The 70,144-nt window shown below is 47.6% G+C and overlaps 4 protein-coding genes across 10 annotated transcripts; 1 reads left to right on the top strand and 3 right to left on the bottom strand.

The window, feature by feature from the left end:
* Positions 1 to 237: 237 nt before the first annotated feature.
* Positions 238 to 18,996, bottom strand: NCLN (nicalin). Of its 7 annotated transcripts, XR_006165508.1 has the most exons (17): positions 18,740 to 18,964; positions 15,651 to 15,841; positions 15,292 to 15,436; positions 14,580 to 14,674; positions 14,275 to 14,355; positions 13,969 to 14,072; positions 13,446 to 13,534; positions 13,133 to 13,272; positions 12,541 to 12,719; positions 12,237 to 12,324; positions 12,095 to 12,133; positions 11,815 to 11,978; positions 11,152 to 11,205; positions 10,983 to 11,061; positions 9,505 to 9,604; positions 4,940 to 5,143; positions 238 to 899 (listed from the first exon to the last, which is right to left on the bottom strand). XR_006165508.1 is itself a non-coding variant. In XM_042794779.1 (16 exons), the coding sequence occupies exons 1-15, from the start codon at positions 18,918 to 18,920 to the stop codon at positions 9,545 to 9,547; spliced, it is 1,689 nt and encodes a 562-aa protein (XP_042650713.1). In that variant the 5' UTR covers positions 18,921 to 18,964; the 3' UTR covers positions 238 to 899; positions 9,505 to 9,544. The 7 variants fall into 7 exon arrangements, 6 of the variants coding, with proteins under 6 accessions (XP_042650713.1, XP_042650717.1, XP_042650715.1 ...); XM_042794779.1 differs by lacking the exon at positions 4,940 to 5,143; XM_042794783.1 differs by lacking the exons at positions 238 to 899; positions 4,940 to 5,143 and adding an exon at positions 4,723 to 4,913.
* Positions 18,997 to 19,683: 687 nt separating this feature from the next.
* On the bottom strand, positions 19,684 to 24,401 carry S1PR4 (sphingosine-1-phosphate receptor 4). The gene is made up of 2 exons (XM_042794089.1): positions 24,303 to 24,401; positions 19,684 to 23,381 (listed from the first exon to the last, which is right to left on the bottom strand). The coding sequence occupies exon 2, from the start codon at positions 23,185 to 23,187 to the stop codon at positions 21,961 to 21,963; it is 1,227 nt and encodes a 408-aa protein (XP_042650023.1). The 5' UTR covers positions 23,188 to 23,381; positions 24,303 to 24,401; the 3' UTR covers positions 19,684 to 21,960.
* Positions 24,402 to 28,771: 4,370 nt separating this feature from the next.
* On the top strand, positions 28,772 to 40,283 carry LOC104358521 (transmembrane protease serine 9). Its single transcript, XM_042794231.1, is given in 14 exon segments — positions 28,772 to 28,871; positions 29,310 to 29,433; positions 31,827 to 31,879; positions 31,977 to 32,121; positions 32,298 to 32,392; positions 32,395 to 32,438; positions 32,763 to 33,014; positions 33,363 to 33,493; positions 36,357 to 36,423; positions 36,720 to 36,915; positions 37,028 to 37,175; positions 38,300 to 38,441; positions 38,589 to 38,822; positions 39,511 to 40,283. Coding segments are annotated over 14 exon segments (1,869 nt in total). The 3' UTR covers positions 39,649 to 40,283.
* Positions 40,284 to 50,445: 10,162 nt separating this feature from the next.
* Positions 50,446 to 66,514, bottom strand: GNA11 (G protein subunit alpha 11). Its single transcript, XM_032993231.2, has 7 exons — positions 66,325 to 66,514; positions 61,735 to 61,919; positions 59,976 to 60,130; positions 58,808 to 58,936; positions 57,270 to 57,399; positions 56,364 to 56,517; positions 50,446 to 54,755 (listed from the first exon to the last, which is right to left on the bottom strand). Exons 1-7 carry the CDS (start codon positions 66,458 to 66,460, stop codon positions 54,565 to 54,567), a joined length of 1,080 nt encoding a protein of 359 aa, XP_032849122.2. The 5' UTR covers positions 66,461 to 66,514; the 3' UTR covers positions 50,446 to 54,564.
* Between the last annotated feature and the right edge of the window lie 3,630 nt (positions 66,515 to 70,144).

Below are 70,144 nucleotides of genomic sequence, written 5' to 3' on the forward strand. Positions count from 1 at the left end.
AATAGGCATCCTAATTACCAGTTCCTTTGAATGATTCACATTCTAGCTTGCCCTTCCCATGACCTGGAGTAGATCACTGTCTGACTGCTTCTGCATAGCAGGATTATTGGGAACATATCATGAGAATAAACACTACAGAGCACTTTCCTTCTGAAAGGGAAATCCAACAGCAACCTACAAAGAAGGATGCCTGAAACAAGGAGTTGAGGTGCCAGCCTGTGAAACACTATGCCTCTCTTTTTTATAATGCAAACACATTTATTTTGCATATTTACCCTCTACAGACAAACCAGTTGCTAAAGTATAATAATCCCTTTCTTCACACACACACACAAAAAAAACCCAAACCCAACCAAAAAACACCAAACAACCCTCACCGATACAGATAGTACTTGAAATAGCCAGAATGACGTGTAGAGGAAACAGAGGATGCCAACATGAGGTACACAAGCCATCTTTCTCAATGGTCAATCAAGTGGAAGACAATAACAGATGTAGAGCAGTTAAAGCACTCCACAAGGTAGAATGAAGCCATCCCAAAGTCAGTCTGGGGTCATGTCCCTCACCAGCACAGACCTCAAGTCTGCTTGAGTCCAAGGTGCTGAAGTCTCACTTCACAGCATTAGCTCTAGTTCCGGGTGCTCATTACAAGTTACTTCTTGAAAATAGAAGTCTCTGGTCATTTCAGCATGACCACCACCTCAGTGAAGAAACCCCATCAAGGTGAGGGGAAGGCTTCAGATGAGAATCCTTGGCTTTATAGTTGTCAGTGCATTTAAGGGAAAGGAAACAGATTGAAGATGTCCAAGATTCTTCATCTTATAATTTCTTGACTGCAGCATTGACCTCAGGAATGATCTCCTTCAGCTGGTTCCACTGTTCTGCAGACAGGGCAATCCCTAGAAACAGCAGCAGGAGAGGTTTCAGAGGTGACAAGGGGTAAGCATCAAGTAGCACAACAGATTGGCTCCTGCAGACTAGCTACAGAAGGGTAAGTTGGAATCTAAGGCAGAGACAGACCAGAAACAGAAGCAGCCTTCTAAGTTTGGCAGTTGTGCCAGCACTTCAGCATCCATATCAAGAACTACTCAATTCTATCACATAAGAACCATATGAGAATATAAGCTCAAATTGCCTTTCAAGATTCCCACAGCCCCTTGTAGCCTATTCCCTAGTACAAATTCCCACCAACATGAGCTGGGGAGAAATTCTAGGAGAACCTTACTCCACAAAGCAGTTAGGACACCATTCTTTCAGCTGCCCAAAGGAAATAATGCCAGTTCTGGCTCTATTTAAAAAAACTGCTGCTAACAAGAAATCACTAGGGTAGCTTAAACACTAGAAAATAACTGGCTTCTTTTTAATCTAGCAGAGATAAGATCTTGATGTCCTGTCCCTCTCCCTTACAAAACAAACACGGTAGTGGAATTGCTGTGTGGGTTCCAGCCAGATGTTGTCAAATTATTCCTTTTGGCTTTGTTAAAAATCATATTAAAGAACTGGGGCCCAAGCTTTATTAAATTCTCTAGATAAATATCAGGGGACAGACTCTTGAGAAAAACAGCAGAGGCAGTATTTAAATGAAAAAAACATTTCTTCAGATCTCTGTTTTAACTGACAGATCTTCTTTCTTACATCGTGGGTGTGCTTTTTGCAGCTTGGAAGGAGTCCATAATGCTCCGGTCCCTCTTTGCCCCAAATGGCACAGAAAAGCTTGAGAGCTTTGCTTCCCATTTTCATTACAGGGTACAGAGTTCTCTCTAAGTGAGTAATTTACACTTGTAACTTCTCTGAAGGAAATTAATTTCTGGAAGGAAAACCACACTTAGTGGTTATGAGGCAAACTGAGCTGAAACAAATTTGTCTGCCCTGACACAAAAAATCTATAGCAGGGACCAAGGGGTTCTTCAAGAAACCCTACCTCGATTGAATCTTTGCTGGGCACAACACACAGGACAAGTGAAAAGAGTCCAGGGCCTGTGAACTACAAGGCAAGCTGGCAAGTCACTGTCAAAGTCCCAAAACAAAAGGCCTAAGTTGAGCATTGACTCATCACTTGAGAAGCTCTGGAAAAAAAAACGTGTCTTCCCTTCTCCATCTACCTTTGCTTGTATCACCTACTCATGTAGTGCTGCTGTGATGGACCACCCAAGTTGTGCCAATATATCACAACATCAGACACCCTGCCAAAAGAATAAGGAACACCTAATACAACAACATTGGAGTGTATTTGTAGGGATCCAGAAGGGTCTTAACCTTCCTGTCTCTACCTAGATAGGTAAGAATGTATTTACTTCTGGGAGGCTCTCCCCTCCAAACATAGCTCCACCATTACAGATTAGGAGCAAACACTCAAAATGCCACCTTTTTGCCCTAGGCATCACCAATGCCAAAATTTGTCAGCTAGCAGTAGGATACAATGAAGCAACATCAGAGACAGTGTTTTCAGCCTCTCTTCCTCCACCTTGCAGCTCTGCCCCTGCCAACAGTCAGAGGAAAGACTGGTGATCAGAGGTAGAACTAGAGTCCTGTACAGCAGCTTCCTGCATTGCTTCTCAGAGCAGTCCTGCCAAGCTCCAGATCTCACTGGGGGCTCACACTCACTCGCTCTTTGTGCTTTTCTTCAGTTGTTGCCACCCAGGCTGAGGAGGTGCTAAACACACCCATGTGGTTTGTTCAGCTCCCCAGCCCCTTAGTGTGGCATGCACCAAGCCTCCCTACCACCGAGGGAGACAGGCTAAGCCAGAGCTGGAGAGGCCGGTGTGGCCCCCAGCCACTGCCTCACCAATGCAGTTGTACCTTTCCTCCCTGGTTTCATGCTGCCCTCCTTGTCAGCATGGAACTCCCAGATGTCCACAAGGACCTTCCCCTTGAAGCAGGACACGCTGACATAACACAGCTTCCCAATCTGTGGCAACACAGAGCCTGTGTTAAGCCCAGCCCTGCAACAAGCTGCTCCTCAGCCCGTAGGGCCTGTTGGGGCACTCAATGTGCCAGAGGACTAGTGAAGGAACAGCAGACGCCCCAGCCAGTCAGCTCAGCTACAGGAGTGCTCTGCTACAAGTAGAGGAGGTAGAGGGGAAACGTGTGTAAAGAGAAAGAGGAAGATGTGTTCCTAAGGCTGATCCTTGCCCTCCATACCTAGAACATGCCCTCTTCTTCACTGCCTTGTCCCAGAGGTTTTTCTATCACCTTTGAAGGTTTGGCCTCTGTTTTCAGCCTTTTCTCTGACTTATAAGACATTTCTTACTTTCTTTTGTAGAAAGAGAGATCACTAATTTAAACAGCCTGGTCTGAGGAGCCACAGCCCTTCTCCTGGGCCCTACCTGAGCCTCCCACAGCACACCAGTTCCACAGTCCACAAACAAGGCACACATGCTGGGTGCACTGCTACCGCCAGGTACCTCGGCTGTCGGTGACGGGGAGAAGGGGCTCCGCCGCGTTCCTTACTCTGCTTGACCCGCGCTACGGGTGGGGGAAAGGCGTGCCACCTGCCCTCGGGACCGAGACCCGACCGGGAAACTCTGCTGCCGGCTTTCCCTTCTCCCGGCAGTGGCAGTACCTTCCCCTCCTCCTCCTCCTCCTCCTCCGGGCCGCTCTCCGAGCTGCTCATGCCCACCAACTCCGTGTCCTTGGGCATCCTACGGAACGAGCCGCGCGTCACCGCGGGTCAGCCCAGGAGCGGACAGGCCGTGCAAGGAGAGGGAGAGGGAGAGGGAGCGGGGCCGGGGCCGGCTTCCCCCTCCCCTCTCCCCTCCCGGGGCCGGCTCTCCCCCCTCCCTCCTCCCTCCTCCCCTCCCGGGGCCGGCTCTCCCCCCTCCCTCCTCCCCTCCCGGGGCTGGCTCTCCCCTCTCCCCCTTCCCGCCTCCCCCCTCGGGGCCGGCTCTCCCTCTCCTCTCGGCGCTGCTCGTACCTGACGGCGCGCGGCGCGTGCAGCCGGCCGCCGGTCCGCGGGCCCCTCCAAGAGCCAAGCCCCGCCCCCCGCTGCCACTCCCACCAATCTTGCTCTTCCCGCCATGCCCGCGCCCCCGCCATCCGGCCAATCGCCGCGGCGCTGCGCGCGTGCTCCTCCCGGGCCGCTCGGCCCGCGCCGGGCTCCGAGCGCTCCGGGTTGCGGCCGGGATGGCGGCCCCGGCTCGGGCCGGGCCGGGCCGATGACAGCGCTGCTCCCTCTGTGCCCCGCGCCGAGCCGGGGCAGGGACCCTCCAGGCCACGAGAGGGAAGGCAACCGGCGGGCTGAGCCACAGCGAGAAGGCGCCGGGCCGGCCCGGGGCGGGGGTGGTTCCACAGGCGACGGGCACTGCAACACGCTCCAGCCGCCTCGGAACCACACCGGCAGCAGGCTGGGCTCCCCCCCCCTGCTCCGCATCGCCAGCGGGGAACGCGAGGGACGAAGCTGAGAAAGGCGCTCCCGCGATTTGGCAAACTCATCCAGCGGCAGAAGCCTGGCCTCCTGCAGCCAGCCTGTCATTGCGGCTGGGCAAGGCACGCAGCAAGACAGAGACTCGACTTTGTACATCCTTACAACACATGGGGGACGGTGGGGCAGCTGATGCTTGAAAGAAAGGTCTTACCGAGGAGAACTGCTTAGAAACCTCCTGGCCATTATGAGGAGGCAGAATGAAAGTACAACCTCTGTCTTTCCCCCTTCTGTTGTATTCAGGTCAGTCTTCCCCTCTACAACTATGACCACTGGTTTGTAAGACTTGGACTGACTCACGATCAGGGAACAGATCTCTTGCAATGTTTATAATTTGAATAAATAGTTTATACATGTTCAAAAAGTCATTTGGTAATGACAGAGGCACAACAATCTACCTCTAGCATAGACTGCTGGCTTCTTGGGTAGCCAGTTTTTCAGTGTTGAAGCTGTCTTGCACAGAAATGTTCATCGCTTCAAATCAGCACGAACCCTTTGAATAAATGGGAATTTGTTCACCTCAAGGTGCTGGAATCTTGCTCAAGATCTGTAAATGTTTTCTGTCATACTAGATTAGTTTTGACTGCATAAAAGGGATGATATAAGCTCTTAAACACATGTATTTTCTCCAATTTTGCAGGGGGTCTATTCCTCCAAATAATTAAAGGAGATTCCAGTTTTTTGAGCTTCCATCAAGTAGTTCTTCAACAAAGATGTTCAAACCTACTCACTCAGTTTATTTTTCCAAGGAAAAAGGGGACAAACAAGTAAGGAAATGAAAAATGTTAAAATACTTAAATATTATTACATTTATAGTCAGAAAAAAATATGTAAATCAACTGCATTAAATTTTCTATTAGCTTTTAAATATTCACCTCAATATACATTTGTTCTTTAGGACACAGATGAGATAAATAATTGAACTAACATTCTTTTTCATTCAACTCTTTTTCCTGAGCTGCAAATATTTAAGATTATAACCTTGAAGTTGCTATCCAATAACTACAAATGGACACTAAACAGACTGAAGTGAGCTGGAGCCCACACTCGAGTACCGAGAGGCCCCATTTACTGAGAAATATAGTAGCACCTCCACCATTTCAGATCAGTAAGGTAAGACTGAATGGCTCTTAAACGTAAAACCCAGCTTGGCCACAAGGTGCAGGAGAAGCTTGGTATTCTGGCTTGTGCTATGAACAATGTGAAGCCACATGATTTCAAACAAATAAACCAAGCCCCACAACAATTTTGGGTATCTGTGGTTTTAAATCTCTAAATAGATTGTGGTGACTCCTCCAGCCACAGACAGTGGGGTACCTAGTTCCATTTTGGCTTCAGCGTCTTTGCTCTGAGCATGGAGTACTAGGGTGGAATTCATACTGCACAGTAGTACTTATTTCATAACAATGAAGCAATCTCTCTTATTTGAGAGATCAACTACAATAATCCAAACTACTTGCATACAATCCCCATTAGTGCCTGCGTGGGTGGGAGTGAACAGAAGCAACGAACAGCTTCAGTGCTTAAACTCTGTTGGAAAAAACAGATTTTTGTGAGCTGCAGACTTTGACAGCACCAGGACAACAGGTAAAGTCAGACAAATAGCAAAGAAAATTGTTTAATGGCTAGAAGCATCAACTGCTAGCCACTTGTGTATATGTAGACATATGCTTTCCATGCTTCTTCCTTCAGGGCAGCAAAACTCCTCATAAAAAGGATAGGTAAAAATAGGGGCAGCAAGAATCAGCTACGCAGAGCTCTTCTGCAGTGGTGTGAACTTTTATTTTACCAGAACAGCTGTTGGATTTCTGCCTTTGTATGTCATGTTGGTGATAGAATTGATCCGATATGCCGTAGTATGGATCAGCAGCATTTTTCTTGTGTTTTTCAAAACCTATCAGAATAGCAGGGTCTATTTACAAGCTTCTCTGTCAACTTCCCAAAGGAAACAGCAATATGGGAACTAAGTTCACTCCCAGGATGGGCACTCTGTTCCAGCTATGAGAAAGTTGGAATTTTATCATCTCAGATTAGAGTATATAATGTTTCAGTGCACATGCACTTTGATCAAAAGCATAAACCCGTATCTATAGTAAAAACTACTTTCTATGGCAGCCAGCTAGAGATACACAAAATGCATCCAATCAGATTAGAGGACAAATGACCCTTGTGTGGGAGAGTGATGTACTATCCCAACTGCCCTTCAAGTTTATGAACTCTCCTCATTTACCTCTATCCAGCTGTCTTTTGGATAGCTGCTACTGGCTTCAGGAGTGTTAGCAGTTTATTGTTGAGACCACAAGGGGGTGAAATGTTTGCTTTAATGCTACAACCTTGACAGCAACATAGCTGCAACCACACCAGGTTGCCTTGGTGGAAGTTTTTTATTCTGAACTTTGAGCTTCTCATTCGGAAGACCAAAGGTTGACAGTCTTCACTGCAAGGAAGAATACTCCAGGCCTGTTCTGTTCTCACTTGCCCAATACTTGCAAATTTTACATGCAACAAGTCAAGCTGCAGCAGGATTGCTAATAATTATGGTTTTTCTATTTTTCTCAGTGAGGTAACAGTTTCATGAAGCCTAGTTAAGTAATCAGCTGGATTAGAAGGAACATCACCCTCTTGAAATATAACACACTAGAAACATGACGCAGCTGGAGGTCTCTGAAACTACTTCCAGATATTCAGAACCTATAGGAAGTTCTTCAGATAGCCACTGTACTATGCGTGTTCTGAAACTACACAGTCCAGAGCATGCACCTTCCCATAGCACAACATACACAGTCTCTAAGAGCAGAGCATATAAAGCCAGTGGAAAACAATCAAGGTTTGTCTTCCAGCCACTCTAGCGATTTCTGAAGTCATCATAAATTCATTTGGCAGAAGAGTGTCACAAACACTTCACACATGCAGAGAGACATATTTTAAATAAGCACTCAAAAGATCAGAAAATGGCAAGTTTCCCTGTAGGGCTGATATTTCAGGAGTGGTTGGTACCATGCCACCTGCTGATAGTACAGTGAGCCACTGACATCAGCACACTCTCCTGGAAAATAATAGACCCTTTAAAGAACAAGTTGCTACACATTTAAAGTAGCAGAAAGCACACATTATGGGGTAAAGGTACTCCACAAAGGAGACTACAGCGATACAAAGAAAGATGGATAGAAATCAGTGCTTTGGTTCCCATCCAAAGGACAAGGACAGTGACTGGCCACAATAACCCCTTTTCTAACAAGTGTGCACACAGCAGCTGTGGTACAGACAAGGATGCACAGCTTCAATTTTCCTTGCGTATAAAAAAAAGGGTACACGTTCATTCAAACCCACATGAGCTTTTCAGCCTCTGTAAAAGATACTATTTTAAATACAAGTAGTAATTAAAAAAAAAAAAAAAAAGGTAGTCACCGTGGCCTGTGAAGAGACCTCATGTGCATAGAACAAATTACAGAACGAAGTCAAATATTGTTGAGTGAGTGGCAGGACAGTAGTATTCAATCCAGAAATCTTCTAGAACTACAACTAGCCTAGGACTTGTAGTCAGTATCTTGATAGATTTTCCGGAAGAACTTGAGAGTAAACAAAGTGCAACGCTGCCCAGAAAGGGCATTCAACTCTCACCAGGAAGTGGTGACAAGTATCCTGCTTACCTGGGATGATGGAATTCAGGAAGGACTTCAATTTAAGATTATGACAATGCTTGAGCAACTGGTTACCTAGCCCTCCTGATCTTTGCACAGCAGTGCCAAATATTTGGGGCAACTACATAGCTCTCTCCATCCAGAAGCATCATCAAACTAAAAATAAGGCTTGCTCAAGGATAAAAAACTCAGAGCGTGTGTTCCAAGATACACCCTCTTAGCTACAGTTCTAGAAACAGCCATGTTTATAATTACAGTCATAAAACTTCATTTTTCATTTTGTTTTGCTTTTTAATGGCTAAGTGACCTGCCTCCCTTCATATATACTAGGGGCAGCACATGAAAGGACACAACAAGTAGTTTGTGAACTTGCTCATATGTGCAGGCCAGGAACGATGTTTCCAGAAATAACAGAGCTGAAAAATGTGAAGTGAGACCCTGAGATGCAAGTGAACATGGGAAAACACCCCAAAATCCAGAACCCATCTGGAAGTAAAAACTAAGGAATGAAGACTGAAGGGATTAGAGACCAGAACTCAGCAGAAGCAGAGTTGCTCTTGCTCTCAATATAATCAACTTGTTTAAATACATGGAGCAGCACAGAACATGATCCTGAAGCAGTTGGGACTGTAGAACACTCCATAAAAACCAAGCAAGAGTTTAGCACAGAGTGGTGGCAGCCACGAACTGTTCAAGAACAATAAACTTTAAGAGAAATCAAGTACACAGCAGAATTCATCCTCCAATAGAGACAGGAGAGAACCTGTCCTGCTAAGAACCCTAATGCAAGGAACCATTTTAACAATCTTTCCTCATTCTGTCAATAACAGTTAAGATCATTTAGAGTGCACCTCCTAAAAGAGAATGAATTATTGCACAGTCTAAACAAAATGCAAGATGATGCTTGCTGCAGATACTGCTGCTTGCTGCAGATACTGCTTGCTCAGCACACCTTCCTAAAGCCAGGCAGTGAATTTAAGGAAGAGGTGCCATAAGAAAACATGCTAATAGTATTCTCTTTAATTCACATGTGCACTTTTTTTCTTTTAAACAACTGCTCTCGGTCCTTGTTTGCTGAGCAGAGATAACATGTCACTCTACTCTGTAGCTTCAGTTTCCAAGTTGGCTGCATGGCACATGTGTCCATGAAGGTGCTGGACTTGGTTTTACACTCATAGAAGCTGCTCAGAATCAGCCGTTCAGTGTTTAAACAACCCACAGAAACTACTGAAGTCTCTGAGCCTCTCCCTCACCAAAAAGCTAAGGAAAACAGACATGGTGCAAGTCAGGGGAAGAAGGTGAAGAAAAGCACTTAAAAGGTGCACAAGAGTTAAAAATTCATTTTCTTTCTGCCTTTCTCCCCTCTATAGAGTAGCAAAGAGGAGATGGAGGAAGAGAAACAGTAGGATTCAATGGAAGGCAGAAGGTTCCCAATGGGCTCACCGATGGCTCAGTGCTGCTGTATGGGTGATGACTCACTGCTTCACTGCTGCTTGGTTTTAAGGGATAATCTCTGTATCATCTTGTAAAGGAGACCAAAGTGCTGGAAACAAAGAAAATAAATGACCATGAGTCCTTGTAAGTTCTAATAAAATTACTCTGTTCTACACAGAGAGAAAACTTACTAGAAGGCTTAAAACAATAATAATGTGCAAATGCAAGACCTTGTTTGGTCATCCATTAGCACTCTCATGCTGAAGAGAGAGTGGGACTTGGTGAATTATGAGGAACTACTACAATGAAGCCAGTTACTTGATGTACATAAAGTGACAGCTTACAGAAGTGTTTGTGCAGGCCTGTATCACTCCCACTGTGAAGATGCAAACGCTTCTTAAAGATTTTAAATTTTTTGATGCAATTCTGTTCCTTCTGAAGTGGAGGAGAAAGCTTCAGATCTCAACACATGCATGATACTGGTCACCACAGAAACACTGCTGCTAGCAGTTTCAAGAATGTAAAAATTAACCAGGCCAACACAGATTCCTAGTAGTTCACAACCCTTTAACTGGATCTTCTCTTTCACCATCTCACCAGTGAAATTCTCTTAATTCCTCTTCTGATTCTGCTTTGATTAATCGCATTTTAATTCAATAACAGCTACTTAAGGTATCTGACAGATATAACAAGATCCAGGCTTCAAATAATTTGTAATAACAAACATAATGAAGATAGATGACAGAAATCAAAAGTTTCCCTCCTGTTTATGTTGTTACATTGGTTTTTTAAATGCTTGTTGTTTACCCAAACAAATAATAAACACAAACATCATGAAGAGATCAAAATTTAGATTAACCTAAAATGCTTCCCTTTCAATTCATATTCTTCAGAGAACTCAGCCAGGATCAGAAACCTAGTTCACAATGGCTTTAACAACACCTAAACAAAAACACTAGATTTAAGCTGGCTAGCAAAGGCATGGACTATCACATTTCCAGGAATAATGACACAGGATGTATTTATGGTTTCATTGAAAAAACCCTAAACAAACAAATAAACATCCTGAAGATGCATTTCTAAGCTGCGCCCCAAGTTCAAATACTGGAAGGATCTCCTAGCACTCCTAACTTACTACAAGCTGCAAACCTTTAACATTACAGCAGATTTTAGTTACCCTGAGAAGTTTCAGTCTGAAGCTGTTACATAGCCAAAATAGCTTAATAAGTTAGTTGTGCATGTCCTTGACCGAGAGCTCTGTAAAATAGATTTTCACTTGAATGGCAAGAGATTGCCCTCAGCACAGCCAACTGAGATACTCAGAAACGTACACATCAAAACAGCCAACCATTTTGGATTACTACTTTTAGAGTGGGGTGGCATTATTGTTTCAACTTTGGTGCTGGGACTGTGTGAGCACCAGTTACTGTAGCTAACGTGATTTATGAGGAAAAGAATACATCTGTCTCCTGCTTCTCTTCTCTTACCTGCACTGCAACATAAGCAACACCAAGGTAGGCTGCAATACAGACAGCCAGAAGCAGGTCAAAGATCGCTGGCTTGACCCTGCAATAAATAAAGAACACGTGAAATTGCTACAGCAGGTACTGCCACAGAGTGAGACAACAGCCCAATGTATTGAAGGGAATTCCATACCTGTATGCATTCATCACTTGTTTCAGCTGGTCATAGAAAACAAACTCAGGGTCCCTGTGAAAAGAACAAATTCTTCACATTGTATTACACTTCTTCACACTGCAGTAAGGACTGCATCCAACGAGAGACAGGTAAGCATGACCTTGCATACCAGTTTTGAGCTGCTTTTAGTTGTCAGGTCTGTCTTTTCCTACAATTAGAAGCTTAAGGATACAATTCAGAACACACGCTGTTCAGCTGTGTCAGAAGAGGGACATGCAAGACACTTCATTGGGTTCATTAAACTGCTTCAACCCAAGCAAATTAGACAGGATGGAAACTGCCTTTTTGCAATTAAAGAAAGCTTTCTAGGGGATCTTAGTTGTTTCCTGCATTCAGATAAAAGCAGCACTCAGAGTGGGAAGGGTGGAACCAAAACAGTGAAAAAACACAAGCTCTTCAGACAGAGGGAGCTGCCGAGACTTGTTACTGTGCTGTGAGGAATGATAAAGAGCTTTCTCTGGGGGAACAGAGCATGAACCAAAACTGACAGGAGAGCAGAAACGAGCAATCATTTCCAGCTACATGCCAAGAAACCAGAAAAGCTGCAGTTCGGAGACAAAATTAATTGGAGGGGGAAGCCAGTTTGCATGCCCTGGATGGTTCTTTCATCTCTTTTCTTACCGTTTGTCTGCCTTTACATGATGCTGTTTGACATCCTTCAGGTAGCGACCCATATAATATTCTAAGGTGTTGAGGAAGGTGCTGTCTTTATCAATCAGCTGGGCAGCCCTGGGCTGACTGCTCAGCCAGTCCATCACTGATTCTAGTTGCTCCTCCTGGATCTGCTGCAGAAAAATACCACCAGAGAAAGGGAGTCAACCACACATATGATAAGACCAGACCTCTCTCCCAGACTCTTGAACCCTTCTTCCCATAGGTTACAAAAATGCAATGTGCTCACCATCTGATCTGTGAAGATCTGCAGATCTGCAGGTGTTCCCTGCAAGGGAAAAAAACAAAAACAAACAAACAGGCTACTGGTGAGAGCAAGCTTAGTTGGGCAGGACAAATCTGGCTAGCAAAGCACCATGAGCAGCTCTTACCTTGTCTGTTAAGTTGTAGATGACCCTTGTCAAAGCCTCAGCAATGATCCTAGTATTCCTGGTTAGTGCCTTAGTGTCTATCCGTGCCCTAAAGCAAAAGAGGGGATTATGGACTTGTCAATGGGATCTGCTTTCTCTAAAAAACACCTTTTTTCACTGCATCAGACATAAGCCTGAATCCAGAGCCCAACTCCCAGTGTTTTTTTCACCCATCCTCTGATCATCAGAACAGCACAAACAGTCATGAGGCCAATTTGTGTTTATGGGCTGGATGTCAACTGCAGCCTCCCCTAAGGCCCCTAACCTCCTATCCATGATGCTGTTGCGCAGGCTGTCCCGGTGGCTCTCCAGATGGGAGATGGTAAATGCTGGCAAGCGTCGGATTGCAAAACGCTCATGCTCCCATGCCAGCATGTCCTCCGCCAAGTTTATCTTCTTGTGCACCATGGAAAACTTCACCTCTGGGAATTGGCTGGCAACAACCTGAGGGAAAGGACAAGCCAGCCACGGTGTCATGCTGCCCACTGCATAGTCCCATCTTGCACTGCCCAGTCCACCTAGACCCAATTTTTTTGTGTTCCAGAAAGCAAATACACTTTTACCTGTAAGATGCAGTTACTGACATTAAAAAGCTGTTTTAATGTCACTACAGGGTAGCTTTTGCAAGCAACAAGCCATAAGGAAGTGCAGAGGAAAATGCAGCAGATCCAGTCTCCTTCATTTGGGATTATGGCTTGAGGATTTCTCTGCACTTCAAATCAAGTGACCATAAACAATACATGAAATATTTCAATAGCACACCCTTTCCTCACATCTTTCTTCCTTTCTCTATTGGAGAGCTGCAGCTCCCCACAGTAAGTCCCAAGTTCCCATCTTCCTAAAGTGTTTTCCATTACCATCTCCAGTTCTCTCAGAAACGCATGCTGCAAGGTCCCCTCCTTGGGAGGCTTTGAGACATGGAGATGAAGGCTATTGCCTCGGCCCAGAGTATCAAGGCAGAGAACAAATGCTACGTTGTCCTGCAGCAGGCTGGAATCTGGAACAGAAAAATCCAATCTTTATTGCTGTTTTGTGCAGGGATTTCCATCTCAAAAGAGCAAGGCCCACACAAGGAGATTCTCACAGGAGGGCTGACATACTAGACTTAACACAGTCATATTAACAGAGGCCTTGCCACAGAACATGCTGGAGTGACATCCCCTTACTCACCAGTGTGATCCAAATTGTCTTCCAGCCACCTCTTGGTTCCTTGGTAATTAAACTTGCCACCTCCAGATGCAAAGAACAGCAAGTTATACCTGGCCATCAAAGAAGACAGAAGAGTGTTAGCATGCTGCATTCCATGGCTACAGAACTCCTTTACTCAGCCTTGAAGGTGTGGTAAAATCACAACAGCTAGCACCTAACATTCAAGGCAAACTGTCTATTAACAAACGCTTCCTACATGCCACATACTAAGGTAATGGCAGGATGGGATAAAAGGGGGGAGTTTCCAGTGCTTGAGGATGGAATCTACTTCCCACATCATTCCCCCCACTTGTCTCCAAGCTTAAGCAGAGCTACAGCAAAGAAACCAAAGGAAGGAGCTTGGCCATTAACAGCAGTTGGTACTCAGAGGGAAACAAAGCAGAGCAAAGGAAGTGAAGGACCACTTGTAACAGGTCTGAAGGAAAAGCCCTTCTTATATGATCTCAGCTACACACATTCAACCAAGAATAGGGCAGTTTCTTACCCAGCATGGGTACGTCTGTAGGTATAGAGCCGGGAAAACAGCCTGGCTAGTTCCAGTAGCACTGAGATACCACTGCCATTGGAGTCAGCACCATGTGACAGCCACTGCAGGATGAAGTGGGACAGAGACAAGGTGACAACCCTATACTTATTCTCACATACCAGAACAGCCTTCAAGATGGCACACCACAATGCTTTGCTTATACGAAGATGTCCCATGTCTTTAAGGTCAAGAAAAAACAAAGGGGCAGAGGCCACGTAGGGAAAAAGACAGGAACACGGAGCTGCAGGAAGAAAGAATACTCACTGGAGCCACTCCAAAAGAATCATAGTGGGCAACTATCACAACAGTGGGCAGGTCTTCTCCACCCAGCCCCGTTAGCCTTCCCTGCAGAGGAGAGAGATCAGTGCCACTCAGCATCGCCTCTCATGTGCCTGTACAAAGACAGCCTCACTTCTACATGCTTATTGAGTCTGCAGTGGCCTCAGTTCTGAGGACTTCAGATACTTACCTGGCTGAGACTCCCCTGACTTCCCCTATCAGCCCAAATGTCTGATGAAGTGCCAATAAAAGAAGGCATCCCATCAATGTTGAATCCATATACAACTCACCTCCACACTGGGTATGAGCCAGTCATTGATAGCTTTGCTTTGAGCCCCACTGGTCACCATCTGGAAGCCATTTGCAGTTGCTGTGTGCAGCAGAACTAGAACAAAAAAGACACTTTGGGAAGTTTCATCCCTTTATTTCCCTTGCTAACTGAGCTTTAGAGAGACAAGCTTTAAACCATTTAAGCTCTCTCACTTGTGTTTATGCATTGACACAGAATGCTGGTGACCATGTGTTTTCATTCTGTCCTGACATGCCAATATTTTGAGCTGGCTAAAACAGAAACTCTTCTCCAGCAATCCTAAAGTTATTCATGAGCAGCAGGTCAGACAGTAAAGTTATTTACAGGGAAATACATAGAAGCATTGAACTGACTTGTGGTCAGACAAAAAGCTTCAGCTTCTACCAACACACTGTAGTCATTTAACATCTTCAATGTTGTTTTTGACCTGAGTTTTGCTTTCTACCTTACTTGCAACAGTGTGAAGCTGAGAACTCAACTCCATGAAGCTGTATTTCCAAATATAGTCAAGTAATACTCTCTCTTACACTGTGTTTTTCTTCCATTAAATCTCAAAGCACTTTAACAAAGACAGAATAAACATGAAGGCAACAGAACACTGGTTCATGCTGCATGTGACACTGCAGACTGCTCACAGAGGCGAGAACAGGCCTGTCTTCCTCTAAACCCTTCCCCAACTTGTTAGAACACACCTTCTGCAGCCGAGGCAGAACCCTGAGATGCAGAAGCAGCCCGCGTTTGTTCATAGATCGACAGCAGCTCTTCATCTTCGACTGCAAAGTAGACTGGCACAATGGTTTCCATAGCAAGCATTTCTGGCTCTATCTCCATGAATTGCTGAGGATTTAAGTGAGACACAAACTCAGTATCTGCTAAACATGCAAGAGGGGAGAAAAGAGTTAACAACTAAAGCAGAGAGAGAAAGGTAAACTTTAAAATTAGAATATGATTTGTAGTGCCTTACAACAGGAGCTTTCAGTCCTGCAGCAACCCAAACCTCTCTCCCTCTCAAAAACATCTCCCATCAGAAGAGACAGAGAACTTTTTTTACCCTCACAACATCCTGTGGGACAGAAGACATAGATCGTGGCAAGATGATCACCACAGCACCAGCTGACTGGCGGAGAGCCTTCTGGTACTGCTCATAGGAGAAATCCACCAGTCGCATCATGACGCAGCGGCGGCTCAGGACATCTGCTTCTACAGTGCGGGCTTCTGTGTTAAGCACTGCGCTCCTGGTGCCTGTGAGGAAAGATCAGCAAGACGTTTTGTAAGTGATTTCATCACATCCCCTTTGCTTGAGCCTAGCTCCCTCTCAGAACAGTTTTGGTGACAGTCTGATGAACTTCAGCACAGCCATGACCTGCAGAAAGCTACGTTTGTCTCCTCCCCCTCAGCCAAGAAGGAGCAGAGGTCTGTGTTTTTTCCTTGCATCCACCACAGCAACATCTGTGCAGCCATGTCCTGCCAGGGTCCCCTCACTCCAACACTACACAGCTTCGATCACCTTCCAGTCTTCCTCCCTACCACAACCACACAGGCTACCTGTTTGCTCACCAGCACCTAATACCTGCAGACAGCAATACAGCTGGAGAAAGCCTGGCCTCTTGCTATGCAGCCTACTGCATCCTCCAGCCATAGGACTGTGTCCGCAGAGAATGCAAGCTGTGCAGAACCACTTTGTGAAAGGACACAACGCTACCCCATGTCTATCCAAACAGCTGTTCTAGCTCACCCACTGGGATATTTCTGTGGCTGAGAAAATTACAAATGAGCAGGCTGCTTCTAACTGCTTATTCTCTCCTACTCTCAGTTTCAGCATATCAAATCCCTCAAATGAAAATGCAATCCTTTGGGAGAACAGCAGTCTGGAGGCTTGCCCGCAGCTCCAGCATTTTCCAAGAGAGGACCGCAAGGACATCTTGTATAAACAGAGATGTTCAAATCCACCTCACAATTTGTAATGCTCCAAATCCAATTTCTTATTCTACAACTCTGGCACCTACATTGAAGACTTCATCACACTGGGACCCCATGCAGCCAGGGAAGGAGCAAGGTGCTTTAGAAGGCATCTCAGCCTGTGCCAAATAGGGGTGTTGCTAAAGGTTAGATTTAAACCTGGCTTAACTCCAATATTAGTTTGGTCTTGTCAAAGGTCAAATCACCTAAGTAAGAAAAATCTGTACTTCCACTGCATAGTACCAGTGAGGGCCATGCAGCCAGACACAGAGTTAAGGCATGACCTAAATTCTCCACATAGAGCTCCTACACTGGAGCAAGTATTAACAGCAGCCCCTCCTCATCAAGAGAAAAACAATCCATAATGACGATAATCCACCATTCCCGAAACAACAATGTGTAAATATATCAAAGTGTGGATCCAGAGTTCTGCTCTTCTGACATCTAAGCAGAGCAGACCCAACAGTATTTTCTGATAGCACTGCCAGACAAGTTGATTTTCTGTAGTTTTGATACAGAGAACTGTTTAATAATTGTTCGTTCACAGTCTAAAAAACTATTCTAACAGTATTAGAGGAAGTCCAAGTTTGTTCTTAAATTGCTCTATGACTGATGTTGACAAAAAACTCTTCTCCCCTCCTGGCAAGAAAAGGCTCAGCAGCAATCTCTATTTGGTCCTTCTGGAAAAAAATGTGAGAATTGGGAACAACAGATAGCTCCTACCCTGAAGGACATCTGGCCTCAGAACATACATGGAACAGGAACATCAGCTACCCAAAGGGGCTGGCAAGGAACAAAGGAAACACACAATCTACCAAGCTAAAAGGCTCCAGAAAAAGAAACAGCATAAAAAGTTAATTGCAAGCATCTTAAAAAACAGTGTGTGCCTTTTCAAGAGTTCAAAAAATATTCCAAAATATGTTGTGAACATTTGGCTAGAGAGAACACTTGGGCAGTCAAAGTCAACAGAAACACATGCCTGCTGCCTCCATTAAAACTGCCAACAAAGATTTACCATCACATGAGAAAAAGAATAGCTTAATACCTCTATGAGAGATCCTATCTCAGATCTAGTGAGGTTCTCAACAACAAAGATCTCAAGATGTGGATACATTTTGAGAAACTGTGATGGAAGAACTGAGAAATAATTTCAGACATTCAGAAGCCACCTGTAGCATCTGTAGTGTTTACAAAGCATGCAGGTGTCACTGGCATTTCATAACTTCTCCTGATGTTTGATCTTATGAAGACCTGAAAGATCTGGAGACTGAGTCTCACGGACAGTACAGAATAAATGTAAGACTGTAATGCCAGACTGTTAACATAAGTCTGAAACTCTGGCCACAACAAAGACACGAGGAAGAGTCACTCACAGACAGAGCACACTCCCTCATCTGGAATAAAATATCTATGGAAGACTCAGAAACAACACTTGATTCTGGGTGAGTACAGGGTGGATGGAGGCTGAGGGTTACACCACTTCAATGATTCACTGGGCAGGTTGTGTTTCTGACTTTAAGAAAGGTGTTGCACAATCAGCAGTCTGGAAGCAATAGAACAGAGGAACTGGAGGTCAACTGTAACACAAAGGAAGAACTGTAAAAGAAAGGACTCTCAAATGGAGACACTGGAGCAATAGACACTGCTAATAGAGACTGAAGAGCAAAAAAACCATAATCTGTCAATAGAGAAGTCAAAGGCATGAGAACAAAACTGAGCTCATGACCAAGTTCCCCTGCATGCAGGAGGGCAGCAGCCGAGCTACTTGAAACACAGGCTGTTCAGTCCACAGACAGGAGCCCGCAAGGACACATCAGGGTCCTTGGCCACCTCTAGATCACCATATGGGAGCTCTCAGCACCCTCCTGCTCATGTTGAGACTGGGCAGTAAAACCAGGCCTGATAGGGTCTGCCTGCAGCCCTCCCTGGGTCTGGACCTGGGCCCGACTGCAGCCTCTCAGGGCCCTCCGCGCTCTCCTGCAGCCTCCCCTGGCTGGGCTGTCCCCCCGGGCCGCCTGCAACTTCGCGGCCTACCCTGGGCTGCCCCCCGGCGTCGAGGCTCTTCCCACGGCCCCATCGGCCCTGAACGGGGCCGCTGCCGGGATTCGCCCTCCCGCAGAATCCCGGCCTGGCGCAGGCCGGGGGCCGAACCGATCCCGCTCAGCCCGCGCACTCTCTCACCGTAGGGCTGCCCGCCCAGCTCGTACTGCTGCATGCGGTAGACCGTGAACTCGTGGGCGGCCTCAGCGGCAGGCGGCGGGCCCAAAAGAAGGAGTACGGCGGGCACGAAGAGCAGGAAGCTGAGCGGCAGACATGAGGCCTTCAGCACCGACTCCAGCACCTCGCCCGCCTCCTCCAGCATCGCCCCGGCCCCGCCGCTCCGGCCTGCTCCACCGGCACACACACACGCACGCACGCACGCACGCACGACGCGGCGGGGCACGCGCCGCCCGCGGGCAGCCGGGAGCTGTAGTTCCTGCGGCGCCACAAGGGACGCTGGGAGCTGTAGTCGCCGCCCTGCACGGCCGGCAAGGGGCGCTCCGCAGCGGCGCGCCCGCCGCCCACACAGGCAGGGTTGGCCGCGCTGGCCGCCCACGGCAGCAGGACCTGTGAACGGAACCCGCGGGCCCTTGTCACGCACGTCGCCAAAGAGCGGCGGTGACAGTGCCCGGTGCATCTGAGGGGCACAGTGCTGCACCTCCCCGGGTCGTGCTGCTTCCAGCCGCGCGGCCCCAGGAACAGAACTGGGCGATCCCATGCCCTGGGAACAGGATGGCAGGCTCCGGCTGTCCCTGGCATACAGGGGATATCTGCGTGCTCCTGTGTGCACGCTTGGACATGGAGGGGGGCAGTCAGCGAGGCCCTGCGCCTGGCAGCGAGCTGGGTCCCAGCCGAGGGGTGTGCTGAGCAGGCTGCCTGGCCCTGACCCAGCTCAAAGCCCTGGTCCGTACCAGCCTCCCTGGTGCCTCCCTTGGCAGTACCAGACCTCCGGACTGCTGTGCAGAGGCCCCTCACCTATGGTACCAGTCACCAGGTACCTGGCCTGCAGGAAGATAAAAATCATAGCAAATCAAAACAGGGGCTTTCTTATCACCAAGATTTATTGCAGAACAAATGTGCTGGAAGCACAGCACCTCCTGCTGAGGGGCTGGGCCAGCATGCTTTAAGTCGTCAGGAGCTTCTCCTTCCCAGTGCTTGGGTGGCTTTGGCCTCCTTGCATGGCGAGAGGAGGCATTTGGGTGCTGCTCTTACTTTTTACTTAGTTTAGGGAATAGAAAAGCAGGAATCCGAGATGCAAGCTGGCAGTGCCTTCTGGACCCTTGGGTCTCTGTCAGACCCGGAGGAAAGAATGGGGCTATTTTGGACCCAGCTGTTTTTCATAGCACAGAACAGTCCTCTCTGTATTGGGGTTGAAGCCTGGCCCCAGTAAACTTCTACAGCCTGCAGACAGGTGTCATTGTGCCCCTCACCTCCCCTTCCCTGTTCCAGTGGGCATTCTGTTGGCTCCTCGGCTGCTGCTTGACCCCTGTCACCCCAGCCCTACCAGCCCTGCTGCAAGGGTCTCTAAGCTTTGCAAAAGCCTCTCCTGGCCTCAGCCAGCCTTGCCCTGGGTGCAGTTCCCCCCACCAACCTCAAGCAGTACAGCTCTCTGCCTGCCTACAGAAAATGTCCATTTCTGCTGCCAGCTGGGCTGTGTCCATGCACAACTCTTAAGATTCCTGCCCATGAAGCTGCAGCAGCTTGGGATCTCCTGCTACCTCAGAGATACCAGCCAGCAAACTGACAGGACCAGAGGCTGCAGCCAGTTACTGGTCTGCAAGCTCAGAGGAGAAAAGACATGGCATTCAGAGAGGCCAGAGCAGCAGCACTCAGCCCTGGGGCAGCAGGGAGAATCCACAGGTGACTGCTCTGAGTTTGGGCTCCTGGACTCCTTAGGTACCTTCTCTGCTGTTGGTGCTGCCCAGCTCACAGGGAGATGGAGACCCTCAGAACATTTCCCTGGCAGAGTATAGGCAAACCCCCTTCTCCAAATGTGGTAGCACTTAGAGAAAACATGCCAGGATCAGACCCCTTCATTCCTTTCCCCAGTTGTGTTGAACTTCAGAAGGGCTTGGGACAGGCTCTACCACACTCCTGCCTCCTGGTGATGACTGTTCCAGGCTGTTGAAGTCATTCTTGCAAATCTGTTCTGTTGCAAACACTGGTTTTGGAAAGGTTTCTGGAAGGATGCAGCCTTTTTGGCCCAAAGAGAAAGAAGAAACAATCCCTGCTGCTTCTGTTCAGATGTGAGACAAACCCCACTGGAGACAATAGAATGCAAAGCCATCTAGAAGCTGCTACTCAACCTTCAAGTGCCCACCACAGTGGGCACCTCTCCCTGTGTGGGGACCTTAGAACTTGGCAGATTTGCTGGAGCATGACCTACCTCTCTGGGAGGGCACAGCACTGTGAACCCTCTGCTGTACAGACATATGTTATCTGAGAGGTTCAGCCAGATGGGAGCAGGTAGCTCTGCCATGCAAGATGGCACCAGACTCCCCAGTCACTGTGGGTACCTCCTTCTGCATGTGGTAGTGCCAGGGCTGCCACTGCAGATCCAGCCCCATGCCCAGAGGTATGGCAGGGCTCTTACTTCCTGCTGCTAGGCTGTAAGCACTGTCACAGCATTTTCCCAGGGACAGTGCCCAGCCTCTGCACTGAGGTGAGGGATCAGGCTGCTGCTGCAGCCCACTGCCATCCTGCAGCTAGTTTGTGCCGCAGTACAGCTGGGCACTTGGTTCCTGGAGCTGGGGCTCCTGAGCTGCCGCACAGATGCACACACTTGCACTTGCAAACCCAGTTGTTCTTGATTCCCTGGAAAGACACCAAGTGCATTTTTCCCAGCAGCTGTGCTCATCACAGCAGTTCCAGAAGGCTGTAAACGGCAGGAGAAGACTCAAGCATCTCCTCCAGCCCTACATGACATGCAGTGGCAGCACTGCCAGCCCAGCCTGATCCCAAGCGTCTGGGGGGCAGTCTGATTGGGGATACCCACACTATTTGTCACTGTGCCCTGGGGCAAAATACCCTAATCTGGGCAGGTACAGCATCTATATACATGCACACACAGAGCAGGGTCCACTTATAACCTAGGCACAGCAGTTGTCTCAGCAGAGCATCAGTACCAAAATATGCCCATATCCTTTGCTCCCAACTTAAGAGCAATGTCTGCCCCTGTGCTGCACCTACACTGAAGCAACATGCCAATCTGAAGGGATTGCAAAGCCTGGCCACAGTTAACAACTGGGGTGGAGCTGCACCTTGTCAGCCTGAGCTGCACATAGGCTACAGTTCTGCCAGGCCAGAACCAGCAGCATGAGGTCCTGGTGGGCTGTCGGGCATCTCTTACTCCTTATGGCCTCTCAGAGGCTGGGGAGATTGCTCATCATGCTGGAGTTGCTGGAGAGAGGTGCTCTGGGCCGGGTGTTCAGTGCTACAGAACTGCGGAAGCTCTCCCGGTAGCGCAGGGAGCTCTCTGTGGATGAGCCAGAGTTGATGTCTGTGATGACCAGGCAGTTTCCAGGCTTGCAAAGCCCAACACTGACACAGCAGCAGCACAGCAGGCTTCCCACAGCACGACGCACCTCTATGCTCCGGAGGGAGTAAATGATGGGGTTAACACCTGAGTTAATCATGGCCAAAGCCAAGGTCCAGTCCAGGCTGTGGAGATGTTTGCAGGTCTGGGTCTCACAGAAGACATCAAAGAGCAATAGGACAAAGAGGGGGCTCCAGCAGATGATGAAGGCACCCAGGATCATCAACACAGTCTTGAGCAAGCGCAGAGACCGTTTGCGGCTGTGCCGAGAACTGGTTTGCTTAGAACTGGCCTGGACCAGCTGGAAGATGGAGATGTAGAGGCCAATGATACCCAGCAGGATGATGCTGAACATTACTACGGAGAAAAGGATGTAGTTCTTGGAATAGAGAGGCAGCAGGACAGAGCAGGCATTGAAGTTGCACAGGCAATTCCAGCCCAACAGCGGAAGCAGTCCAATGATGAAGGCCAGCAGCCAGCAGGAAATGATCAGGCTGCGTAAACGCAGGGTTTTGCTGGCTTCATTCTCAGCAATTGGCCTTACCATGGCACTGTAGCGCTCAATGGCAGTCACAAGCAAGCTGAAGGTAGAGGCAGCCAGTGCGATGAAGAGGATGCCTTCCCGCAGGAACCAGAGCTGAGGTGAAAGCTGGAAGGTCTTCTTGCCTGAGAGACAGAGATTAGAAAGGTAGGCAATTCCTGCAAGCAGGTCGCTCACAGTGATGCTGGCAATGCAGGAGTAGACCCAGCGGCGGGCTCGCAGACACCGCAGAATGGCCAGCAGCACAAGCAGGTTCTCCAGGATGATGATGCAGCTGATGATGGCAAAGGTTGTGCGGATGAGACCCATGCCCTCATCCCCAGACTGCCGGTTGGTCAGCTTGCCTGTGAAGTTGTAGTGCTGCAGGATGATGTTTATATTCCTCATGGCAGCCAACTGCAGGCAGGAACCTTTCCTGTCAAGCAGATCAAGTCTGAGCTCAGGATATTGAGCTGAGCCCAGTGGAAGGGAAAGGGAGCGATTCACCAGCCAGCTCAGCTCCGGACCATCCATCTTCTGAGCCTAGGTCAGCAACCAAGGGATGCACGATGGAGCAAGTTCTAAGGTGGATTTTGGAGCAGAGCAGACCCTCTGTTTGAGGGCTGGAGACAGCTGTGAGACTCTGCCACAAAGGATCGGCTCTGATCCCAGCAGTCCTACCCAGCACGGAGATGAGAGTTAGAGTCCTGTCTGCCAGCCCTGTGGCACTGAAAGAGCAAGGGGAGAGGAGGGTGAGGTGTTTTGTAAGTCCACACGCGAGCATGGGCTTCCTGTTGTTTAATAAAGTTTCCTGTTGTGACCTAGAGTATTGACATCGTTTCTAACAGCTGTCATAATTTCTCAGTAAGCGTCTGGCTATTCTCAGGTTTGCTGCGGTTATGAAGGTGGGACATGAATGAACTAATGTGTCAGGCCCCTCTTTGAGTCAGGGCAGGCTGGGTGGAATGAGGTAACACCTCCCACCTTGATGGGTAGGGTCTGTTGGGCTGAACACAGCTAGTAAGTGTGTGCTAGTAAGAGCACCCAGACAGTCTGAGACAATAAGTGCTTTGCCTTTTGTGGCATTAAATTAACCCCTGAACCAGGGAAAGCAACTGCCTTTCATCAACTGTCTTGTGCACCACCCACACCCAGATACATCCTCCTCCAGAAGGAAGCTCCATGCTCTCACCCCTCCAGGCTCCTCTGTGGGCCCAGCTCCTGTCAGTCTCAGGATACATCTATCCAAGTCCTGCCCTGTTAATGCAGCAAGTCCAGGCACCTGTGTGTCTGAAGCTAGGGCTCAGCTCCACTCAGTTCAAAGGAAAACAGCTGGTCAAAGCCCTGTGTGTGCCCTGACACTGCACCCTCCACCTTCAGCTCTCCAAGCACCTGCTAGAGATGGCTCAGGGTCTTCCCATTGTTTAGGTCACAGACAGAGAAACAGAGGCACAAAGCTGCTGCCTCTAGTCTGGCATTGCAGAAGGCACAAGGGGCTACACTGAGACCAGAACCCAGGAATCATGACATGATTGTAATGTTAATGTCTGTCATTGACCTATTCCCTGTGTCTGCAAAACCTGACTGGAGAGAAAGCCTTGCAATGTGCTATTCCCAACCCCATCTGTTGAATTTGCCTTATGACTCACCTGTCATGACTGGCCCAAGGCTCTTGCTGACAGAGAGAGGTTCAGCAGCTAGTGGTGCTCTCCTGCTGCTTGTCTGAGGCCCAGCACAGAGTAGGTAGTGGGGAGGGCTCCTTGTGCAAAATAAATGAGACTTCTACCTAACAAAGTGCAAAGGGGGAAGTTACAACATCAACCACATTTCTGTGCAGGATGGACCCCACCCAAAACAGCTGCAAAGAGGCATGGAGAAAAAAAAAAGACAGAGCACCTTTTAACTTGGAATCACAGCAGCAGGTGTGCCTTGCTTTCTGCTTTCACCTGTGTTCTCAATCCAGACTGCCACAAAGCCGTGGAGAGGTCCCCAGGTTGACAGCAAACGGTGGTGAATTCTTCCATCATTATGGCAACCAGGGAGGTGTCCCGGGAGTCCACCCACTGCTTGATGAGAGATCCTAGCCTGGGTCAGAGCATAGACAAATGGAAAATGCAAAGGAGATTCCTGCTGCAGGAAGTCGTGTGCAAGCAATAGTGGTCCTCGTCAAAAGCTGAGGGCTCCATCCTCCACATTCACCCTTTAAACAGTGTTTTGGGCTTTTCTATCAGCAGCGTGGAAAGAAACTCATGATGATAAAGTCAGCAGATGACCCCAAGATTGAAGGAGAGGAAATCAGCAGGAAGGCTCGGCCATAAGTGCAGCTCAATCCAGAGGAGTGCAAGGTTGCACGTTCAGCACAAAGAACACACTCCCTAATGGGCTGGGCAGATGCTCCTGGCACAACACTAGAATCAAAAGGGTCAAATCTGATTCCTGCTCATCATCCCAGCTTTCCTCTTGCTTCAGGCTGAGCCTCCCGCTAATGTGTCTGCTCAGGACAGAACTGGTGAGGCATCCCTAAAAGATCAGAGGATGAAAAAACTTGCCTTTCCAGGGGCCTTAAGTAGTTTCTCAAATAGCTGGCAGCATGTGAACAGTCTCAGGAAAGAGATACCTGATAGCACCAAGCTCTTTGTCAAGGAGACCTGTGGAGAGTGTGGGGCAGGTGAGAGGCAAATGCTCTTGATTGCAGGAGGGCTTGAGGCAGATAAGCAGCTGGGACAGCTCAGCGAACTCACCCATGGGGTGCCTGGTTCACTGGACCAGCAAATTATCATAGGCTCTTCCTAATACCCTTTCCACAAGCACATCAGAGGCTGCCTAAAAGGCAGGTCTGCTTATTTGGTCAAAAGCTGTTCCAGTGCGACAAAACCTTGTTCCTCGCTCTGTCCTAGCACCTGGCTTGTTTGGCCTTTGCATAGTGGAGGGGACTGGGTACCTGTGAGGCACACCAGTTTCACAGCACATCGTGAGGGGGACCAGCTCTTGGAAGCTGCCTGAGCTGTGTCCCAGTCCTTGCTGCTACCCTTCCAGTACCTTCACACCTCTGCCCCCAGCAGCCTGCCAAGCTCCCTGCCTCATGGCAAGTCACCACACACCTCAAACACTGCTCCCATCTCATGGCAAATCAGGGCACAGTCCCATAACCTGGGGGGCCTGCGGAGACTTGGGTCCCCCCCACTCCATGCAATCAGCCCAGCAGAGCAGGCCCCATGTCCCTTTGAGAACTGCTGCCGCCAGGCCTGAGGCAGAGGGTTCCCAGCTCCATGGCTGGGTGCAAATGGGGCTCCCCCTCAGCTGGGCACTCGCACAAGGGAGAGTTCCTGTTCTGCAGCGGCTCCCCATTGCTATCTGCACAGATGCAGGCTGAGCTTTATCTTGGTACTTCTCCTTTGCTGCCGTTTCAGTTCAGATGTTCTTTCTTTGAAATGAAGGGGGGTGGGGGAGGGACACCCCATTCTGCAATGTTTCTCATCTCTTTCCTTCAGATCAAGACCACAATCTACTTGAAACCGCCTGATCGCTGCTGAGTGCTGGGCTTAGAAGGACCAGGGGAGATATGGAAGCCAGCTGCAGCCCCTTGGACCCTCTGCCATAGCCATGGCCATAGCAGGTGTTCACAGATGCTGAGATGAGGCACCTGAGCAGCAGAAGCCCTGGAACCCTCCACAGCCTGCTCCTACTGAGGCCAACAGGCAGGCAAAAGCACCTCAGGAAGAGTTTGTCTGCAGACAGGGGTGCCCAGAGAGGAGCAGGGCAGGAGCAGCCTGGAGCCCACCTCCCTAGGTTTGAGGCCAGTGGCATGCATGGTTACTCCTGCCCTGAGACCTCCTGGTCCCAGAAGGGCATCCAGCTCCAGATCGTGGGCAGCCATAAGCAGCTGTGGGAGAAAGAGAGCAAGCTACAAATACAAGATAAAATATCGATGATTTCTGTTGAGGTTTTCCTGCTGTGCTGCTGCACAGTCCTGATTAAAACTTGTACTTTCAGACATTCTGATTAAAAAAATCCCTAGGTGAAGCTCTGTGGAGAGCTCTGCCTGGTGGGCCTAGCCAGGCAACCCCCCGGTTGGCTCACGAACAGTGGGCACCTTCATCTCTGTCCCACAAGGCTTCCTCCCCACCCACCCATCCTGTCCCCGCTGTGTGGCGCGAGCACAGCCCAACATCAGCCAAGGCATCCATTTGCCCACAGGTGTTTTTCTGCTCCAGGAAGGGTGGAGTTGTGCTGGTTTAAAAATGACTGATCACTCTGTCGGCTGGTTGCATTTCCTAGCTTTGGTCTCTTCCACTGTGCAGCAGCAGGCAGTCACCTTTCCAGTGGCACATCCCAGTCCACAACATGGCAGGTTGCTTCTGGGCCAACAGGAGCTGGGAAGAGCCAGCAAGGCCCCTCTGACTTGGGCTGACACCAAACCCCAGAGACCTGGCCCTTCACAGTGCTCAAAGAATTGTCCCAGGAACAGTTGTTGTGCCTGGGTCTCAGTTCGTTGAAATTGGGTGGTGATGATGGTGGGTCTCTGTAGGAAGAGTCTCTGAAGTACATCTCTGGATTTGAAGGAAAACGAGAACATGAAAGTTTTAGGATCGTCTCCGCTGTACCACCATTAACGACCTTAAATGTCAAAGTTTTGTTGATTTTTTTTCTTTAAGTGACTTTTCTTTAGAAACTTGCATTCCCTCAATGCAAAAACATTAAACAGAAAACAAACAACTTTATAAAATGCTCTCCCCCTGTCCACCCCAGTATAATTACTCGGAAGTCATCCCAATCAAACACATCATCAGTGAGCCAGCCCAGACCCTGTCTCCCATGGTGTTACATCTTTCCCTCCTTTGCGACAGGTTTGAGATTTTGACCTTTTGGCTGATATGCAGTGAAAGGCATTGAGCACTTCCATTGCTCAGTGCCTGTATGACAGGACCTTTGGAGGCGCTCATACCTTAGCATCCCTCCAGAGTAAGTATGCCACAAAACCAAATTCCTGAGTCTCGCTTGTTCTGTACAGTGTGGCATTTCATGTAGCTCCTGACAGCCACTGGCAATTGCCAGAGAAGCAATCGCTCTCCTCCAAATGCCATGGCCAGCACTGCCTCTCCTACTGTGCCTGGGACAAGCTCATCTTTCTCCTAGTTTCTTCTGCCCTGCAATCACATCTCCAGTGAGCAGACAAGTCCCCAGGAGGGAATTCATGGTGCTCCTGCCACCCCCACCCAGTGTGGCATGGCCAGCCATGGTCAGCATGGCATGACCAAGGCCATGGGCTGCTCCAGAGACCTGGCTGGAGCCTCTCGCTTAGGGTCCCCTCTGCAGGATCAATGAAGTCCCTCATGCGAGCTCATCAGTGCCGCTTTGCACCCTCTGAGGCTGGGCCCACCTCAGTGCAAGACCTGTCCCCACAGGCTTACAGCTGAGGGCTGTTTCTTTCCGTGTTCATGTGAGGATGGCAGGGAGGAACCAGTCCTCACCCAGGAAATGGGCCAGGGAGAGCTTAGAGTAAACAGCAGGGTGATGCCTGCGCAAGGGGGAGCTGGCAGGGGTGTGGCGCCAAGCACCATGCAGAGGAAATCAGGCTGGTTCAAAACCTAACCTGTGCACTGTGGAGGAAGGACAAGCAACACACCTCCCTGCGGTTAGTGCTGCCTGGCTGGGGCAGGGGCAATGCGTTTACTGGCAGCAGGGCTGGTGCTGCTGCACTGTGTCTGGAGAGCGTAAACTTATCCCAAGCTCTGCTGCTTACCATCCTGTGCATCACTTCCTCCAGCTGCTGTTTTTCCTCTCTGTTATATATAATACCAAGCAGTTTGCAGCAGAGAACTGCTGTCTGGTTTCTACTGTCAGCAGCATAGCCTGATCCTGGTACTGCTAACTGGCTGTTACAGTGCAGTAAGTAAATTCAAATAGCCCTGGACATCTGAGCTCAGAGCTTTCAGCTCAGCACCACTGAGATAGGTCATGGAGAAAGCAAGACCTTTAGACAAGGTTACTGCAGGATACAGACTCAGGGAGAGAGCTGCTGCTTACAGAGAGAAACTGGGGATCAGAGTGCAGTGGGAGCCCTGTATTTGGAAGTAAGGTTTTAATGAAACAAAAGCCCCAATGCTCAAGGACTAGCATGCAGGATAGCCCATACACCCAGACCTCCCTGCCTGAGTTAGTACAGTCCTACTACGATGGCAGTGGCTCTTCTGATGTGCTAGACACTGCTCTGGGCAGTAAGAGAGGGATATATTTATCTGTTGGTTTGTTTATACCGAGACACGTACTTTGATTTTATTTCCAGGAACTGTTTCAGGGGTTTTCCATTCTCATACCACAGCTCTCCCACAAATGACCTCCTCCTAGCAATGCAGACTAATTGACAGCTCAGCCTCACTGCCTCCCTGGTGCCCTCCTGGGACAGTTGCCCTGTCAGCTTGCCCATGTGCCCCCAGCATGGGTACCCTGCCATCAGCTTGCTCAGAGTTCCCCAGATTTGAGCCCTGGATGGAACAGTGAAAACTGTCCCAAGCAGACAGGGGAGGAGGGGCTGGGAGAAATGAGTGTTGTGCCTCTCTGACCTGTGAGCAGAGTGCCAGAGGGCATCTTACCTGAGCTTGCAGGGCATACTGCAAACAGGCAACGACAGCACCTAAGCATTGTGCTTGTGCCAGGCCTGGCAGCACTGCCCGTGCAGGACATGTCTGCCATGAAGCAGCACCCGTACCGCTTGCCAAATGGGTTTTTAGGACAAGTCTTCCTTCTGATCTGCTCTTCTTTGCTGGGAGCCTTGGAGCTGTATGTGCTTTTTAACCTGAAATCACACACATCAGGAAGCAAAACTGGTATCACATTTTATGGGCAGGCACAGCTGAGTTTAAACGACTTATCACAGACCTGAATTAGGACTGGTAACCGGGGACTGCTCCAGAGACGGTGATTTAAGATTAAAGCAAGCCTCATTTTCTTCAAGTGATGTGCAGGACCCTGAGGAGTGTTGGCAGAAAGTGTCCCAGGGAACGGGCACATAGACAGGGTCTTTGTGTAGAAAGATCTCCCATAGCAGGAACCAAGGATTCAGGCAGGGGATTGGGGGGAAGAAGGGCGTGGCATTGAAGCCTGAATGCCAATTGTTCTATTGCCTTTGTCTGTTGCATTTTTTCACAGTTCTTGGATGCAGTTTTTCATCAGTTCCTGGCTGCAGTTACAAGCCCAGGTTAGCATATTTAAACCAGATGCCTGCAGAGAACTGGCAGTGACCTCAGCCAGAGTGTCTGGAATGATTCCTGCCTATGTGAACCAGGTTGAAAGTACTCCAGGGATTAAAAGGAGGCATTATCCCCTACCTCCCCAGCTCTCCCCATCCTTTCAATAGCAAATTGTTCATCTACACAGTAGAGGAAGGTGTTTCGGAGTAGCTGCTTTGCTTAAGAACAGCTAGCAGTTGCCCACAACTTCACTGGACATGAGAGGAGAGGAGAGCACTGCTCCAGCTTTAGCAGCTGGCATGCCAGCCAGGGACCTGGCTGCCCTACCTTGCAAGTGCTCACACTCCTGGGCTCTGTCCCTCTTGTCACATAAGCACAGCCTCTGGGGATGAGCAGTGTCCATGGCCAAGCAATTGCCTGCTGTGTCCCTAAGCCAGACTTTGGTGCCAATGGGGCAAAGCAAGGGAAAGGGCTGGACTTCAGGGCTCAGAGAAAATTTCTGGAGAGCATCTGAGGGAAGGTTTAATCCTGACCAACACTCAAAATAGGAGGGATGAGGCTGGGTGCAGGAGGAGTGACACCTGGCTGTGGCCTAAGGACAGCTGTTGTCCTTATGGCAGCAGAGAGGCCTCATGGCTCCAGCGTGGCAGCCTGCTGCCTCCTCTATGGCCTCCTCTCCCAGCCCCTCAGATACTCGTGTGCTAAAGCAGAGTCAAGAGTTGTTGTAAGTCTGTGAGCATGGAAAAGATGTCCTTCCAGTATGCAACATACAATCCCTCCTGAGCAGAGCAAACACTTCACACAGCATTAATCCTAATAGATTTATGCTTTCCTGTGGGCAGACAACTGCCCAGACAAGCCCCAGGGAGCAAGAAACAGTGCTGCAGCACACAGGGACAACCTGGTGGGAGGGGGGAAGGAGTGGGAAATTAAGGTAGATAAGGGCTAGGAAGTGCAAACAGGAAGAACAACTTTCAATAACACAGTACTGTATGGCACAGCTCCCTCTCAGCTTACAGCCTGAGAGTCTGGACAGTCTCAGCTGCCGTCACAGGACACACTGAGGCAACTGGAGGCCCAAAGATCAGAAGGAAAGAGCAGCCACCAGCTAAGGCAGTGTGAAAGCCAGGAATAGGAAGAACATAGGTGTCCTGAGCCCCAGGTTTGTGCCCTTGACACAAAGATTTGATCATCTCTTTGAAGCAAGTTCACCTGGGGCAGCCCAATGGTGGTTTCTGTTCAGGACCACAAGGCTAGGAAGGGACAAGTGCAGCAGGATTGGTGCTTAGTTCAGCATTTAACCAAATCACACTTTACTAGGGGCAAGGTGAAGAGAGCAGTTGCAGCCTAGTTTGCAGACAATTCAGGTCAGGTAAGGTAGAGAGCAGAATATCCAGAGCAGGGTAGAGGAAGGCTTCCCCTGGTCCCATTTGAACAGATGTGCCAGTGGCCAGACCAGCTACAGAGGGGAAACCATAGAGGGGAAAGAGCATCTTCAGTCATTGCACTTGCCAACAAAGCATAAAGTGACCTGATCACCCCCAGGAGCAAGTGGCATGAGCTACTGAAGGTACAGTATGAGAGCACCTGATATCCAATGCTCGAAGACACTGAAGCAGGTGGATGTGATTTGCCCTGCAGCCAAACTGCAGGAGAAATGCTAAATCACACCTCAAAAATGACCTAGGACACCTCTCCTGGTCAGCATCCCTGAGGCTTTGGGACTGTGGCATACCACGCTCTCTCTGCCCTGGCCTTTCTGTGCTGCTCTATCACTCAGAAATCACAGCCTCAGGGCACGTGGGGCATGTGAGCAGGCTGGGGCAGCAGAGATGTCAGCAGACCTGCAGGGATGCTGCACTGCTCTGATTAGCACAATCAGGCCATCGCACATGGTTTCCTGGCTGCTGGGTACAGCTGGTCCCAGGGTATAAAACCAGCCCTTGGGCACTAGGAGACTCAGACCTCCACACATCTTGGAAGGAGTGTCCAGCTGGCCCTGCTGCTCCTGCTTTCCTCCCCATGGGCCCGTGCCAGTAAGCTGGGGTGCCGCAAGCTGCTGCGAGTGAGGCTGCTGGTCTGGGCTCTGACCTCAGCAGCCACTGGCTCATCCTGCGGAGGGATGTCTTGCAGGTGCTCTACGGGGTCAGATTGTGGGGGGCCACGAGGCTCAGCCCCACTCCCACCCTTACATGGCATACCTGAAGGTAGGGTTGTTTTCCTGCGGAGGCTTCCTGGTGGCCCCTAACTGCATGATGACAGCCGCACACTGCATGGGGTGAGTATTTTCCCTTCTTCCTCCCCTAACCTATGGGGTCCATCACAGGAGTAATTTTGAAGTAGGTTCCTCTTCCTCCTATGCCAAGCAGCTCTCTCCACCTGCCTGCAGAAGGGGAGGGACAGGGGTGAGACCCAATCTGTTTTCCCCCTTCTCCCCTCTGCTGCCATGGTCAGGAATGCCACGGTCATCCTTGGAGCTCACAACATCCACGAACCAGAAACAACCCAGCAGGTCCGGGGAGTTCTCAGTTACCACCGGCACCCGGCACCCTGAATACAACCCCAACACCGTGTCTAGACATCATGCTGCTCAAGGTAACGCAGTCCTGCAGCAGGCAGTGGGTGGGAGGGTAGAGCGGGGCTGTGGGTCTAGCAGAGTCTGGACGGAGCACATTCTTGTTGTTAACTCCTTCTGCAAACCATCAGCTCCTTCGGCCCATGAGTGCTGGAGGCAAGCAGGAATGGGAGGGACCTGGGAGGGAACCATGGGCAGGGCTTGGAGCAGCATGCCCTGTTTAACAGCAGCTCACCAGAGTTTGCAGTGCTATATGTCCTGCTAGACCTCCCCTACCTCTGTGCATGAAGTGTCCTTCAGCTATTCTGCTCACAGCCTTCTCCAAAAACCTTGCTTTTTCCCAGCTGGCAACAAAGGTCACTCTCAATGACTACGTCAAGACCATTCAACTGCCCAAGACCAGCAGTGACCTCCCCACGGGCACCAGGTGAAGCATAGTGGGGTGGGGCATGATCGATGATGTCCAGGCGACCAACAAGCTCTTTGAAACCAAAGTCTCCGTCTACAGCCACAGGAAATGCGTCCACTTCTATCCAAATCTCAACACCGGCATGGTCTGTGCTGGCAGCTTCCATGAGCTCAGGGATTCCAGCCAGGTATGGGCTGCTGACGGGCTGGGGGCTTGGCTGCAGGGCAGGCAGGCTCTCTGGTAGCAGGGGCTGCTGCTGGCACAGACTTAGCTGGTTCCCAGGAGAGGTGACAAGCATTTGATTTGTAGCTCCCATGCGGACTAGCTCTCTGGATGCCCTGACACCATGGGTCCATATGCAGTCCCAGGGGAAGAGCCCCAGCTCACCTGCTCCTGACAGCTCCTCCAACTTGGTGGACATGTGGGGCTGGAGCAGAGCCAGTCCCGCTGGCAGTGCCTGGGTGGGGAGGGACCAAGATGAAACATGTTCCCACAGGGAATAGACCTCTAAACCCAGTCTCTCATCTGTCCTCAGGGAGATTCTGGTGGGCCCCCGGTATGCAATAAGGTGGCACAAGGCAGTGTTTCCTTTGGGTACGACACCCCGCCTGGTGTCTACACCCGCATCTCCAACTATCTGCCCTGGATCAAAAAAACCCTGAAGACGTAGCAGCAGCTGCACTCATTCCGGCATTGGTGCGGCCCTGGAGACTGCACTGGTTTCCTTCCTGCCCCTGCTGAAGGCTTGACTCCCTTCTTTCTCCCTGGGAACCTGAGTGACCTGATCAGTGTCTTCTGATCTGTTCTGAGGCTGTTGGCTGTCCCATTCCCTGCCTATCTCAGGCAGCCAGTTCAGGGCCATGTTAAATCACCCTGGCAGAAGCAAGGATTGTCCCAGATGGCACCAGAAAGAGTCTGTACAGCAACAGCCCTGTTTTCTTCAGAGATAACCCTGTCCCTGCTTGAACCTTGCCTTAATTAGAACACCCATAGTAAATTCAGAGCTGCATTTTCCAGTGTATGCCTTCTTTCTTGTACCTTGCCCCAGGGAGAAGGGAGGGAGGGTCTAGCTAGTGAAAGTGAGAGGTCAGCCTGCTGGGATAGAGGGTCGTAGATCTGCATCCACTGAATTGCTGGCAGACTTGGAGGACAAGAGCTACAGTTGCCCTTCCTGGATTCATGAGGATGAACGTATGGCAGGCAGGTAAACAGGCTGGGAAAAATGTTTTGCACACACTCCATTCACCAAATTCAGCATCACCACCTGCCTGGGAGCAGCTGACAGCCAGGATGTGGGGTGTCAGCAGGTACCAGGGGTCAAAAGCTGCCACTCCCTGCAAAGTAACAATTGTTCCCTCTGCAGGGACCTCATGCCTGTGTGATGTTGCAACCTAGGACATAGGACAGCCAAAACAGCAGGCTGGGTCACAGGGGAAACCAGGCTAATCTTTTCAGGTGCCTTAGCTGTAAGAGGCTCCGGCAGGTAAAGGGAGCCAGAGTTTTTGTGGACTGTGCTGTTTCTGCCCTGCCTTGGGAGTAGGGCAAGTGGCGGCTGAGATTCCTGGAACAGGGTTTTAGAATCCTAGAGAGGAGACATACTTAAAAGTCCCAGCTGTTGCATACCAGTGCTTTCAGTCTTTGCCTCTGCCATCCTCCAGCAGACACAGTCCTCCATCTCATGAACAGCAACATGATGCCCTGGGTAGAGACACTGATACAGTCTGAAAGGATTGTACTGGAAGGGTTGATACAGGACATGGGTTCACAAAAGCACCTGACCCTGTGCCACTTCTTCCTTTCCCCTCATGCCAACTATGGCAGGAGAGCCGCAGGAGAGCCCAACTCTTTCCCTGGAGAAGGCAACGGTGAGTCCTAGCTGGGAGCTGTCTACCTTAAAGCTTGTTGGCTTCCTGTCAGGAAGGCAAGCCCAGCCCCAGCAGTAAAGGATGAGTAGAGACTGTTCTAGCAATGGCACAAAAATTACTCTCCCTTCGTGCAAATGATGCTCACAGGTGAGCTGCTTCTCCTGACAAAGGATGCTCTAGCACAGTTTTCAGAGAGTCCCTGCACTAGAGTCTGAATAACTTGCACCAGCCCCTCCTTCCATGGCCTGCACTGGGCGTAAAACAACCTGCCTATACTCTTAAGCCCTAGTCTCCTTTGTTCCAGATAGTTTCTGATGGCATCTCCTGTATGCAGACAGGAGAGTGCTAGATACTTCCCTGGAGGAGATGACAAGGGGCAGAGGCAGTGCAGAACTCCCTGGTGCAGTATGACAGATGTCTGTGCAAGTTCAAGAAGAGACTGGACTGGTTTGCATTGGGGAAACCCAGTGGAGAATTTTAAAAATACAGAAACTGTGTGCAATTCAAGGGAATTGGATGTTTGCCCTATTCTCATAGTTTTTTCAAGGTTCCCACTAGCCTCCTCTGTCAGAGGGAGGAGATTGCCTGCAGTCTGGCCCTGGATGTCTGCTCTTACGTTCTTCCTGTTCTTGCCAGGGATGAAGGGAAACTACGTCACCTTTGCCTTCATCACCCATGCTGCACACTGGGGAAACTGAGAAGCGTCCATGGTTTGGGCTTCTTGCTGACAGCTGCTATCAGCCTGGAAATCTGCAAGTGAAAAGGCTGCAACTGCTTATCTGTGTAGCACAAATGTTTGTCACGTCAGGGTTTTCCTTGAAGCTCCAGCTGCTGCAGTCTTTGCACGAGAATGGCAGCTTTTAGCTTAAAAATGGGTTTTTCCCTGTGGAACTGTGGGCAGATAGGAAAGCAAATTTACTGGCAGTCAGGTCAATGAGGGCAGCAAGGACATATTGGCCCCATTTCATCACAGCCGAAGGAAGGAACCTCTGCTGGGGTGAGTGACGCCCATCTTCCACTGGTGCCTGTGCACTGGTGCCAGTGGGGAGGCAAGAGGACATCTTGAGGGCCAGGGGTGGGGGAAGTGTGTTCAGCTGCCAAAGGGTCTGGTCCAGGGAAGACAGATCCCCACTATGCATTGCAGAAAGGCACCGTGGCATTTGTCTGACATTTTAAAATCACTGCCTGTCAGGGTGGGGACAGTGCTGGCTGTGACGTGCTTAGATATGACCCTTCCTGGAGGAATAAGACCAGCTTCAGGGAAACACGTCATCAGGTTCTCTCCAGCCAGTGAAGGGGCAGAATCCCAAACCCACATCCCTGTCTCCATCCACCCTCAATGCATCAGAGGGAAAGTGAGCCCCTGACCAGAGCCAAGGAGGTATCCTCCTATCTTCCCTCACACTGGTTGGTAAGAGACAGCAAGCTCCCCAATTTAGCAGTGAATAATTACATCTGTAAAGAAACACTTAAAATGGTGTCTTTTGCTGTACAAAGCAGATCCCTAAGTCAGCAGCTGGTGCAGAACAGAGACCTTGTGGTAACAGCAACAGTCGTGCTTCTGTGGGCCACACTCATGAAGTTGCCACAACAACTTCTTGCCCTCACATAGCCATGACCAGTGTGGCATTATAAATGCACTCACACCAATTTTGCTCTATTAGCCAGGACCGCACTTACAGAGAAAGAGCAGGAGGGTCCTTAACTGTGACTGCACTGTCTTTGGAACTGGTACATCAAGTGAAAGAAATCTCATTCTTGCAGGGCTTATGATAAAAATCAAGAGTTTGCAAGTGCACAACAACAAATACGAGCTTCAAGGGAAAAGCAAATTGGCAGGCAAAGTGACGAGGGTGGGTATGCTCCCTACAGTTTCCAGTTCAAAAGCAATGGAATAAAATTGGATCTGGGTTTTGAAGGATGTCAGAAACTCTAGATCAGGTCCATGATGAAGGTGGGTTGGTGCCCAAGGCTAAGGCTGACCGAATTCCCCTCTCAGATCGCTGAGGCATGCAATTTGCAGATAGTTTAATCAGATGAGTCTGACTTCTGTGGTTTCCTGGAGTCTAGTGTCAGGCTATAAAACCTTGCTGGGAGCAGGAAGAGACCCCAGCTGCAGCCTCACCTCCAAGGGATCCACTGAAGCTGAGGACGCTACGATGAAGCACCTGCAGAAACTCCTGCTCTCCCTCCTGCTGGTGACATGCCGCTCAGCTAAAGCCAGTAAGTAGAGCAGCCTGGAGGTGAGGAGAGGGCTGGGAAAGAAGAGTCCCGGATAGCATGTCCTGTGCCCTGTGTCCTCCAATCCCCTCATCCTCAGTCCCGTCCATTGCAGATTATGCCTGGAATCGGATGGAGGGAGGACGTGAAGTCAAGACCCACTCCACACCCTACATGGCCTATCTGCAAGGAAAGAACAACCATTTCTGCGGAGGCTTCCTAGTGGCCCCGAACTGGGTGATGACAGCGGCACAGTGCTTCATGTAAGTTTTTGCTATATTCATACAGCACCTGGAACAACAAGATTGTCACACTGCCACAATCCAGGTAACATCTAGATGGAGGTCTAACAGTTTGAGTCACTTCCTTCATGGTTGTGGCCAAACTCCCTCCAGGGAATACAGGCTGAACTGCTGGGACAGGGCAAGGCTGTGGGGGTAGCACTGAAACAGCAGGGATACGTCTGCAGTTCTCCCTTGAGCCATCCTTCCTCATGTCCCTCCCCAGTCCACGTTCAAATACTTACCTTTACTTTGTTATTCCCTCTCCATGACTCAATTTATTCTTCCCAGACATGAACAATGAGAAGCCAGACCAACTTTTTTGCTTGCTATCACTGGCCTGCTGGCACAGAAGGGATTGCTGGTGTCAAGCTTTGAACCTTTTCTGCCACCAAAGACCCATATCAGAATTAATAGTCTCTTATGACCAAGCTGCTTGCTGAGCTCTCTTCCATCCCTCCAGCTGAGAAAACTGGGCCGTGGACATGTAAGAGGGCTTTTATAGACACAAGTGACTCTGGGTGTAACTACTATGTTCCTCAGGCCTGACAGCTTTGCGCTGGTGCCAGTAACCCAGGCTCAGTGCCAGTCCCCACATCTGAGCAGCAGAAAGGAGGATCAGCAGAACCCAGGAGCCCAGATACCCAAGTCCCATCTGCTAGACAGAGACACTCCTACCTGTACCCAGGGTTCCCCATGATTTTCCTAAGGCAGCCTCTTCTGCAGATAATGTAGAGGCCAATGAGGTACATTGGACTGGAGCAGGGTCCTGATTTAGAAATCCCTCCTTGGTGCCACAGACTTGAATGGGCCTACAAAGCCTAGACCAACAGTCCACACATTTTAGTACACAGCAGCAGCATTATACCAAATCTGTTCAACTCAAGATCCAGCGGTAAAGTAACCCTTGCAGAGCTCTGGTCTGTCAGATGGGAACTTGCTCTGCCTCTTTGCTGGGTAGATTCACTGGCAGAGCTTCTTTCTCCCACCATTCTTCTTTGAAGTCCAGCTGCTCTCTCCTGGCCATGCCCCTGGGACACGTGTCTCAGTGTTACCAGGGAAGACAGGAGAAAGCTAATGACATACACTGCACTTGATTTTACCAGACACAAACCTCTGACTGTCATCCTTGGAGCCCACACAATCCAGAGGAGAGAGGAAAGCTGGCAAACATTTGAAGTCCAAGAGTATCACTGCCACCCAGACTTCATGAGTCCTAAGAAGGGAAATGACATCCTCTTGCTGAAGGTAACTACCTGCCTGGAGCACCTGCATGGTCCCATCTGCCCAATGTGCAGGGCTGAGCTGTAACCCTGGGGCGGGAGGGGACAGCCTTCGTCACAGAACACTTACAGACCAAGCACTTATTTCTGTATTTTCTGTCCCCTTGCCCAGCTGAAAGGCAATGCCACCAGCAACAGCTACGTTAAGACCATTTCCTTTGAAAAATCAAAAGTCCCTGGTGGGACTGCATGCAGCATAGCTGGCTGGGGCTACAAAACACCTGCTGCCACATTATGCGAAGCCACCGTCACCATCATCAAACAAAGGGACTGCCTCAGCCACTATCCAGGACTTGCTGACAACTTGATTTGTGGTCGCAGTGAATCTGCTGGGGTACCTGAAAAGGTCAGTCTCTGACTTAGGGAATAGAAGGCTGTGGGGGAGGTTTCAGCCAGGTGCTGGGCACAAACGTGACATGGGCAGGAAAATTCACTGGAAAGGTACTGTCTAAAACTGCTTCTTGTCATCCCCTCACTCTCCCTTCCCCCATCAGTCCATGCTTCCTCACCAGCATCCCCTCTCTCTTGCTGCTCTGGCACAAGAGGTACCCTGGGTCTTGATCTCCAAGGATTGGACTCTCAGAGGATCAGCAGCATTCCTGCTGACTGCAGGTATCATGCTTGTGCTCAGCCCTGGGCGAAGCAGAAGGGACAAGGGCATCCTTGTCTTCCCACAGCAGAGGACCTAGGAGCCTGCAACAGCAGAACAAGACAACAGCTTGGCCAAAGAGGGGTTTGCCCTAAATCTCATAGCTGATCTGAGTGAATTTTGTAGTGCTCCACAGCCAGCAGAAGGGCAGAAATGAAGCGATACTTTAAGCTTCAATGTCTGCCCAGCTGTAGTTGTGCTGGGTTCCAGACAAAACTGTCAGTGGCCCCTTTTGGACCCAAAGCTATCCACATCCATTTCAAGTCCAAGCTTCTCCTGGGGAAGCTCTGTCCTTGTATTTGCAGCCTCCATGTTCTTTGCAAATGCACCCTTTTCCTGGGGACCCCACAGAAATCCACACTTATCTCTCTCCTCCATTTTACAGGGTGATGCTGGGGATCCACTCGTCTGCAACAACAAAGCCTATGGCATCTTCTCCTATAGGCACAACAATTGGCCCGGTTTCTACACACACATTGCTCCTTACCTTCCCTGGGTCAACAGTGTCATGAAGTCAGCATGACCCTAATCTCCGCTCAGCTGCTGCCCTGGAAAACTCATGCTTCAAGGCCCCATGCTCACCTGCTTTTAATTCCTTTCTCCCTGGGAAACATCTATCACTGGTCCTTATGGACATGGCAAGGACTTCTCTCTGGCAAAGCCAAACTATAACAGTGACAGGCTTGGCACAGAGGTCGCACGTCAACTGTGTTTGCTCCTTGTGCAAGCTGGAGAGTGCATATTTACACAGTGCATGCTCCCACACTTTGCTGCTCTGATTTACCCCTTTGTCAAGCTGCTTGTGGCTACAGCTCTAGAAAGGAAGCAGCAGGACATCCCCAAGTGAGGTGATAGTAGCTGTTCGGATGTCTGCTACCCTTTGGGGAAGGCAATACAATTAGATCAGGAGGATCCAAAGAGCAGCCTCCTCCCATGCCATTGCATCTGTGACACCAGGTGCCTGAGTCTCCTTTGCCCAAGCCCTGGGGTTAGATGGTTGCTCCCACTCCAAGGAGGACACTTTCAGCTCCTGCTTCACTACCGCTGCTGTTATCCCCTACCTCTGAAAGCTGCTGCCTCCTTTCTCCCCTCTTGCTGTAGCTCCAGTGTTGTATGAATCTGTAAAAACAATAAATTGCACCTGCATTTGAGAGCCTTTTTCCTTCTGTGATCTGTATTTCTCTTAACTGCTGGCTCCGGTCCTGAACATCTCAGAAGAAAGTCACTGCTCAGACAGCTGAATCCCAAGCTGGGAGTTTCTACCCTAAGCAGTGGCCTCCATTTTCTATCCCATCTAAACCCCCAGAATAGGTGTCAAGCCTGGTTTTAAGGGCAGGGGAAGCCTCTTGGTCGCCTGTCCCCAGTGTGGAATGCTCAGGCAAAACCAAAGAAGATGGTGATCAGTCATCTCCCACCAGGAGATTGTCTTCCCATATGCTGGAGTGTGAGAAGCAGGAAAGAACTATACCGGGAAAGGGACACTGGGCAAAAGGGATCCCCAGGGCTGTGGGAGCACTTGCAATGTGTGCCCATCAGCATGGCATATGGGCAGAATTAGCCCATCTCATCACAGGGCAGCCTGGTCTGTGCAGAGCACAACAAAGTCAGGAACACAGCGGAGGCTCTAGCCCCTACAGTGCCCAAGTGCTCCATGAGACAAGCTGTGTCACAGGGCTGTGCCAGGCCTTCTGCTGCCTCCAGCTCACTCAGGCTGTCAGACACCCAGGGGAGCTGCAGTTTGTGTTTGACACACCTTTGGCTGCTGCAGCCATGCAGGTGCCTGGAGGAAGGAGTTCAAGCACTGGGCCGTGTCTCAAGCAGTAATCATGTCCTCCAGTAGGTTGGTTTTGCTCACAGAGAGGATCCCCGGTGTGCTCCAGATCCAGGGCAGCCCTGAGCAGAGTCAGGCTCTCCACCACCCTGTTCCGCAGCGAGGGGAGCCCACGCAGAGACTGCTGTCCTTCTCAGGCAGACATCCAGCTCACCAACCTCCAAGAGCATTCTGCCAAACTCCACAGCCCCATTGCAGAGTGGTGACGGTAGAGGTGGCCTGCATTCTTCACTGTCACTCACCCATCTGCCTGGACCACCAAACAAGCTCCTTTGCCAGCACTTCCCGGCTCCTGTGAGCTTCTCGGTTCCTTGCTGTTGGCTTCCAAGCAGTGGTCACATTCTCTGAGGGAGGCCAGATAGATGAGTCACACTTTCGAAGCAGCAGATCCATTTCTTCTGCTCTAACTTTTGCCTGCCTACATCCATGATCCTCCCAGGATGGAGGGTCAGCCCAGAGGCAGGGGCACAGTGTTTTCCTGTTTGGGCAGGCAGTGCCTGGGATCACGGCTTTGACAGTGATCATGGAATCAGAGCCCCCCAGGACTGTGCTGCTACATCTCACCAGGTTACCAAATATCCAGTGAGTTACTAAATGTAATATCAAATGCCCTCTTAGCCTGCCAAGAGCAAGTAAGCAGAAGCCTTACCAAGCCACCTCTTGGGCAGAGGACAGGAAGAGCGCCAGAGCCAGCTGGAATTCAGCTACCTGAAATTCAAGATGCAGGCAGCATTTTGAACAAGAGAAGGCACAGAGGTGCAAAGACTCTGCTTCCTGATAACCACAGCACCTGCCCAGCCCAAGCAGAAGCAGAAGATACCATGGTAGGCAGTATATGGTAACATGTGCCTTATTTCCCACTGGGCAAGGGAGAGGCAGCCAAGAGAGGCAGCCCAAGGACAAGAGGCATGATAGAGAAGGAAAAAGCTGGGTTGCAGGACAGTTGTTTGGGAGAAGGGGAATCCCATGCACTTGCCATGCTCAAAGGGCTGACTTCCTTACAGGAGCTTCACCTTAACATCCTATTCTGCACTAAGAAGTGGTATTCCTTGCTGTCAGCTGTAGGCATTTGGCCTTGTCGCGCATCCTGAACACTGCGAATACAAGAGCCCTCAGCTATCCACTCCAGATTAAACAGAAAAATGCAGGGAGCCACAGTACAAGGAAGCACTCTATCTGTTTCACCCACAGGGCTGTGAACATGTCTACATCATATGTTTGGCTCATTCTCAAGCCACTTTCCCTCATCCTCCACAGCATACATGCTAGCTCACTTCCAGTTCTCTTCTGGAGTCAGATGACTACGTTCCTCCAGCAAAGAGGCAAGTGCATTCCCAGGCAGTGTGGAGGCAGATAGAACCAAACTTGACTTTCTTTGCCAGTAAGCCAGTGTTGGAGTTGTCCAGCAAGCTTCATGCCTTCAGTTGTCCCCCTTCACAGGCATCTACACCATCTCCCATAGCAGGCACACGCTCATGCCACTGGATATCTGTAGTGACTTGAGTCCAGAGGGCAACTGAGCACCACACAGCTGCTCACTCACTCCTTCCCCCTCAGGAATGGGAAGGAGAAAATAAAGCAAAAGGCTCAGGAATCAAGACAAGGACAGGGAAAGATGACTCATCCATTATGGTCACAGGCAACAGACAGACTCAACACAAATACAACACAATGTCACTGCATAAATACAGCACTCTACAGGGCTATGACACCACTGTTTCATTATTTCTTACAGATTTCAACAGAAGAAAAAAAAAATATTGTCAAAGTCAAATCCCTGTGTGTTTTCTGGCCATGGGTAACATAGGGTACAGAAGAGATCTAGATCTATTGCTGTGCCACATGGATACAACCAGTTAATTCCAGAAGGCAATATCCCCAAGAAACTTGTATCCAAGTCAGCTGCACCAACTGGCTTAGAAGCAAAGGCTTTGGTCCTGGTTCAAGCCACAGACATTGTAGATAGCCAGAATACCTGACCTTCACTGTAAGCAAGATGACAGCAGCACCTCGCACAGCAAGGTCTTGTGCCTAAGCTATAAGGCACTACTGCAATACACAATTTTATCTCAGATCTCTGCCAGTCTATAAAAGGGTAAAATCAATCTGTAGCAATAAAGGAAACGGAACTGGGAGTACTACTCCTGTCCCCGTGCTTTAACTGTATTGCCACCCTTCTCTTCCCACAAGACCCTGTAGCTTCTGATAACATCCAACCACTGTGTTACTGAGGCACAAACCCCACAGAGTCAACCCCAATTTTGGTGTGTCAGGAAAGAAATCATACCGAAAGATTCAAGAGATGTTTGTGTCTGGTTGTACTAGAAAACAAGAGTGAAAGATGTAGGCATTAGCTGATTAGTGACCCTTAAAATTGGAGATGTTTCGATGCTGCATATTACAGCAGTAGCCAAATGCTCTGGTGACAATGATCCTCCTGTGCATGGTGCTGTATGTGCATGCAGTAGAATCAGTCCTCTCTCCTCACTCTGAAGATGCTAAAAAAACACAGCTAAAGGCAATAGAGGCATAGACTTGCTAAAGGCTGCACAGACAGTGAAGATAGGAGAACCACCTCAGCATCCAGAGCACCATTTCTGGCACTAGCTGGCCAGTGGCTCTCCTCACATGCCATCAGGCACATGTGCTCCCTGCAGGTACTTTCAGCTGGTACCCTGGGGCACCTCCACCCTTTATCACATCTGCTACCCTGTGGCCCCTCTTGATTCTCCACCATCCCGCCTCTGTCTGGCTATCATTCAACAGAAAAACATCTTTTTTCCCCCCAGTGCAACTCACGACAAAACAGCAATTTCTATTCCTGACAAACTCATCTCTTCTCCCTCAGTATTTTGTTGATTTTGTTGTTGATCAGAATGACAGCTTTAGCCTCCTGTAATAGGAAACATAGGCAAATGTGGCAGCAGCAGAAGCACTGAGCCATGGAGGCTGGGGGGGATTTGAGGGGGAAAGGTGGCTGCAGCAGCTCAACTCTTCAGAATAGAGCACAGTTTCGGGCAGACTCCAGCTTCTTCCCTCCCTGCTTCATCCTCCAGCTTGCTGCATTCCACTGTGGCTGGATTCATGCAGGTGCCAGTCAGGGAAATCTTGACAAGCCCTATGTGACACACTAATGTTCATCAAGACACATTGAGTCATTCAAGTCTTTTTAGTGAAGTTGGCAGCAAAGAGAAGAACCACACATTCCCACCAGGGCCTGACAGTCAGCAAACATTTTCTTCCTACATTTTGTGGTTTAAGATAAAAAAAATAAAGGCTGAACTCTTCTAGAATAGAGCCTGAAAATATTACATCTGAAGGAAATTGATCTGGAGATTTGGCAATTGACATAGCAAGAGAATGAGAACACACATTTCCATCAGGTGCTTAGGATGTCACTGACAAAAATAAAAGAGACAAGGAAAAACCTACTCTGCCAAGTCCCACTATCTTTTCAAGTTAGCAACAATTCCTCCAGAAAAACAATTTCAGTATGTCCCTTGCTGCAGTTCTATCCTGTATCACAGAAGTGCCAATCAAGTCCAAGTTACAAAAATGGGTAACCCTGCCAGACAGCAGTCATGTGCCCTGCACAGCCTCTCATCCACCAGCCATGAAGGGAAAAACCTCATGTTCTGAGAAACACTGAATCTTTTCCTGCCCTGGGCAGGGATGTCCACAAGCAATAGAGACAGTGAATCTCCACCCCCAGCTCAGTAAAAACTGTAAAGAAAAAGCAGCTTCTTGCTTCCTCATCTGACACATCTCACACTACCACCTCTGCCCCAAGGAGGGAGGGGAACGAAATCTGGTATCTACAGATTCAGGCTCTTACAACCAGAGTCACCCAGTCCAAGAGGCAAGAAAGCTCCTATGCACTGCTGTGAGCCAGCACTTTCAGTTCCCCTGCCACAGGAGGAGTTACTCACCCATGAGAGCTGGGCAGCACAGAAACCTTCTGCTGACCACACAGAGCAAGAAACAGACCTGGTGGTGCAGGCAGTCCCTCTGTCATCACAGGTGCTCAGGGTTAACCTGCTGCTCACTGGCATACCCTGAACTACATCAGTCTCATTGAATTAATCTTAATTGGTGAGGGCATCTGCCCATCAGCAAACCAGCTGATCTTAAAGAGCCCTCTCGTCCACCAGCTATAAGTACAGGAACTAGAACCCAGGCTTAATGCCCACCAGCCAACTTCTGCATTCATATGGTGGAAGTGAAACACAGGCAAGCACAGGTGAGTGCAGAAAACCTTGTTCTCTCCTGAATTTTGGAAGCCAGAAGCTTTTTGAGTAAAATCTTCAGGTCACAAAAGTGCAGACCTTTCCTACCAGTAAACCTCTTTTATTGTCTACAGAATTGCCACAGAAAAAGCCAGAAGAAAGCTTTTTTTGAGAAGGCCTTTCCCCAGACACAGCACACACACTCAATGCAGCCACACCAAAGTGAGAATGGAGGAGTCTGTACAATCCACATCAGCCACCTACACATCTTTCCCAAGGTAACTGCTTCAGACAGAGAAAGGTGAGGGAAGGAGTGTGATGCACAATGAAATAGTGAATCTATTTTGCCTTGCACAGCAGGCAAAGGGCATTCCAAGACCTATAACTTTGAGGCTTGTCTGCAAACAAGTATGAAAACACTAACTCCGTTTGCTTTTTCTCCCCATGTGAATTTCCAAACACACCAGTTTTGACTGGGATTCCAGGTGAGACATTAGCAAAATTTCATAGTCTATCCAAGACTAATTCAGGGCAGGGAGGAGTTGTTTTATAATAATCTTTTATTTATATGGATTTCCTGTGCTGTAAGCAGGCCTGGTTTCTCTCCTTTCTTTGCTGTAATAACCACTCCCATCAAACAACTGGAGGTTCAGGACCTCAGAGCTGTGAGGCACAGGAACCCTGGAGAGTATCATGCTGTAATGGCACTGCCAGACAAAACACACAGGAGAAAATCTGAGTCTGCACCCACAGAACAAACATCTCACTCTCCTTGATGCCACATTTACTCTGGCCTTAACTATCACTGCACACTTCAGGGCTTGCAGCTGGGGAATGAGAGACCCAGCTCTCCACACAAAGAACAGCAGAACTTGAGTCTTCAGAGATGAGATAAATTTGACAGGAATCTGCCCAGATGAGGTGTGGAGCTTGATTCATACTCAAGCAGCAGTGATGCACCTGCAACAAAAAAAGCAGTCAGACAACTGAAGACATTTAAGCAACCGTTGGAGACAAATGGGATAAAATCTGACTCTATTATTAGAGGTACCCAGATAGTTTTGTAGCACATAGAGGTTTTGAACTTGACAATATTTGCCACCTTCTAACTGTGCAGAAAGGGGGGGGTGGAATTTAAACATCTGTTTAAAGCATAGGAATCCAACATATTTCTTGAGAATAGGACAGACAAATTAAATTCTAAAATCAAAGACTAGGGGACAAAGTTTACAAAACTACTGATAAGAATGTATGTCTTTTTGTCTTGTTGAATCCAAACTTGTTTTTCGATCTGGAAGTTTTGATCAAGTCCAATTTCACCAACTAGCTCCCGTTCTTAAACCATTTTAAGTCTACAGGTACACTTCAGTTTCCAGGTTACAACAAAAGTTTCCTGACTATGGAAACACAATCTCTGAAGTTTTTTGTGTTAAAAGAAAATCCATTAGGGGAAGATGTACTTCTGGGGAGTGTTTGCCTTTCCTTATGTTCACCTTTGCATAAGGGTAACTTGTTAGAAGCCCATATAATACCTGTGGCAGTGCTTGATAGAAAACAATAAACCAAAGATTTTAAGACTCTAAGTACTTTCCAAACTTAGTCTTAAAGACACCTCTCCCAAACATCTTAAAGCCTCCCCAGTCATTCACGTGACTAAGATAAACCTATAATTGAACAAAGTTATCAGTGATTTTTGCTGTGGATGATGATGCACAAGAACACGGTTATGCTGTGAGTTTTACATGCACACAGTGCCCTCTTTGGGTTAGCAATGGCACATGTTCTTCAAGGTTCCATCTAAAGAACTTCTGAATTGATCAGAAAAAAACCTTACCTCTAAAAAGCCCTTTTTCAACAAAGCACAAAATTGCAGTTCAAAAGTAAATTTGTGGCTATGCTGAGAAAGGCATTTCTTTCCCCTAGGGTTCTTTACAACATTTAATCTGCTCTGAATCAAATGTTGCAAAGCTGACATTGAGCTCAGACTTCTTTTCTAATCAGGCTGCCAAATCCTTTCCAGAATTCCAGTGATATTCTCACCCTACATCACCTCTACTTTGCAAAGAGCCTCACTGAAACTATCCTAGAGACTGAAGGTCTGAGCTACTGGGAGTATACGAACCAGCATAGCAGGAGACACCTGCCTTTTGGATGCTTCATACAAACACCATTTATTTTCATGGCCCGGAGCTACAGATACACACCTGAGTTGAAGGGAGGAGCAATTCTGGGAGCAATGCACAGGAGTGGCCAGTGACAACAGGTAATAGCGCCTGGCTGGGCATGCAGAACAGCCCCCAGAGGCTGCATCTGTCGTCTCTGTTGAGCCTCATCCTTGCCCGTCTCAGGAGCCAGGTTACCCAGAAGCTTTCACACAGCCCAGATGCTGAGCCTTGTCATACAATCCAGTATGGGAGCCACAAAAACTTCAGAAGCCGAGGTTCTCAACCCAAAGTGATACAGATGTTATAAAAATTGCTTATAGAGGCTTAGATTCCTGATCAGACTACATCACAGAAGATAAAACATTTCAAAGACAGCTACACAGAACTGGTATGCCTGAGGAGAGTACACAGACGAGTTCATTTTAGAAATTGCTAATGGTGATAGTTTTTCCTGGGAAGCTACTGAAATATAATGAACAGGAGACCACACATACATTTTCAACTAGCTTTACAAACCAGAGAGAAGGAAGATGATTTTGTCCAAGGTGGTTCCTGGAAACCCTCTTTCCATCCTATTTCCCATCAGTACTTACCGCTTTTGTTTGCAGGGACACATACATTATAAAAACTTTTTTTTTTAAAAAAAAAAAACAAAACTAAACTAAAAAGCTTCTCTACTTGCATTACAAAGCACTACCTTCAGAAACAACTAATTGCAGCATTTATTCAAATCCCTCCATGCCAGAAGAGACTGGTTTCTGCAATGGAGGGACTTATGATTTCCACATTCTAGCCTTGAGCTATCTGGAGCTTACCACAGTGACTGCTAGGTATGATAAAAGCAGGCAATGAAATGGGAGGCTGGACCCTGCAGCCTTCAGAACAGATGCAATGCATGGGAAAACGTAAATTAGAGGTCAAGAGTGCTGGATGGATGCCCCTCGCTGACCCTGGGGTCCAGGAAATCCCTGGTCTTGGCAGTAACATTGCATCAAGAAACAGCTGCTGTTCAAACAAGCCAAGCTGGTACCATGCCATAGATGATTGCAGAATCCTGCAGAAGGCAACTTGGGGTCAGGCTAGACACAGGAGAGAAAGCTGAAGTAAAAAGGAGGTGGCATTATATTCCTGCTTTATAGATTTCATATGACATTTTATTCTTCTCATGCTGAACAGATGCTTCCCTAGCTTTCCCAAGAGAGCAGATGTAATGCTCAAAGAAAAGAGCTTTCTCCTGCTATGAGGATGATGATGGCTGTCCAGGGATAAAACAACTTCCAAATTCTCTCTTCCTTGCCCTCTTCTTCTGCATAGGATTTTTTTAATACGAAAAATATGAAAATTGATTTCCTTAATGTTTGGGCCCACCTATGTGCACAATCCCAAGGACCAGTTCTTGCGTTGGCCATGATGTCTAACAGTCAGCTCTGAAGTGACTTGCAGCACTAACAAAACCCCAGTCCCTGGGCCAGCACACCTTACCAGAAGACACTTGGCCTACAGACTGGTTCTGACTGCCCTCCTCTCCCAAGAGTCCCTTGAGAGCAGGTTGCAGGCAAAAGGAATTGTCCAGGCAACAGCAGGCTGCTCCATGCCACAGTCAATCCTGGGCTCCCAAGACTTCTCCTTGCAGGATGGAGTACTTCCTTCAAAGGGCAAAGGAGCTGAGGGCCTCCCATCACCAGCTGCTGAGGTGGAGGCTAGGAGCTCACTGTCTTGATGGAAATGGTTTACTCAGTTTATGTTTGAGGGGCCCTTGGGAAAGACAGCAACTGTGAGCAAGCTGCGTGGATTGTTCTCAGCTGCTGCTCGCAGCTGCCTCTTTCCCTGGGCCACTCCAAGACAGGCAGGGACCCAACCTTCTGCATATACACTGAGCAAGCTGCAATGCCTCAGAGACTGCAGCCGTACTGCACACCTGCAGCAACTGCGGGCAACTTGCACACATATTGCAGCTGGGGGATGCAAAAGACCAAAACACAAGGCCCTCTCGCAGTCAGTTGGGAATACTGGGCATTAGTTTTAAGACTTTACCTTCTTCCTTGAAGAGTCTTAATATGTCACTGTGCTTTATTTAAATGGAACATATTATACTCCTTTTGCAAAGAATGGCACAACACATGACCCATGTGGAGCTGAAGGAAATAAACAACAAACCAAACACACTTCTTTCAGATACTATTTCACGTTTTTCAGCTGGTGAGAACACAGAGCTACTGAGAGAAGCAAGGTACATACAGCCTTAATTAGAAAGCAGAAATGACACCAATACCTGCCAGTATTATGGCCAACCAGATTGGAGTGATCTTCCTGGCCCAAGATGAAACATAGCACCTTAGGCCGTCCAGCACCTGGAACGTTACCTGTGCATTAAATGACATAGAAGGGAGCAAAATATCCTTGGTTGCATCTTCCTGAAAACACAGGAAACCTTACGCAGAGGAAGTCAGATATCTCTACCCACTCTCATCTGATTTAATATGAAATTCCTGGGGAACAATCCTAGGGAAAGAGAATCAAGGAGATTCAGGAGAACTTTCTGTGAAAGCTTTTACAATCATCCATCCCTGGACTCCTAAAGGGATAAATCTAAGCAGTGTTTCATATTGTTGCTAACAAACAAGACTGGAAGCAGGCCTGGTCCCACCATCATTTCTGCTATTGGCAACATGTACCCTGCAAGAAGTCTGCCTGAAATGGGCTGACACTACAGCAAGAGGCAGCAGCAAATCCTGACAACATCACTTAACAATTCTGCTCCAAAATCCTCTGATTTTTTATGTCAAGGTACCACCATTGCATCCCTACATCTTTGAACCCTAGTCAGCTACTGTTCACACTTCAGTTCAGAATTATTAGTACATTATGTTATATATAGTTACTGCATACTATACCTTATGTTTACCAAAACACACTTTGTTTCTATGCCTCAGAGTCCTGATTTTCTGAGCAGGGACAACATTGCTAGCTAGGAGGGCAGAGTGTGCTTTAATCGGATGCAAGTCCCATAGGGTACAGAAGTTGTCAAGACAACCAGAGGAGGAAGAGGAGGGACAGGAGGGACACGAGTGGAGAAATGCATGCATGACCACCACAGCTTTTAGGAACAAAATTTATTCCAATTTCAAACAGAGAATTTATTTCAGGAGAAAGATATGAAAATCAATTTCCATCAGATATTTCTGTAATAAGGGTTGTTGCCCAGCAGCCAGAGTGGGATCATTCCAAGAAACAATCACACTCCTGGACTGGAATGAGACAGTTTGGAGCCTGAATAGATCCTGACACTGGGCATCTTATTCAGAAACTCCTTTACCCTACCCTCTTCCCGCCCCCCACCCCAACACACACAACAATACATGCATTGCAAATGACAAGGTTTAAAAACAGCATTTTATATAGTATCTTTTTAAATAGGATAATGTTTAAATTGTCTTAAATCAAGATCCTATAATATACAAGTATAACCAAATAATTTCCACCACATTGGCACTTGTAAAGAGTCTCTGGCACTACTAAAGAAGGGGCATTGGCACAAACCATACTCTTAAAAAACTGGGTGCTGCATAACACACTTTATCTCTGCTGGACTCTAACAACCTGGGCTCTGTACAGTACAATACAATGGTCAGCACACTCCGGAAGTACTTTTTTTTTTTTTTTTTTTTTTTTTTTAAACCAATAAAATACATGAAGAAAAACCATAGTTGAACGCAAGGCCAACATTGTTAGGAAGCAACAACAAGAGACCAAAGAATCCAACTCTGGGAGGGGAGACAGGCAGAAAGGGCAGGAGCAATCTGACACGCTGAAGCAGGAAGGGGCTGTTGCTCACCAGATAGCCAATCCACACAGAAGGATGCAAAGAAATGGGATGGTCCTCTCCTCCCTGACTTCAAGTTTCAAACTGGTTCAACATATGTTGGTTTCTTCAGCAGAACAAAGATAAAAAGTGCACATGGAGCAGAGGTTAGCCAAGAGACCACTTCCTCAGACTCAAGATTATAGATTCTCTACAAGAACCCAATTCCACCCCTTTTCTGAAGGTCAGTCTGTTGTTTCAACCCGCAGAAAATTCTGACTGGCCTTACTTTCATAAAACATGATACAGGCAAATTTGGTTTAAGGTTTGGCACTTTTGCTAGGGCAGGTATTTGCCAAAGGGCCAGCCAACGGAGACATGAACCAGTTCTGCAGGAATGCTTCATTGGCCAAGCTGGAGGCACACGAGCTACTGCTTGCTAAGAAAAGCACGTGCTAACACTGGTATCTTCTCACATATACTACAGTCCACAGACAACTCCAGATTACGTGTACAAGTCTGACCCATTCCATCCCTAAATCAGAATGAGGTTTCAGGAACTCCTGAGACAGCCATCGTGTAATGTTCTCCCCTTCCCTTTGCAATAATCATCACACCAAGTCAGTTATCACGCCAACAGCTACACCAAGCAGTTGCTCAGTAAGGTACAGCACACGCCTAAATCCTTGTGCCCATAGCCTCCCACGGTTCCCCACGAAAATACAGATTCACTCTGCAAGAGACAGAAGCCATGATCCCTCCTCCTGTGCCAGGGCCGCAGCTCTTAAAGAAGGGGAGGATACAAAACAAAAAAAAAGTTTCTGATTCAAGTGGAAGTACCACCATCATTCACCTTGGAAAAAAAACTTCAGGGAAGTTATTTCCAAGAACCTGTATACTTCAGTGCCAGCATCGTTGCTGGCAATAGTTGTAGTGTGAACCATTTACAAGAGGATCACAGAAGCGGAAGAGGCTGCTGCTGCCATCTGCTTCAGATGAACAGCACTTAGAATACACGAAGATGATTATAAATTCCTCTTTATAGGACAGTTTCTACAAAATGGATCATTTCAGCATAAAGACAAAAAAAGCAGTAAAACTGATGCAAAGCTGTCTGACACATGGGAATCCCTCTCATTCCTCCCAAGTGTTAAATGCAGTCCAGAGCATGGCTAGTCAAAAGAGATGCTGTGTTTCCCTCAGCATCACCACTCAGCCAGACTGGCTCTTCAACTGTTGGTCCCATGGCTACTGTTCCAACTTGAGCTCTCTAATCACTCTTAGCAGAGTTTGCTTTCTTCTGTAGTGCTCTGAGACATCCAGAGGCTTACCTCAGCTATTCTGGAAAACAAGAGGGACCTATAAGCAGATTTACCCAAAATTATGTCCCTCCGTATTTTAGTGTTCTAGATCAAAGCATCTTAAGCATCTCAAACAGTTAAGATTTACTCTCACATGTTGTGCAAAACACTGATGTAGTGCTCTGTCTACAAAAGAGACAAAATATTAACAGCCCCCTTCAACAGTGCAGCTCATTTAAGTCTTTATCTACTGGCAGCCTGCTAGCCTTCAAGGGGGCAATCTGGTTGATCCAGAGAATTTGGACCCAATGCTACTTGTTGGAATTGAAACAGAAGCATTAGTGATGGCTAAATGACACACGTCTAGAGATGGGCCAGATTTCCCTGTTTCCTACTCACTCCTTGCCTTGCCATTGTAGTTATCTTCCAGACTGCCAACAGGTCTTCATCACATTTGTTCACCTGCCTCAGCTACTGGAAAAGGCTCTCTAACGTGCAAAGGCTTCACACCCTTCTGCTTAGTGGAGTTTGGCATCTAGAATCCAGAACTACTTCCACTCTACCTTCCACCTACACCAGCAAACCCTGCTGTCTCTGCCTATACTCTCCTGCTAATCAAAAGTGCAACCACAGCAGGGCTTTCTGGATTCCATAGCAGCCGTGTGCTCCAGCCATGACTACTGTAACTTGATTATCACATGCACCCTGGAGCAAGTATGTGTGCAAGTCTTCCAAAGAGGATCCATACTCCTCTAAAGAGAAACACAGCAGCGTGTGCCTCAGGGGAATGCATAAACAGGAGAGAGAGAATTGCCACTCCCTCCAAGAGCTATTCTCAATCTTTTCAAGTAAGAATCCTACCTTTGTCCCAAAGTTTGTCACCCACCAACTCTAGTCCTTTCTAAAATCAGCAAGGTGGACAGGAGCAAGGAATTCTTACAAGGTCACTCAACACACTGGCACAAAATGCAATAAACAAGGCTTGTTTGCTACTAGCAGCAAGAAAAGAACTAGAGGGTGGCATGAGACTAAGATTTTTCAATCCAGCCAAAGTCTGATGTTTAAATGCCACAATTACTCAGTGTGCTTTTGATATCTGCTGCATAGAGAAGTTGCTCACTGGATCTCATATACTCTACTCAACAAAACATAGTTCCTCTCTGCAAATTGAGCCTTGTGCGCGCACGCGCATACGCTTGTGGTGTGTGGGGGATGTGTGTATGTGTGTGAAAAAAATAAAAACAACGTAAAATAAAAAAGAACAATTACAGTCAGGCACTTCCCCAGGCTCAGCAGCTATTGCTCCAAGAGCTTCCATCATTTGTAGTCCATGAACAAAATACAGCAACATGTAGCAAACTATGTATAGAACATCAATAATTTAAAAAAAAAGAAAAAAAAAAAAATCACAGTCTCCATACCTTTTATAATTGATAAGAAAAAATAACTCAGAACTAGAACATATAAAGAATGGAAAAGTGATGGCTTTTTTTTTGTTTTGTTTTGCCTTTTTCTTTTTTTGCACAATAGTTGGAGAGCAATCGCTCCTCCCCAACATTTCATCACAGTGAACCATGGAGCGTGTCCTGGGGAAGGAAAGGGAAAGAAGGGGGAGGTGGGGTAGGGAAGCAAGCAGGATTAGCAAATTACATCAGAGGCACCCTATAGCACAAGGCAAAGGGACCAGTAGCATTCTGCACTCCCACAGTCCAGTGAATTCACAATCTCAGCTGGAAAGGTTGGGGGTTTTTTTACATATATACCACGGGAATGAAAAGGGGAAAAAAAGTGGCTAAGCAACAAAGGAAAGCTCAAGATGAGACTGCCTTAGCTGTTTGGCAAAAATTAAGAAGTAAGCAAGGTGCTGAAGAAATGAGGCATATCCCCGTTAACTGTGAAATAAAAGCAATTTGTTAAAAATATGAAATCAGCTACTCTGTGGACAGAGACATGAGACTCCAGGATAACACTGAGCACTTGCCACTCCACAGATCAGACAATTTGCAATCATTACATCATCAAAAATTAAAACTTTTTTTCCTGTCATATTTAAAATTTCTTTTTTTGTCTTTTCTTCACAATGAAGCCTCTCAAGGGGCCAAGAGCGGAGCAGGTCAAACCAGGTTGTACTCCTTCAGGTTGAGCTGTAGGATGGTGTCCTTGACAGCTGCAAAGACGAAACGGATGTTTTCTGTGTCTGTGGCACATGTGAAGTGAGAATAGATGATTTTATCGCTGTCGGGATTTAAATCCACAAACATCTTGAGAATGAACTCACGGGCTGCCTGTGCATCCCTCTGTGGGCCTGCAGCAAACACAGAAACCAGTTAATGGATTTATGCTAAGCACATCCCCCAGTTTGATCCATCAGAATAATTGCTAGCGCACTTTTTCTTATGGGTTACAGAGCTATAAAGAAGAAATTAAGATCATCTATTGCATGAAAGTCCCAGGAGCTGAAGTGTCTTATGCTTTTCAGCTATCTAATCAAAACCTACAAAAGGCATTTTTCCAAGGCTGAGAGTTTTGACAGACACCAAGGTGTCATTTCAGACCATGCTTTGAAATACAGCATGTGGTATAACCCTGTATGTGCTGTGTTCACTAGGTAACAGCAACAGATGCTGGATATATGTAACACAGTGTTCTTCTCTGGAGATGGGATGTGTATTTCTTCCTAATATATAGATGGATCTTATATCCTGAAGGACACAAGCATATGTTTTGCAAACAAGGGTCATCTTCAGCCAAAACTGCAGTCTGTCCTAACTGGTTGGTCAACTCGCATGAGCTAAAAACTGGAATTTTTGCCAGTATTTACTTCATACTGCTGACAACTCCTCAGAAAAAACAAAAAAAAAAGTCAGTGATAGTTCTTTCACAGTATTGGTGTTGTCACATTCTCCATGGCAAGGACCATCTCTTGAGAGGTGGTCTGATGGGTCACCTCTCACTCACAAGCCATGCAGCACCCCTGGAAGAGCTACAATAAATACTTATATGAAAAAAATGAAAGTATATGATATTTCCTGATGTTGCGATCTTGTCTCCAGCTGTTAAGTTAGACTAGAAGTACACACTATTTGACCCCTAAGCTCACCAGCCATTCTCAGCCTGCTGTAAAAACATGGTGTTTTCCACCACTGACAATTTCAGAGTGCTTGTGCTTTCAGACAGCAGGGGGCATGAAACTCCAGAAGTGAGAGGACAACTATTAAGGAACAATTTTATTAGTCGGTTAAAAGACAAAAGCTGTTTGCAAAATGGCAATTCTTCCTTTACTTTGTATTTTTATTTTCATCCCTGTACAGATGTGTTAGCAGCCAATGTTAAATGCACTCAACTGAAGGACGTGAAATGCTATTTTGGCTAAGGAATTTTGTTTTAGATGGGAATTTCTGTTTCACACAGGTATTATTTTACCTCAGTTGCAGATGGCACACTAATAAGCATTTCATGCTACCTGAGATTTTTCAGCACCATCATTTGAACAACTTGGATATTTGACCAGTTTCTCAAAACAAGGACTGAATTCATCTCTTGATTAGAGGGTTAAAATGCCCAGTATAGGAGCGAATTTGTGACATGTTTATGAAACAGGTTATACGCGCAAGCATACAGGTAGGAAAGTTAGACTTCCATTATTTAATACTCTGAAGTGCATATTGGGGCAGGGAGGAATAATTCTTCATCTAGGAGAGTTTCATTTCATTATTCAACCAGATTCTAGTTATCTACACATGATTAAGACATTTTTGTGAACATTTTCTCATTGTTGTAGGTATTCCTTCTCAAATTAAGACATTTTCCCCATCTCTAGATCTGAGTTTTCTTTAAAAATCAAAAAAATTCTGACCAAACCACCTCCACCCCCTTCTTCTAGATATAGTGTTCCTCCTTAAAAACCACTCACCATCAAACTCTGGGAAGTAGTCAACAAGGTGGGAATATAGGATCTTGTCTTCCAACAGATCTTTCTTGTTGAGAAAGAGGATAACAGAAGAGTTTTGGAACCATGGATAAGTGATAATGGTTCGAAAGAGAGCTTTACTCTCTTCCATCCGGTTCTGAAATAAGAAAGCCTTGTTTTCACAATGAGCACAAAGATGCCTTTCTGCTACCTGCACACATACTCAGATCTGTATCGATCCAGCACCTCAGACACTGTACACAGAATACTTTGGCCCCCGGTAGGTTCTGGCTCAAGCTGGTAAATGGAGAGGAAATGCAAAAACTGATGGATTCAAACTTCATTTAATTGTCAAGCCATTCATATCAAAAGATTTAAAATTCATTTTATCCTTTGACAGTCATGTGAGAGGACTGGCCATGATACTTTGTGAACATGTTTTGTCTAGTAGAAAAGGAAAAACTGCTGTTACTTAATGGCATTTTTTTAATCTATTAGCAAGTGCCAAAATTCAGTATTGCACCTTCAAAGAGACCAGTCACTAACAAGACAGCAGTCACAGCATGAAGTAATTCAGTGCAGAAAAGAGGAATGGGCAATTTTGAAGAGCATGCCATCACATTGCACAGTACCTTCCAAGGCACACAGAACTCAGCAACTTCACAGTATTTCAGTATTACTTGAGAGGTACAGATTATTTGAATGCACTGCACATTTTCCATTCTTGGGGAACATCATGACCCAATGAGGCTTGTGTTCCCTTTGCAATAGGAAGAACTGAAGGCCAAAACCAACAACAGTTGCGAGTACAACTTGGTGCCAAGCACTTTGGTACCAACCTCCAAGAATCTAGAAAGGCATTCCTCCTTTCCTTCCACCCTCCTGCGTATTTTCCATTCTTTGGCTTACCTCGTTATCAGATTCCACCAAAACTTGGTCATATTCACTAAGTGCTACTAAAAACATGATGGAAGTCACATTTTCAAAGCAATGGATCCACTTCCTTCGTTCTGATCTTTGACCTCCAACATCCACCATTCTAAGGAAGAGAAATACATACAGTATCACAGAAGTAGCTGCAGTTCTCCATCTGAATGCAAAGGATCAGAGAACGAATGCAGCTCTTTCCCATTCAAGTTCACCTAGCACAGGGATGTAATAATAGGTGCTTGCTAACAAAACCATTGAGTTTACAAAATATCCTGCTCCAGAAATACATCAAACTGAAGAGATGGCCACAGACAAGGATACCAAATTCAAATTCCAAATATCAGCATTAACATTTTTAGTTGCATTCTGCTCTGGTTTGCTAAGTAGCAGTCCTGAGTCTGAGAAGGTAAGTCTTTCAAAACTCTCCTCTGTCAAATGAGCAAATTATTTTTTATTAAAGCATCTGCTTGCCTCAAAACTTCTCTCACACAGAGAGCTTTCTTTAGTTATTAAACTTTTCTTAGAATGTGCTGTTTAACAGTTATGCACTTCAGCTCCTCAGTTTCAAGTCCCACCTGTATAGCATGCTAAAATTATTTTGTCACTCACCTAAAGTGCAACACACAGTCCACCTTTGATAAAACCCTACACCTATTTCATAGGTTAGCAAACTGGAACAGGAAGAGTAACTTTCTGTATATCTGTAACTGAATGACCTAAGACAGAGGATGCAGACTTCTTTATCCCTCTCTTGTAATGTCAATACTGCAGTAGAGAAGGGCAGGGAGCATGTAAGTACCAGAAAGCTAGGGAGAAAATCGCGTTGCAATAGACAGGCATGTCATTGTGCCCTTTACGCCATGCTTGATTACTGGCTTCATCCCCCAAATACCATCTATTGCTGCAGCAGCATAGGCAGCAAGTTTTGGTGTCATCCTGAGAGCACAAGGTAGGAACAGAAAAACATCCCTGAAGGCTAGGTATCACATACAAGGAAGATTTTCTGCACAAAAAGTGGTCTCTCTTTGAAAGATAAATAAATGGTCCAAGTTGTTTGAGCAAGGCATTCTTAGAGGGAAATACATTTTCAAGTCAAGCACTTCCCAGATCAAGCTTCCTCCTCCACCCGTTGGTGGCTTAAGATACCAACAGTTCACTCAGCTGCCTCACAAGCCACCACTTCAGCCTCAGATGCCAGCAATGCAATCCCTCCCAGGAAGGACACGAGCTCCTGCAAGATGGTGAGTTGGGCTCTAAGTGTCACTGACTCAAAAGCATATTCTGTTTTTTGACAGTCAATGTTTCAGCTTGGAGTTTTCCCTTAATCAGAATAAAATGTTACACCATTCCCATTACAGGAACATCTGTCAGCAGACACTTCACAACATCACAGCACATACATCCACTCAAGCTTCTCAACTAAGCACCTGGATGCTCGAAAGCAATCCAGAACATATCCTTCCCGAAACCATCACTCCTCTCTCAGTTCAGCTGTAACACGAATACACCTTCAGTACCTGAAGATAATATTCTCTAGGTCAAAGGGGTACTCTATGATACCGGTTGTAGGAACTCTAACCCGTAGCACATCTTGCTGAGTTGGTAGATATCCTGGGGTAGCGATACGATCCACGTCGCTAAGATAGCTACAAGAAGCACAATGGAAAAACAAAAAAAAAAAAAAAAAAAAAAAAAAAAAAGTACCTTAGGTTGAAGCACATAAATATACAGATTTAAACACTGCTATGTTTAGTCTTTCCCTAGCATAAGAAAGGCAGAAGTCACCTGAACCATTTAAAATATGATGTGGAAAAATAACAGAATACATCTTGGGGAAACAGTAATCCACCAGCCATGCCCTCTGGAGGATAAACAGATATATTAAGGACAGCTTTATCAATTTTCTATAGGAACATGGAAGACAATCTTTACTACAGAGAAAGTTTAAGCATAGCGGATGCTTATGTTGCAGAATCAAGTCTTGTAGGAGGTTTTCTGTTTATAAACAAACCTATGTCACTAGACTTAGATTTTATCAATAATAAATCCATTAAGTTACACATCCATGTACACCTTTAGGCCAAAGAACAAACCCAAAGAGAAAGGCAGCAGAAGTGTTGCTCTAAGAGCCAGGACCACCATAGATGGCATAAGGTAAAGATTCTAGCCTCAGGTGTATCCAGAAGCAGATGTGTGAATAACTGTCTTCATTACCCAGCAGAACACTTCATACCCTTGTGAGAAGTAGCAAATGGTAAGGAATTTTCAGATCTAAATCTATCCCAAAATAAACATAGCTTCCCCCATCTCCGGCAAAGCTCTGTGCCTTTCTGGAGCCAGATTCAAACAAGTTACCAGTTACCTGCTTCCACTGCTCTTTCATCTTAACTCTTCCTAATGATACTTCTAGTTGATAGAGGCAAAGTGCCTTTCTCATATGCCTATAATTTTTATCCCAATACACATAACCAGCAGAGACTGTGCAGCTTGTCTAAAACACTAGCAAGACTCAAGCACCTCAATGAAAAAGATAAAAGGTACTTTAAACAAACTATGCAGTGAAATCTACAGCAGTGCTCCTACCCTTTGAAATAAACTCTCGCCTTCAATAAAAAAACTGGGCAGGTATTATTCGTTAGACCATCACTACCATCTGGCAGTGCATGCCAGTGATTATACACTTACTATTTAGCTGAGTCGGAAAGCTGATATTCTCTTCTCCTGTCATAACACTCTTGTATTCCAGGGTCGTTCCACAATGTTTTAATTGCACTTACATATGGCTGCTCAAATGTCATGACCTTTTCTACATCCACTTCCCGGATCAGCACTGCATTGGCCTGGAGATTGAAAAGGGGAAAGGAAAAAAAAAAAAAAAAAAAATTAGGGGTGGTCAGAAGCAGTGGGTACTGCTCACAGGCAGGCAAAAAATTCTCAGATAAACTAAATCCTTATGTTATGACTTCAAGGATCCACATGCTAGTTGCATATTAGGTTGCTAAGACCAGAGGAACAATAGGTAAATTATGCAACTAAGACATAGAAAACATGAGCAGAATTCCCCCAAAGCATCATATGCGCCTTCACCGGATAAGCTGTAGAACAGCAGCAAGTTTCACCTATCCTTAGATCACCAGGTGCTTTGAAACACAGTGGTTTCCAAGGTGGAGTATTTACTGTGAAGAACCACAGACTGCCCAACTTCTGAGGAGGTTAAACTGCAGTTCGATAACAAGTTGATATCTCAGGTTTTTTAGTAAAAAAAAAAATTAACATACATTTTTAATAGCAGTAGAAACACTGTTTCAGCGTAATTCAATTATGATCCCTTTTGAGAGAGAAAATAAAAATGCCCACCCTACAGTCATTATAACAGCCTGTGGTATCTGTGAGATTACTATCCACACCAAACTACTTCATGAAATCTTTGGTACACTTGCCACAGGAAGGTGCTTTTGCCTATACCAGGAAAAATAAAAAACAAAGCCAAGTTCTGCACATGTTATCATAAGCAACAGTTGGCAGATTATACCTATTGAAACACCTCCACCATGCCCCAGGTAAAGCACATGCAAGGTAAGCTTCCTCACATCTCATCACTGAGATAGCAGAACCTCTCTAAAGGTAAAAAAGGTGTTCAGACTCAAGAACTCCTGGTGCACCATCCAATCCCTATAAACAGTCACTAACAATCTGTTCCAAGTTACTGTGTGACAGAACAGATAAGATACAATTTCACTTAAAAATATTAAGTTATTAAGCATTAACGAAGCAAAACACACCGAAAAAAAAAAAAAATCTAATTTCCTGGCACATCCTCACCCTCCCTGTCCTCCCCCCAAAAAAGATAAAATAATTTAGACCAGATCTGGCTGAAAAATTTACTCCTGGACCCAAAATCAGTAAGCCAGACTTCAGCTCAAATCACATTTCTGTGGTTGAGACCAAAACCCTTCAAGAAAGGTTTGTACCTTTGGTCAGTACCTATCAGAAAAACTGACAGATTGCAGGAATAGTGATAACTACCGGTAGAGGTGTCTTTCAGGTCCAGCATGTATTTTGTTAGCTTCAAGTTCCAGTGTTAATAGTAACTCATGCAAAGAAAAGCCTGACACGTTTAACAATATTGAATCCTTGAAATTATTAGAAAGAGCACCTCTCCTATACCTTATATTGTATCCCAGTCCCTTGCTCTGGCCACTCATTATTCAGACCAGTGCACAAACCATCTTGACAAAGTTGCCCCATTCCTTAACCAAGTAAATGGAATCAGATATCAACAAAACGTCATAAAAAGCAGTCCTTAAGCACAAAACATTCATGGGAAAGAGTTCTGGGAGGTTAAGATTGCAATGCAGGAGGACACAAACAAAGAGGAACTTAGGAGTCCAACCCCAAAATCCCCATTGTCTAAAGACACATACAAAAATTGTGAGAAACTTACCTTGTTCTGTTCATACTTGTACAGAATCTTCAGGGTTTCCATAGCCCTGATCATAGACTGCATGGCAGTGAAGATGTTTTGGTACACCAGCTTGGTGAAACCTTTTTTGTCCTCTTCAGAATAGCCTGAGCCATGAATTATACGCATTTGCTTAATGAACGTGCTTTTTCCGCTCTCCCCAGTGCCTACAGAATGCAAAAGAGAGAGTTAGAAGCCATCACAAGCAAGGCTTGCTACAGAAAAATGCAAGCTAACATCAATCACATCATACCCCAAAGTTCCTATTACTATACCCAAGTACACACTATGTCTAACCACTTTAGCCACATTCCAGAATATTAAAAGACAATCTGGATGGTTCTGCTCTTCCCCACTATGAACCTAACAGCATAGAAGGAAGACATCTTGTGCTTTACAGCAGCCTTCAAAAGCAGCTCTGGTACTTATTCCAAATCTCACATTACAGCCACTCCCACACGTTCTGCGTCAAAAGGCCCTTGTCCGTCACACCTGACCTATTCCCAGATACTCCAGCAAGATGCTACAATCACAGCACTAGCCAGAGAGGGCCCTGATGCACCCTCAAACTGGTAAGTACTGCAAACTGAGATGACAGTGAGTAGACCAGTGGAAGCCTATTTGAACTGTAAAGAGCAAATTTTCTTTCACTCTGATTTGGCAAAAAATGCTCTTTACCTTATAGACTACGTTTTTTCATAGAAAAGAACTGAATGCAACAGAAGAATCAACTCTAAAGGAGAATGGAGCTGAAGAAACTACTTGATTATCCATCTGACACAAACAATCCAGTCAGTGCATCTTCCTAGTGTCCCAAACTACTGTGCAAACCTAACGTTTGTTCTTAAGTGCTGAAATTATAATCACCACTGTGGCATAATATCTCTAATACTGCTTGGAGCCTCTGGATATTATAGAGTTAAAAATAGCAACTGGCAGGGAGAACAGAGTAGGATGTTGCTCACAGCTGTCTGAACCCTGTCTTGATCCCTAACAGACAGCAGGCTGCTCAGCAAGGCTACCAGTTGCTTACTGCACAGGTTTACTGCCCCAGAGAAGCTGGGTCCTAGAGCAGATGGGAGGGCAAGAAACGCTCACGCCAATGCCAGCACATTAAACAGTCCAGCCCTTTCCACACCTGGTTCCTGCACAGTCAGTTGGGCAGGTCCTCCCACTCCTACCTTTATGGCCCCAGAAAAGTGTCATTTAACATGTGAAGGACAACAGATGACATAAAAAGACAGTGAGAACTTTCTAGCACAGTAAATATGAGAGAAAAACATCATCAGATAAAGTATCCATGCCGTTACACAGCCTAGTTAAACTCACGATTCAATTGGTATTATGGAAAGTACCCAGCGACTGCCATTCTACGTATATACATGTGGAGGGGACATATGGGTCAAGTATTGAATGTGATTAGCATACCTGCACATTTCATCCCACAGACAACAGCCTAAGAGTACACCATTGACAGTTCTGTTGAGTACTTCTGTTCAATCTTCTAAAATTTGCTATCAATATGCAGAGTATGTATACATACACATAGAAAAAGACAGCTCTTTTTAATACAGTGGCCCAGCTCACTTGACTACTGAGAGCAAAACCTAAACCGTATCGCATACGTGACAAATCCCTTTGATCTGCAGTTACAAATAGGCATGCTGGCAGAGCCCCGGCTTTCACCACAGGAACCACCAGGTACTCACCTCACACTAGGGGATAGATATATTAAGACAGGATCTCATTCATCACAATACACAATTACTACTCACACTTAGATTCTCAATTACTCATATTTATAGTGCCAGGCTAAAAGGCAAACAAATAAATATGCTCAAATAAAAGCAGCAAGCATGTAACTAGAAGCAGCATGTTTAAAATAAACAAACTCCATATCTAAGAACTGAGAGAAATTATGTCAGCATAGTTAGAAATTAACATTATAAACACCATTAATATGCAGCAAACTATCTCCATCTCAAACAGAAAGCTACACCATAAATGGAGGGAAAACTGTAAACTTAAATCTTTTGTGGTTTCTCACATTGTGGCGAGAAATACTTCCTTGTCTTTTACCACAGCGACCAAAACAGAAAAAAAAAGTGGTGCTTCAAAACATTACAATAATGAAAACATATGAGAAACCTCAGCACCAGCCATTCACATACTTCAGAATTTCAAGTGTTCAAACACAGACTATTTCTGTCACTCCATCATCACCTGGTTTTTTGTTTGGTTGCTTTTTTGTTTGTTTGGGGGGTTTTTGTTGGGTTTTTTTTTTTTTTCCTTTGGACAAAAGGTGCCTCTTGCTTTTACCTGGGCCATCAACAATACAGAACAGCACCACACTAGAACATTATAATATCTGGTGGGTATGGTCTCCTACATTTATAAGAGCACAGTAACCTTTTTTAGTATGACAATGTTGAGACAAGGAGATCATCTGAATTCACCATTTCTTCTGTCAACATATGAAAGCAGGAAAGTTTACACAAAGTTACTAATGACCCCAGAGTACCTGACAGGCACTTGTAAATACATTGCTCAGTCAACAGTATCCCATGCTTAATCACTAGTAATTTTTGTATAAAATATTCTGCCCCCTTCCCACCCAGTAAAAAGACAAGTGACTATCTTATACCAGAGGGCAATGTCCAATACCTTGAAAACAGATTTCTTATTACCAGGTTCATCATTGATTAACACTGTTATTCTTCACCCCAATTTTCTGTTTTAGGCTTAGCAAACTAACTGCCACTAGATGTAGTGACAAGAAAAATTACCAGAGTTTCTACAAGGCAGAAACTCCCTCCACATACAAATTCTTTTCAAAATTTTGAAGATCTGGGAAAGCCCTCTCACTAACACTTGTGAATGTAAGAACTCCATATAAGAGGAGCAAAACAGAAGAAATCCCTGCAAGTAGCAGTTACATCAAGGAGAACACTCATTACCTGCCACAATTTATGGTGGGCAATGCGCTGTATCCAGTGAAAAGCGTCCAGCAAACACATCTCAAAACCAGAAGTGTTACTTATCCAACAGTAACCACCTCATATAATATTTTTTTTTTGTAAATCTGATGCTGAATTTTAGTTAACTGTATCTTTTAGAAGAGCGGAAAGGATTCTTAAGCAATTTAATTTATTTCTAAAGTGAAATCTTTAGATCCAGTGGGATCTTCTTAACCCAGATCTATCCTATAGTGCCAACCTATTTTGAAACAGCTGCTTCTGTGGGACTTTAGGGATGCATGAGAGCAAGAGACACAATCCCTAATCCAAAAGAAGCCTTACAGAAACTGATACAGCATCTTCGCAGAGCACAAATGTCAAGCCCTCAATTTTACCTTTCACCTGAAGAACAGCAACATGTTAATCGCCAAGGATTCACAGTGAGAACAAAAGCCCTGGCCTTCACTGAACAATTATCACTATGCAACAATATCAGTATTGAGACCTCCAAAGGACTGTGCAGACATGGCCTCACTTCACTTGTGGTAAAGTTTTACATTTGTTTTCACAAGGATCATCCTAATCCTTAATCTGTACCTTTAATGGCTTGCCAACTCACAACAGACCCCAAGCGAATAAACTCAATTCATCAGATCTGCTTCATATTTCAGCTTGAGATGACACAGTATTGAAGACACAAAGCAAGTTACATACACAAATAATGATAAATCACAGTACCCATGAAAACTCTAACTTAAGTTTAAATTTGAGAGCTATCTGGACACGAACATCAAACTCACTGCTGAAGGATGTAAATGCCTGAAATCTTAGCTGGCTGCTCTTGTAACTGACTACGCATCCTTATAAGCCTTATCTAAACATGGAACAGTTATCCATCTGCACAACCACAGAACACTACTATGTTTCCATCTGAACACCTACACCTTTATCACTGCACAGGTGATCTCTACCTCTGAAGGCAATGCTAAACACTACAGCCATTTCCTCCTCAGACGCAGAACTGGTGCATTCTTACTGCTTCATCTCCCTTTAGATTCACTATCCCTAAACCTGCCAGCCCTCCCAGGACAGTGCCAGGGGAACTCTGCGGTTTAGGAGCTGGAGGCCAATTATTCCACAGATGTTCATTCGAGGCCCAGGAGTTCACTGGCAATACTGAAAAGCATCAACTCCATCAGTGAATTTTCATACGTTAATAAAATCCAGCACGCTCTGGGGAGCATTTTCTCAAGACAATTTTCACACGCGTGTGCACGTGCCTGCATTCAGAACCAGTAATTTCAGCTTAATAGTTCCTGATTATGTGAAAATCCATTTTGACGGAGAAAGCATCATAAAAAGCAAACAAAGGGCAGCCAATGAGACGGCCAGCCCCGGCACTGGTAGGAAGGCCAGCCCGAGCGCCAGGCTCAGAGGCGGGGATCGCTCGTGGCTCCCGCCGCTTCGCCGCCACACCCGCTCACCGCCACAGCCCGGGCGCGGCGGGGCCGCGCAGCCTCCCGGACCTGTCAAGCCCCGCGGGCGGGCGGGCGGGCCAGGCCCCGCGGCGGGAGCGGCGGCCCCGCGGGCCGGGCCGGGCCCCGGCGCTCCTCACCCAGCAGCAGCAGCTTCAGCTCGCGGCGGGCGTCGCGCTTGTCCCTCCGCAGCTGCTTCTCGATCTCGGCGTTGATGCGCTTCGACTCCTTCACTTCGTCGCTCAGGCAACAGGCCATCATGGACTCCAGAGTCATGGTCGCGCCGCGGCCGGGACGCCCCCGCCCACCCCCCACCCCCCCAGCACCGATCACCGACCACCGTTCTCCGCACAGCCGGGAGCCCGGCCCGGCCCGGCCCCCCCTTCCCTTCCCTCCCCACCCTCCCTCCCTCCCTCCCTCCGCGGCGCCGGCCCGGCCCCGGCCTCGGCCCCGACTCCTGCGGCCGGGCCTAGCGCCGCCGCCGCCGCCCCCCGCGCGCTGCCCCCGCCCGGCCGCGCCGCCCGCCGCTCCCTCCTCACACCGCCCCGCCGAGCCAGCGACGAGCCGGCGCAACCCAACCTACTGCCGCCGAAAACAAGCGCTGACTGACAGCCGCCGGCACCAGTGCGAGAGCGCGGCGGGCGGCGGGGCGGGCCCGCGCCGGCGGGGCGGGGCGCCGCGGCCAACCGGAGAGCAAGCTTGGTTGGCCGGTGGGAGGGGAGGGCGCACGCAGGGTGGGGCGGGGCCGCCGGGCATTGTGGGACGGTGGCGGAGCGGGGCGCCCATGGCGGGGCGGGCAGGGGCGAGGGGGTGGCCGGCGCGGGGGCGGGCCGGGGCCCTGTCGCGACAGGGCCTGATCGCGGAGCCGGCGCCGCGCCGCCCTCCTGGGCCGGGCCCCACCGGGCCGTTAGAACGGCGGCGCGAGGCGGGCCCGCGGCCTTGGGCGTTGCGGCACTTCCCGCACCGCTCCGGGGGTGCCCCGCGCCGCCTCGGCGCGCCCAGCCAGGCCCGGCCACACCTCGGCCTTAGGCCCCGCAGCCCCAGCCAGCCCGGCCTCCTGCTGCCGCCCACGGCTGCGGCAGTCCTCGATGCAGAGGAGAAAAAAAAAAAAGGCACAGAAATGCCAGCGCAGCGCTCCCAGGCTCTGGGCTCCCTGTCTCCTGACTGAGTCCCACCAGGGCTGAGCCAAACAGGGACAGAGCCTATCGGCCTGGGTGCCACCTCCCGAGCCCTCCCTCCCCCGACGTCTCAGGTCTCAGCGGGCAGGGGTCTGCAAGCTGCCTTTAGCCGTGGTTTCCCCCTTGCTTCTTACTGTGTCCCTGTTGCCCTGTAACAGGTACCCCAACGACCAGCCTGGTGCATCCCACCCAAGCCATGGCATTCATCCTTTAGCTGCCAGTGGAGCTTTATGTTGCTGAGCAGCCCCACCCTGTCCTGCAGGAGACTACCCCCAGCCAAATACCTGCCACCCAGGCACTCCACCATTGCTTGCAAGCGCCCGTGGCTGCACACCCATCATCCTGCCTTGCATGGCTGCCTGAGACCCCCCAGCTCTGCTCCTCTGCAGAGTCAGCTTCTCAACCCCTCCAGAAGAGGGGAGCGGGCAGATACGCAATCAGACCGAGCCAGTCCCATCCTCTATCCCAGTCACCCCAGGACTGCTTTCCTTGGGTCCGGCATCACCTGCTGCTCTGCAGGTACTGACAGCGACTGGGGACCCAGTGCCAGGGTGCCCCAGTCAGCCACGTGCTCTCCCCAGAGCCCTCCGTGCAGTGCTCCAGAGCCCATATCCAGCTCACCCCTTTCACAGACCCACCTTCCAGCCAGCCAGAGGAGTTTGATGAGCTGCCCTCAGCCCCTTGCTGCAGGTTGGAGAGGCAAATTACCAAGTCCCATCCCTGTATCCATGTCACTTCAGGACTGTTTTCCTTGGGTCAGGCATTACCCACAGAGCAGCAAGTGCTGATGGGGACCAGGGACCTGGTGCTAGGGTGCCCCAGCCAGCCACGTGCTCTCCCCATAGCCCTCCATACAGAAAGAACCATAAAATTCTGGAAATTCAAATGATTCTGTTTCTCCATGGCCAAACCATGCAGCAGCAAATGCTGCCAAAATCCACATGCTGCAACTTCCACCTTCCTGTCAGATGGATGCCAGGGCTCCAGCTGTTACAAGCTGTACCGGGACAGTCGTGTGCCCTGATTCAGCAGGATCCTCTCCATCCCAGCCCTATGGATCTGTAAGTGCTTTAGTACATGTCTCTTATTTAAAATCTCTCCTCCCAGAAGGAGGAGAGAAAGCAAAGCAAGACCTCTGCATAATCCACATGGCAAGGTAAACAGATGCACACTTAACTTTCCAAAGGAGAGGTCTCTTCCCACCTTCCTCTCCCCCTGCTTGTCTTGTTTTCTTTTGCTCCATCTGGTGTTGTTTCTGTCACTTTCTCCTTTTCTAACCCCTCAGTTTATCCAGTCTCTTCTTGTTCTTTTTGCGGGTGTTTCTGCTGGTGTTTTGGAGCCCTTATGGACAGCCAGCAACAACACTGCCTATTCTGTCTGCTTGCAGTGTGTTCCTGCACCTCCTGGGCTGGGCTCACTCACATTTCCCAGTCTACTCTGCCTGGAGGTCTGTATGTAACCAGTCTGTGTGAAAGTCCAAAAAAGCACAATAGAGCTGTTACATACCTGCTGTCTTTGTTACCTGCCTGGCTTGTGCTGTGGCTTCTCAGTCCCTACCGCATGGCAGCCTGCCTGAGACAGAAACACAGGATACTGAGAGACAACAGGTTCTGTTTTCCACTTAAATTCTACCTGCTCCTCTTATACCTGTGCTATTCCCATGAGTTCTTGGCCTCAATTAAGATTCTAACTTTTTTTTTTTTTTTTTTCCTCCAGTGGTCTCTTGGCCTTTCACAGTATAGTCCATTTTGCTTTGGTAGACAAAAATTATTCTACAGACAGAGGTGCTCAGGACATCCAAAATCAAAGCCACAGTGGGCTGTTCAGTGTGACTTTCTGCCCTTTGGAGCTCTGCCTATGGATAGTGTGTGAGGAGGCAGGAAGAATTAAGTTCTTATAACCCCTGTAACACTGCTCTGACTTTAGGCAAGTCACTTAACCTCTTTGCATGTCCTCAGGCTATGAGTGCAAGATAGATACTGTGCCTCCAGATCGTGCTGAAGAGTTATCTAGTTAGGATTGCTAGGCTGCTTTAAACCACAAGGTACTATATGCTAGAGGCTATTGTTCTGGTTACCTTCCCCTGGGCGGGATCAAAATCTAAAGGCCAGAAGATCCTAAAGAAACTTTCACAGCTTTCCAAAAGGAGTATCAAAATTTGCATCCATTCTCTGGACCACTTGTTGCTTGGTCCCTGCTGACAGACATCAGCTCTAATGAATCCTGATCAAACTATCAATGTAAGAATGACAGAACTGCTGCTCTCCAAGCAACAATAGTCTGTTTACTCCTTCCCTTTCTGCCCTAATGGAAAAGTTTAGATGCTCAGAGGGCTCACCCAGAAAACAGGAGACCTGCTATTTCCCTCAGCTTTGTTACCAGTGTGTTGTGCAATTCCCTAAACCCCAGTCTCCATTTCCCTGCTACATCTAGGTTCCTGTTTGTAGTCTCAGATGTCGCTCTCCTTACCTTTTTCTCCTCTCACCCTTTCCTCAGAGCCTCTGGCAACTGCTGCTGTCAGCAGATGTCACTGACTTCCAAGCATACTCCCCAGTCCCCTACTGCTGCACGCTCTCCAATAGTATTTGCTCTGTTCAGCAGCTGCTTGACTAAGAGGGGAAGCTCCTGCCAATCTGTCTAGCCCCACCTCTATTCTCCAGAAGGCTGGAAAGGGGCAGGGGGGATCCTTGTGTTTTTTGTGGCTTCCCAAGTTCTGCATGAAGGACTTAATGAGCAGCATTTCCCAGACAGCTGATCCAGAAGATGTCAGGCCATTTCAGAG

Source organism: Tyto alba, unplaced genomic scaffold (genome assembly GCF_018691265.1).
Source record: "Tyto alba isolate M040663 unplaced genomic scaffold, T.alba_DEE_v4.0 Super-Scaffold_20000042, whole genome shotgun sequence".
Lineage (NCBI taxonomy): Eukaryota > Metazoa > Chordata > Aves > Strigiformes > Tytonidae > Tyto > Tyto alba.

Excerpts from the sequence above, each read along its gene's own strand:
- NCLN (XM_042794779.1), bottom strand. The coding sequence starts at position 18,920 with ATGCTGGAGGAGGCGGGCGAGGTGCTGGAGTCGGTGCTGAAGGCCTCA. Across the intron at positions 15,842-18,739 it reads GCTGGGCGGGCAGCCCTACG|GCACCAGGAGCGCAGTGCTT; the intron begins GTGAGAGAGTGC and ends CTTTCCTCACAG. Across the intron at positions 9,605-10,982 it reads TTGCTTATGTTGCAGTGCAG|CACTTTGGTCTCCTTTACAA; the intron begins GTAAGAGAAGAG and ends CTTTGTTTCCAG.
- S1PR4 (XM_042794089.1), bottom strand. The coding sequence starts at position 23,187 with ATGGATGGTCCGGAGCTGAGCTGGCTGGTGAATCGCTCCCTTTCCCTT.
- GNA11 (XM_032993231.2), bottom strand. The coding sequence starts at position 66,460 with ATGACTCTGGAGTCCATGATGGCCTGTTGCCTGAGCGACGAAGTGAAG. Across the intron at positions 58,937-59,975 it reads CTTTCCGACTCAGCTAAATA|CTATCTTAGCGACGTGGATC; the intron begins GTAAGTGTATAA and ends TGCTTCTTGTAG. Across the intron at positions 57,400-58,807 it reads CTAGAGAATATTATCTTCAG|AATGGTGGATGTTGGAGGTC; the intron begins GTACTGAAGGTG and ends TCTCTTCCTTAG.